The sequence below is a fragment of the Poecilia reticulata genome, chromosome 11 (genome assembly GCF_904066995.2).
Source record: "Poecilia reticulata chromosome 11, P_reticulata-male-v2, whole genome shotgun sequence".
In the NCBI taxonomy this organism is placed as follows: domain Eukaryota; kingdom Metazoa; phylum Chordata; class Actinopteri; order Cyprinodontiformes; family Poeciliidae; genus Poecilia; species Poecilia reticulata.
The window spans coordinates 746,913-807,100 of NC_088840.1; the positions used below are offsets into that span (position 1 = coordinate 746,913).

General features: G+C 39.1%; 2 protein-coding genes across 3 annotated transcripts; one reads left to right on the forward strand and one right to left on the reverse strand.

The window, feature by feature from the left end:
• Positions 1-10,240: 10,240 nt before the first annotated feature.
• Positions 10,241-49,419, forward strand: LOC145553820 (uncharacterized). The gene is made up of 5 exons (XM_081612825.1): positions 10,241-10,265; positions 11,082-11,295; positions 16,479-16,564; positions 40,147-40,201; positions 41,056-49,419. Exons 1-5 carry the CDS (start codon positions 10,241-10,243, stop codon positions 41,357-41,359), a joined length of 684 nt encoding a protein of 227 aa, XP_081468951.1. The 3' UTR covers positions 41,360-49,419.
• Positions 44,247-58,624, reverse strand: LOC103471915 (uncharacterized). Of its 2 annotated transcripts, none has more exons than XM_081612146.1 (6): positions 58,514-58,624; positions 55,122-55,663; positions 51,229-51,278; positions 50,936-51,069; positions 46,844-47,010; positions 44,247-44,776 (listed from the first exon to the last, which is right to left on the reverse strand). In XM_081612146.1, the coding sequence occupies exons 2-6, from the start codon at positions 55,617-55,619 to the stop codon at positions 44,606-44,608; spliced, it is 1,020 nt and encodes a 339-aa protein (XP_081468272.1). In that variant the 5' UTR covers positions 55,620-55,663; positions 58,514-58,624; the 3' UTR covers positions 44,247-44,605. The 2 variants fall into 2 exon arrangements, with proteins under 2 accessions (XP_081468272.1, XP_008419409.1); XM_008421187.3 differs by lacking the exon at positions 58,514-58,624 and adding an exon at positions 57,937-58,286.
• Positions 58,625-60,188: the final 1,564 nt, after the last annotated feature.

Here is a 60,188-nt window from a genome sequence, read left to right on the forward strand (position 1 = left end):
TTTCCCAGAAGCAGCTCTTTGAAGGTGTCCAGAAATGCTCAGAAACTGGCTCTTTCTTGCAATAGTTAATCATGGTGAAAGCCTTTTCAGGAATTCAAACTTGGTGAATCTCTTCTGGACATTCTCAGAGTCGGTGATGACTCAATTCATTGTGGTCTCTTAAAAAAAGAACAAAAACAAAAGAAACAATGTCATCATATTCTAGCATTTATTTAAATACCATTCCAAAAATGTCCCTTGCTGCACACTGTCAGAATGGTAGACTGGCAGACAAATATCTAGTTAACATGACTGGTTGTCATAAAGTGCAATACAATTATTTCTTAATACAAGTAGCATAATAAATGGAGCTGAACAAAATTATTCTGATCAAATATTTGTCTGGCAGACGTTCAGACAGACTGCCACTGTTGTTATTCAGAATGCTTCATTTAATGTATAGTTTTAGGCACATGAGTGTATCTTTTCACTTAATGAGCATTCTAAGTGATTTCTAACCAGATACTCTGACTTATGGTTGTTTGCAAAATGCTTATCAATATATAAATAGATTTAACACCAGTTTTTAGTTGTCTAAAACGTAACTTATTGACTCAACTGGTGAATGTTGGTTCCTGCTCCCCCTTCCGCACTTACCTGGCCCTTCCCACCCCACTTCACATGGTGAAACTGATTCCTGTCAGCTTCGAAGGAGGAACAGCTTATCCTGCTCTTCCCGTCCTTACTGATAACTTTGCCTATGAATTATTTTTAAAGCCACAATTTTTATAGTAATATTTACGTTATCAACATCATAACTGGATTACTTCAAACCTAAGGACCGGGAGATTTTCTTAGTTTTATTTATTTATTTTATTTTTTAACTTGAAGGACATGTATTGCTGCTCTGTGTGCTCAGTCGAAAACGGCCAGAACAGAAACCCACTGATTTTCTATGATGGCTGCACATACATTGTACACCTAGCCTGCTCTGGAAAGACTCAGGTGCCGAATCCGATGGATCTGTGGTTCTGCAAAAAATTTGAATCCACGGGCGTGTGCGTTATTATACAACGACTTCATGATATTGAAAAGAAGATTAACCTGCTGGAAGTGAACAACGCTACCTGTGGAAACGAGACAACTCTTCCTCAAATCAACGGAGAGGCTGTGTACCAAGCAGCTCACCCTGGAACGCTCAGGATGCCAATCCGAAACGGGAGTCCCGCACTGCAGATCCGATAAGAACAGGGAGAACCCTGCACCTGGCAACTTCAACACCTGCTCCGCCAAAACAAGCAGCTGCAACCGTAATGGCTCCACCGACTCGCTACCAAACACAATGCAACCAGCCCGAGCCTCAAAACATCCTGACTCCGTGGGAATCCCACTGAATAACAGATTTTCTGCACTCCAGCCTGAGCCTCTGGGAGAAACCTCAGCTTTAAACATACAAAATGACGCAGAGTGGCCGGCTCTGAGCCAAAACCCACCTTTAACTTCAACACCTGCTCCGCCAAAGAATAGCAAACAAGCAGCTGGAACCAAAAAGGCTCCACTGAGCCCACTCACAAGGACAAAGCGACCAGCCCAAGCCTCAAAACATTCCGACTCGGTGGGAATCCCACTGAAAAACAGGTTTTCTGCACAAAACCTGTGTCTGAGTGTGAGCCTCTGAGTGAAAACCCACCTTCAAACATCAACAATGAGGCTAGACCAACACATCCACCCCCCAAAGCTCCGAAAGACAAAGTGACCACCAGGAAAAGGAAAGCTATGCCAAGAGTGCTTATTGTTGAGGCAGTAAATGGAGTCAGTCATGTTTGCAATCCCAAGAAAACCAGAGTGGTTTCTTTTTTTGGTGACACTGTATCTGATTTGACTCGCAAAGTGCTCTCTCTAACCACTGATCAGCCAAACATTGAGACTTTAGTTGTGCATGTTGGAGCCAACGATCTGAAGCAAAATCGGAGATTCTGAAAAAGGACTTTAATATTCTTCTGGACACTTTGGGAAAATTAAAAATGAAGTTATTTCTCAGTGGTCCAATTCCATCACCTCAATGGGGAGACGAAAAACACTCCACTGGTATGATAAACAATTGGCTGATTAAAACCTGCTCTGCCAGGCCAGTGACCTTCATCAATAACTTCTGGATCTACTGGCCGCGCTTTCACCTCTTTGGAAGAGGCGGACGTAATCTTAACAAACATGGAATAAGGCTGCTCACTGCAAATATTTTTCATTTTATCAACAAGAACAACAATGTGACCATCGCTTCAGAAGAACAGGCTCAAGGATGTCTGACTAGGATGGAAGCCTCCGCTTATCAAGTGTCCCAAAACAAAGTAATAAAACATCGACTTGGGACAGAATAACTGGTTCCCCTCCTCCTTTCCCCCCTCCCTAATCTTTCCCCCCTCCCTCCTACTTCTGCTTCCACCGTCCCACATCTTTCCCCCCTCCCTCGTCCTTACCCCCCCTCTCTGCTCCTACACTCACTCACAAGATCAGAGTTTCCCAGGAAGTCCATCGCTAAAGAGAGTCGGGCTGTACCTGAACCACCTGAAGATGCTGGTGGGGGATCTGGGTCAGAGAGGACGGACAGACTCCTCCTCCCAGCAGGATGATATGGATCAACAGGTTCACCTCGGCACGACTCTCCTTAGCGCTAACATAGCAGACCTCACTTCATCTAAGCCACCTGCCTCTGACATCCCTGAGGATCCGGCACTCTGCGTTTCTGAGGTCTGAGACCGGGATCCAGACATTATCTCTACACCCGTCTTCCTCCAAAATGTGTCTGGCCCCCTGGCACTGCAAAACAGGACAACACCTGTCCGGATCACTACAAGAAAAGTTACAAAAAATAGAAATACAAAAAACAGCGGTCTTAATCCAAACCTCAGACTGATCCCCTGCCTAAAGGAACCTGAGACTGAAGAACTTTCAGCCTCCAAGTAACTTAAACTGGCTCTTTTAAACACCAGATCTCTTTGTGCTAAAGCTCTATTAGTGAATGATTTCATCACTGAGCATAATATTGATGTTTTATTTCTGACAGAAACATGGCTGAATGACAATAAAGAACAAATTGTACTAATTGAATCAGCGCCTCCTAACTACAATTTTTTAAGTGAGAATAGAAAACACAAAAAAGGAGGAGGCGTGGCTTCAATATTTAAGAATGCCATAAACTGTAGTAAAATCTCTTTGGGTGATTTCACGTCTTTTGAGTATCTTGGAATTGAGGTAAAAGGCCACAAACGAACTTTGACACTAACTTTATACAAAACTCCAACATATGTGGAAAATGTCTTTTCGGACTTGAATGAGCTTCTATCACTCATATGCATTGATTATGATTGTTTAATAATTGTTGGTGATTTTAACATTCATGTTGACAACCCTCAAGACCGAGGGGCAAAAAAGCTCTGTAATATATTAAAGAGTTTTGGTTTAACACAACATGTCAAACAAGCAACACACATGGACACACACTGGACCTGGTTATCAGTAAGGGTGTGAATATTTCCAATGTTTTCTGTAACTGATGTCACCCTGTCGGATCACTTTGCTATTATCTTTGACAGTTCTTTACCCGTTAACCCACTTAGACAAAAAGCCACTATCACAAAACGTACTTTCAGCAGAAACATTTAATCAAATCTACTCTTCTTCCTCGCCCTTAAGCTATAATGACGTAGACAAGTTGGTAGATGATTTTCAGTGCAAACTTTCAGATATCATTGATTACATTGCCCCCATTAAAGTGAAAGTTGTGACTGCTACGAATGAATCTTCATGGAGAAATGCACAAACAGTTCAATCTACAAGACAACTCTGCCGTAGGGCCGAACAGAAATGGCGTAAAACTCAACTGCACGTTCATTGTGACATCTACAAGGAAAGACTACGTAACTATCACACAACACTAAAACATGCAAGTGAGGCTTTCTTTGCACATTAACAATGCTTGAGCTTTATTTACTACTGTTGACAGGCTCACAAATCCTCCGATGACGTTACCACCTAAATTTCAATCTAATGCCGCCTGCAACAAGTTCTCCGGTTTCTTTTCAGAGAAAATTCAAAAGATCAGATAATTAATCTGCACTTCCACTCCAAAGTCAGGTACCAATGCTATGCTGAAACAAAACAAATGCAGAAAAAATTACCCAATTTCAACTACTTAATTATAAAACCCTAGAAGAAATTATTAGTCAATTAAGCTCCAGTTCCTACTGTCTGGATGTCCTACTCACACATTTCTTTAAGAAAGTCCTTCCTGTCGTTGCTAATGATCTGATCCAAATAGTAAACTCATCGCTCTCTTCAGGTGTTTTCCCCCAGGCTTTTAAAACAGCAGTTATCAAACCACTGATAAAAAAGAACAATCTAGACAAATCACTGCTGCAGATTTACAGGCCAATTTTCAACATCCCATTCATCAGCAAAATTATTGAAAAAGCAGTTTTTAAACAATTAAATAACTTCCTAATAATAATGAATCGTTTTGACTCCTTCCAGTCTGGTTTTTGTGCTCACCACAGCATGGAGACGGCTCTTGTAAAAGTGTTCAATGACATCCATACAGACTGTGGGAGAACCACAGTGCTGGTTCTGTTGGACCTCAGTGCTGCTTTCGACACTGTTGACCATGACATTTTACTGAATCGACTGGAGAGTTGGGTCGGACTCTCCGGTCCAGTGCTCAACTGGTTTGAATCTTACATAAAGAACAGGGATTTCTTTGTTTCAATCGGAAACTTCTCATCAGAGAGGTCAAAGGTCACATGTGGGGTACCCCAAGGCTCAATCCTAGGACCCCTAATTTTAAATATCTATATGCTTTCACTGGCTCAGGTTATAACAGGAAATAAGATAATCTACCATAACTATGCGGATGATACCCAGCTCTACATCATGATGTCACCAGGTGACTCTGATCCCATCCAAGATGCCTAGAACAGATAAATGTGTGGATGTGCCAAAGCTTTCTCCAGCTGAACTGAAGCAAAACTGAAGTTATTATCTTTGGACCTAAAGAGGAGCGACTAGAATCAATGCACAGCTTCAGTTTATACAAATAAAAACCAGCGATCAAGCCAGAAACCTGGGAGTAGTGATGGACTCTGACCTGAACCTTCAGAGACCGCGGTAAAGCTAGCCGGCTCTGCGTCCAGCCGGCCCAGCACACGATATACAAGTGCGTGGTAGCTCAAGACATTATGGTACACCCATTTTCATGCTGCTTTCATAATGAAAGCGCACATCCGGTAGATGTTTGATCCACTGCAAATAGGTTTCCAGCCACTGCAGTTGCAAAAAGAAATAATATATCAGAAGTAATTGGGAACATTATGCAATGCTTAAAAACTCTCTGTTTCCAGTGATTTATCTCAGTTATGGGTGGAAGAGGGACACCGTTGGAACAAAACCAGCAAATGTCAACCCGATCTGATGTTTAATTCCAAAATAAAAGGCTATTAAAAGAGCACGTTTTTACTTTCCCCCCGTAGGTTGCCTTGCCTATTGCTGAAAAACTCTGTTTCCAGTGACTGCTCCCACTTCTCGGTGACAGACGGACACCTCTAGAACAGAACCAGAAAGTGGCAACAAGATCTGATGTATAATTTCAAAATAAAAGCCTATAAAAAAGTCCTTTGTATCTTTTCTCCCTAAGTTGCCGTGCTCATTGCTGAGAAACTCTCTGTTTTCAATGACTGCTACCACTTCTGGGTGACAGAGGGCCACCTCTAGAACAGAACCAGAAAGTGGCAACAAGATCTGATGTATAATTTCAAAATAAAAAATAAAAACCAATCAAAAAAGTCATTTTTTATCTTTCCCCCCTAAGTTGCCGTGCCCATTGCTGAGAAATACTCTGTTTCCAATGACTGCTACCACTTCTGGGTGACAGAGGGACACCTCTAGAACAAAACCGGAAAGTGGTAACAAGATCTGATGTATAATTTCAAAATAAAAGCTGATCAAAAAAGTCCTTTTTATCTTTCCCCCCTAAGTTGCCGTGCCCATTGCTGAGAAATACTCTGTTTCCAATGACTGCTACCACTTCTGGGTGACAGAGGGACACCTCTAGAACAAAACCGGAAAGTGGTAACAAGATCTGATGTATAATTTCAAAATAAAAGCTGATCAAAAAAGTCATTTTTTTATCTTTCCCCCCCTAAGTTGCTGTGCCCATTGCTGAGAAACTCTCTGTTTTCAATGACTGCTACCACTTCTGGGTGACAGAGGGCCACCTCTAGAACAGAACCAGAAAGTGGCAACAAGATCTGATGTATAATTTCAAAATAAAAGCCTATCAAAAAAGTCCTTTGTATCTTTTCTCCCTAAGTTGCCGTGCTCGTTGCTGAGAAACTCTCTGTTTCCAATGACTGCTACTACTTCTGGGTGACAGAGGGACACCTCTAGAGCAGAACCAGAAAGTGGCAACAAGATCTGATGTATAATTTCAAAATAAAAGCATTTCAAAAAACGTATTTTTTTATTTTTCCTCTAAGTTGCTCTGCTCATTGCTGAGAAACTCTCTGTTTCCAATGACTCCTATAACTTATGGGTGACAGAGGGACACCTCTAGAAGACAACCAGAAAATATCAAACACATATGATATATAATTTCAAAATAAAAGCCTTTTAAAAATAAGACGTTTTTACTTTTATATTCAAAAATAAGTAGAAAATGTATTGAAGAGCTGCTTCACTCTCATTTCGGGTTTAACTCAATCATCTTATTTATATACACATTTTTCTGTGTTCTATCTATCTATCTATCTATCTATCTATCTATCTATCTATCTATCTATCTATCTATCTATCTATCTATACACACACACACACACACACACACATATATATATATATATATATATATATATATATATATATATATATATATATATATATATATATATATATATATATATTAGAGGTGTGCCAATCGATCGGTCACCAATCATAATTGGCTGATTTTCGTGAAAAAGTGCATGATCGGTGAATCATTGGCTCTTGTTGCCGATACCAATCACCTGCATCTCATTTCGCAGACTCCCTGTGCAGCTGGTCTCCTCTTTCCTTCACACTGAGCAAACGCGCAGCAACAAATCCTAAGCGATGTGGAACTATAACGCACTGAGTGAATGGGGAAGTTTGCATGTTGCGGCGGAAATTTGAAGCGCGTCAAAATGCATCAACACAACGAATCTAATATGTCATAAAAACAATGTCATACTTGACGGAGTTTGGCTACATCGAGGCTCACTGCAGTAAAAAAGACAAATGGAGGTTCAGATAGCAGGTAAAGCAGCGAAAAGCTACAAACACTCAGCCGGATTAGCATGACGGTCAGAAAGCTAAATAAATAACCCGCAAAATTATTTAAGTCTTCGAGCTGCGATGTAAGACGCTGGTTATGCTCTCGCTGTTGAACCGCTGCTACGTGCTACAGGTAGTAATATTTCACAGACGGAGCGCCGCTTCTGCTCCACCTGGTAGTGACTCTCACACCGAACCTCTGTTTAAAGCTGCAGCATCTAACCTAAATAAATACATTTTACATACATATTAAAACTTTCGCTGTCCTAACATGAGACAGATAATCTCTAAAAAAAAATAATCGATCTCCTCCCTGCTCTGCATAATTACTCCGCTCAGCCAGAAATAGCCACTCAGAACTAACAGTAATCAGCTAGCCACCATGCTGTCAGAAAGTTTTCATTCAGTAACTCAGGATTGTTTATTGTAATGGAACCTGTATTTGCCTTTGAATGTTAAGTTTTATACTTGAATTTTTTTGGCAATGTTGAGAGGTTTTATTTTGGCTCTTTGCATTATTTAGCCTCTTCAGAGCCTTCATATGTTATCAGTCTGTTAAAGATAGTATTACCGATTGCAGTACAATTTGCAGAATGCCTGTTTTGTTTAGTTTTCTTCTTGGAAAGTTATTAAAAAGTTTTTGTCTAAATTAAGGTGAATTCATGGTTCCATTTTCCACATAATGTAACCGGTAGTGTTTATGATAAAAAAAAAAAAAATTATTTTTTTTTTATGTGATCGGTATCGGTGAACGGACCTCATGGGTGATTTTTGTCGGTATCGGCAGGAAAAAACCTAATCGGCACATCTCTTATATATATATATATATATATATATATATATATATATATATATATATATATATATATATATATATATATATATATACTACTACTACTATATATACTACATACTACTTATATACAAACCAGATTCCAAAAAAGTTGGGACACTAAACAAATTGTGAATAAAAACTGAATGCAATGATGTGGAGGTGCCAACATCTAATATTTTATTCACAATAGAACACAAGTCACAGATCAAATGTTTAAACTGAGTGAATGTATCATTTTAAGGGAAAAATATGTTGTTTCAAAATTTCATGACGTCAACAAATCTCAGAAAAGTTGGGACAAGGCCATTTTTACCACTGTGTGGCATCTCCCCTTCTTCTTACAACACTCAACAGACGTCTGGGAACAGAGGAGACCAGTTTCTCAAGTTTAGAAATAGGAATGCTCTCCCATTCATGTCTAATACAGGCCTCTAACTGTTCAAATGTCTTGGGCCTTCTTTGTGGCACTTTCCTCTTTATGATGCGCCAAATGTTCTCTATAGGTGAAAGATCTGGACTGCAGGCTGGCCATTTCAGTACCTGGATCCTTCTCCTACGTACCCATGATGTTGTGATTGCTGCAGAATGTGGTCTGGCATTATCTTGTTGAAAAATGTAGGGTCTTCCCTGAAAGAGATGACGCCTGTAGCATATGTTGTTCTAGAACAGTTTTTCTCAACCTTTTTTGGGCCAACGCCCCCCTAGCCTTTATCGAGGTCCCTCACCGCCCCCCACCAAAGAATTTGTAGGCTACTTTGCACTGACTATTATTTTATTATTAATATTACTATCACTATTGTTTGTTATGTTTTGATTTTTATGCTTGTTTCTGTATTTATCATAAAAAATTATTTCCCAGAGAACAAAAAAGTCATGGGAATAGAAATTATTTTCACAGGCGTCTACGAAAAATGCAATCAACATTCAAGTTTAAATTGGTAGGCCTAACAGCAGCCAGAGTGGAAAAAATATTCTTATTTTGTGCCATTTTCTAGTTGTTAAATATTACACAAAATGAGCATATAAAATATGTACAGTAATGCCAGTTTAAACTTTGAACTATTTGCAAAACGACTGAGCTCTGGAACATTAAAACATGGATAGAACTGTAACTACATTGATCATAGCTCTTCTTCTCTTCAGTGTTGGTCAGTTTCTGGTGGTGCAGCTCTGTGCTGCCTTCAGGAGAATGGGACATCAGAGTATTATCCATAAAACTTCACCCACATGGCATTTATTGTGCAAACCAGAGCTTTCAGTGGAAAAACAAAAGTTCCAGGTCCTTTTAATGCCATACAAATATGAGACAGAAACATGGATTATATCTTTATATAGACCTGTCTATTGATTTATAGATTAATAGTTTTACTGGACAGAAATTACAAAGAACAAATCTGGTTCTTAATCAAATCCTAATGAGTCAAATTGAAAGTGTCATGGAGTCATCAGCCTCATGACAATAACACTGACATGAAAAATAATATTGAATATTGAATATTAAATTAAATATTGAATATTAAATATATCAAATCTAATTAACATAAATAAGTGATCAGTTCTTTACTGTTATGGTCTGTAAGATATATTTATTCTCAGTACTAGATGTGGTCTCAACAAACCCATGGGACTTCAACAATATTATTTTACGTTTTATCTGGAAATAATGTCTGTTTATTCTTGCCATACAATCCTCTGTATAAATTATTGCTCCAAAGGTCTTGCCATACAGGTTTATTCCTTTCTATTTACTTTAGTTTCTTAGTTTTGTTCTTCATTCATTTCCATTTAGTTTCCTTTGATTAGTATTATCTTCTCTTGGTTTATTGCTATGTCCACTTTAGTTTCTTCCCTGTTGCTAGATTTATTTTATCATTTATCCATTATAAGACGAATAATATAAGACGAATATACACATACCTCATATGTATTAGCTGTCAAACATCGGATTTTTTAAAACAGGATTATGTCCTGTTTTAAAAAACAGGACAGATCTCCTGTCCTGTTTTGTCGGTCTTGTGTGTGTTCGTGCACTGCTGCCTCTCACTAGTGGAGATGGTGTATTGCACTACTTAACCCTTGTGTTTAGAAATGGGGTCCAACCAACCCCACACAGGTAAAACTTGTATCATTTGCCACAGTCCTCTAAGTTTGCCTCAGTCCTCGCACGCGCGAGTTCCTGAAGTGTATGGGAAAACATCATTGGCGCGCCGCCCCCTCCAGACGGGGCGGCGCGCAGACCCTGCAATACCCACTTTTTGCGACACTGCTGGCACGCACAAGGGTTAAAACAGCTTTAAATAATGTTTCAATTGCAAAGTTCATAAGTGCTTTGTAGACATCTTGCTGTAAAACTTTCGGATCGATTAAATTAAGAAAATTAAGACTAAACAACATGGCAGAGCTATATAATATTACTACATAAAGCTAATTTTTAAAGTTTAATCTCTAATACTTTTATAACAAATTTATGTCAGATCATGATTTCTTGGTTAATGACAAGTTGTCATAACGAAGACAATTTTGTCTAGATTAATGACAAGTTGTCATAACAAAGACATTTTGAATAATGTCAACTTTGTATTAAAAGTGTCATGATTTACCAAATGACACTTTATGACAACAGTCATAAATATTCATGAAGACTTATTGATGTTCATGACAGGTGTTGTGTCATGTTTATGACAGTGTCTGACAGTCTTATTCACCCCCCTTCAAATAAAGTGTTACCGTTTGTTTTTTTTACACACAGCTTTTTCTATTTATCATTTTTATGGACAACAACTGCGGAAATCCTTCTTTGGCTTTTTCCTTGAGTTTAGATTATTTATTTGTCATGAAACTTAAATAGGTATTATTCCACTGTTTTTCCAAGTTCTCCATAATCAGATATATTTTTTTGCTTAAAATTAAAATGTTGTTTTTTTTCTAGCGGTACGCCAAGAGCAGAGGACACTTCCTTGGCCATTTGCTGCTCCTCTGTCCCCTCACCGCTCAGTATCTTCACAGTGCTCCCAGTCTCCCAGTGCAGGCTCCTCTCCCAGGAGAGTGCTTCCATGTGTCACACATCCAGCGTTTGCTGGAGACAGCAGGGAGCAGAGCCCACATTCACCTCTGATGGACTGCTGCAGGACAAGACGTAGCAAGTAAGAGCTAAGTGCACACAATTACTCTGTTCTACATAGGCCTGTCACGATAACAAATTTTGCTCGACGATTGTCTAAAAAATTATTGCGATAACACTAATAATGTTTCAAGACCTTTTGACATTGATTTAATGGAAATGACTAATAATGCATGCAATTTCCTGCCATAGATAGACACTTTATTTTCAAAAGAACACGTAACTGATAAACTAAATCAGTTCCAGTGTTATTGGATTCTCAGTCTCCATTAACAAAAAACGTACTTGAATAAAAAGTAAACAACATAAAGCCAAAGTGGTAATTAATACTACATTCAACCAAAAGAGTGCAGATTATGAAGTCTGTATACTATATTGCCCTTCAGTAATCACTAGATTTAAATAGAGAAGACAGGCACATCCTAATGCAACAGTTCATACTACACGATTTTTTGCCCTTATTTTCCCCTTACGATAATCTTAGATCGTTGGCCCATGTAAGATTGTCGCTGGTGATTTCCTGTAGTGTGATTTAGATCGTCGTGGCCGCTCTGATCTAAATCAGGGGGTTTCCCCGACTGGGAGCTTAACGCTGAATGTGACAGGTAGCCAATCAGAAAGCGCGGATTCTCCTCCGCGCTTTCTGAGGGGAAATAACGAAGGGAATCCCAAACAGCTGACACGGCGCAACACGAAGTCCAGCGGAGATGATATGTGGAAACAACATTAATATTTATTCAACATTTCGTGCAAAGAATATAGAAATGTCAAGGAGAGGAGTTGGAGCCAAATAGCTACCGCCATTGAGAAAACCCGGTAAGTTTTCAGCTGTTCTTCGTTAAGGTGGCATAAATAGGTTACAATGATTTTCAGTCAGTCAGGACTTTACGCTGACTCTAGCCACATACATTGCAGGTAGATTCTTGTAAAGCATTGATTAATGCCTGATTTTAAAATTACTTTATTTTAAAATCAGGCATTATTTTGTGCCCATTGTGACTGAACACCACACAGCACGATCAAACCCGATCGAACCGTTATACCTAGGATTTCTGTCGGCTAAGGTGTGGTCTGTCAGGTTTTGAAAATGGGCCGAGAACTTGTGTAGTGTAAGCTGGACATTACACTAAGGAAATAGGAAGGGAGGGTCAGTGGAGAGCACCGGAGTTGAGCCTTTTTCATTCAGTGTCATCAACAGAAAGAAAAAAAGGCAGGATAAGACGATAAAGCCGATAATTAAAACGAGGTCGATAGGTTTAACTTATAGTGCGCTTAATTGATTTATCGTTTATCGCGACAGGCCTACTTCTACATTGTCTGTAAAATAATGTGCCATTACTTTAGTGATATATTACTATGGCTCAAAATACAATGAAGCTGCTTTCACGCATTCGCATATAGTACTGCATTATTTCAGAAAGCAAATGGATAAGACAGTGATCATAAACATGTTTTTATTAAAGGTTGATGCTGCAATAAAATTAAGTTTTTATGTGGGCATAGCTTTTATAATCTGCATACATACTGTAAAGACAACATCTGGACGGCTGTTGCAGTCACATTTGATTGTGCAACTAGAAAAAAGTTAGGAGTAAGAAGCAGCTAATACATATTCTTTGACTCAGATTCTTTTTGTAAAGAGAAATATTGATAACTTTGCCATTCAGTTTAAAAACTAAAGGCAAACTATAGACAGAGCCTGTTTGGTGACCCTCCAAACAGGTTCCCCTGTTACACAAAGTTGTTGACCAGGGGCACTACTGACATTCAGATCTTCCAGTTGGAAGTTTTTTGTTTTTTTTTTATTTTGAAAAAATTAGCGAGGGAGAGGTAAGTGTTCAGTTATCTGACTTGTGACAACCTTAACATGTGAAACATGTGATGTGAAATTCTGTGTTTCGGTTCAGTTGCAAAATAAGAAAGCGACCCCACAGATCACCTGTAGAGCAGGTGTTTAAATGAACTAATCAACCACCGCGGTGTTAGATTATTTTATCGTAGCAGTAGCTAATCTTCCATAGTGATCACTTATTGATAATTGCAAAATAAACATCAAGTCTAAAAACGTAATACTGCAACAGACTGAATGTTCTGTTCTTTGTGTGGAAAATGTTTTGAGTTTTTTTTGTGGTGTTGTCAGTTGTCAGTGAATAATTTGCACTTTTTGTGTGTGGAGAATCTCACAGACTGAGCAGTCTTGATTAAAGGTTACTGATTGAGTTAATAAACTGAACTTGGAAACTTAAAACAATAAAATGAACTTGTTTCAGCTGTTAGATAATTGGGTCATAGAATGGCAGAGCCAGTAATTAGTACATTTAAATTATTAAATATTGTCAGATTCGCAGTAGTATTTAAATTGAGTGTGGCATGAAAACATTTATTATCCCAAGGGGAGCCATGACAGGAAATAACTGGAAAGCCATGACTGTAACAGAATGACAAACATTTTTTTCTTGCTGCTCTAGAAAAGAAATTTAATTCTTGCTGAGTATGCAGAGGCTTTACAAGGTTGGAAACATTACTGGTGGATGTAACACCAGAACACACATCCTATCCATAATGTGTGTTCTTGGGTCACACATTATGGAGAGGAGGCCACTGACTCAATTCTCTAACAGAGACACATGCTCCATCGCACGTACAGTGAAGAGTCATTGCTGGAAAACATGCACCAATCGAACTGATCCAAACAGAGAATCGTCTTCATAATAAACAAGGCTTTATATGTTAAATACAAAACTGGATTTGTCAGTTTTGTGTTTTTGATGATTAGGATTTATAATGTGATATTATGGGCACCTGAATTAATCCTGACTGCTTGTAAAAAGCTTCTCGGTTTGGATTTGAAGATGGAAACAATTCCTCCCATTAATCTGTTTTTCCGCTGGTCCACTATGCAGATCTGTGTTGAGACTGGTCACATGATCACCTTGTTTGTCATAATTGATAACTGATTAGTAATAGTGTATCTCTTTCTCTTTTTTGTCTTCTATCATTTTTTTGTTCACCCATTCTACATAATTTGTTATTTCTAACACTGTTTCTGTCTGGTAATTCATCTACAGTTCCCTCAGTAGATCTCAGCTGGGTTTTAATTAACCACCCTGGAACTGATGTTTGTTTCAAACAATGGCTCCACTGTAACACCAGTGGAGTGTGGCATGAAAACATTTATTATCCCAAGGGGAGCCATTGGGATAACAGGGATTTTTTCCTGTTTATGAATAGAAAAGCTGCTGGTTTTAGAATAAGGATTTGACTCACACCTGAATAGAATGACAAATTCCCATATTGATTTCAGTTCTAAGTTTAGCACAGTGAACCAATGCTGCTTGTCTTTTTTTTAATCCATTAAATTTTGAGATAGGATTTTGGTTTTAACTCAAATGCACATGAATTGGATCAATGAAATAAAATCATTTTTTCCAGATTGCTTCTTCTTTTTATCCTTAAAAATTGGTGTCTGCTTGTTGAGGATTAATTCTCTGAGGTAACAAGTTCAGGAAGGAAAGCCTGATTCATCCCTTATCTGTTGTCCGAAAGAAATCTGCACTCTCTGCAGCAAGACAAAACTAGACCCTGAGGTTTTAAATCTAGGCCTCCTCTTTCCCTCCACGACTTCTACTTTACACCACAAACAGTAAGAGCACCCCTGACTTAGTACAATCCATATATGGAGCAAGCTGGACATGGTGCCAATCATACAGACATAGTTGTTGGTTAGGACCTTGCTTTTTGTGGCAATACATACAAAATCAATCATTTTGTATAAGACACAGTATAAACCCTCTCCAGGTTTAATTATGAACATCACAACCAGAGTTCCTACCTCAGGAACTCTGAAATGGCAAAGATGTGGTTCAATTTTCCATAGTTGTATACAAGCCACATATCTTGTGTAAAGTATGAGGAGACTTCTTTTTACCACCTCATAGAAATCATTCGCAAGACTACTGAAAAGTGTGATCACAGTTGGAAACCACTTTTTAATGATCATTTTAAGAGACCTCTAACCCTGTCACTGCCATGCAACTTTGAAGGAGTGTGTCATCAGAGACCATTCAAAAAAACAAAAAAATTCCCTTCTCACCCTCTGCGGGTGATCTCTCTCATCCTCTGAGCTCAGGTCATCTACTAGAGGCCTGGGAGCTTGAGGGGTTCTGTGCAATATCTTGGCTGTGCCTAGAACTGCACATTTCTGGATTGAGATGTTGCACAACCTACCTTGGGTCTTGTCTAGTGTGGTAGATCTGAGCCTCTGTTGCTCTGGTGTTTAGGGCCTGTTCCTGTGCAGCCAGGATGAGTGCCTCTGTGCTGTCTTTGAGTCCAGCTTTTTCCAGCCATTGGTAGGATTTCTTGATATCGGCCACTTCAGTTATTTGTCGGTGGTACATCCGATGTAGAGGCTTCTCCTCCCATGATTGTATCTCCAGCACCTCGTCCTCTGTTCCCCATTGTCTGAAACATTCGCTGAGCACATCGTCTGTTGAGACTTTGTCCTTGATGTATTTATGGATCATGGATGTTTCATCCTGGGCAGTGGCTCTCACACTCACTAGTCCTCTGCCTCCTTCAGTCTCAGGGTGCTGGATTTGGGGTGAAACCCTCCCATGTATGGTTAATAGTTTCCGAGTCTTATCATCCGTGGTCTTTATCTCCTCCTTTGGCCAGCTAATTATTCCTGCAGGGTATCTGATTATATAGCATAGCTGTTTATCGCATGGACCTTGCTCTTGCTATTGAGCTGGCTTCTCAGGACTTGCCTTCTTCGTTAGAGGTATTTGGTTGTGGCTCCTTTCCTTGTGACCTCATCGAGGTTACCATTTGCTTGTGGTATTCCCAGGTACTTGTAACTGTCCTCAATGTCTGCTATATAAAAAAATAGCCCTGCAACAGACTGGCAACCTGTCCAGGGTGTACCCCGCCTCTCGCCCGGAACGCTAGCTGAAGATGAGCACCAGCAACCCTCCCGACCCCACTAGGGACAAGGGTGTAAAGAAAATGGATGGATGGATATATATAAATAATTGCCTGAGCTTATGTTTAAACCTTTGTTTTTTCAGTTTTTTACATTTGAGTTATTTTTTTATTCTTATTTGTTATTTACTTTTTCTTCCCCCCATCTCTTAGTACCCTTGCTTTTCCTGGCTTTTTGTCACCATTCTTTTTGTATCATTGGTTTCTGTGCACTTTTTTCTCCAGTAGCGAAAAGGGTTTAGTTGCCAGATCCAGTTTGTACAGTCGACACATGGACATCAGACATGCTGGACTGTTGGACAGAAACTCAGGTAAGATTTGATTAGCCATTTGAAATGTTGAGTGTAAACAATTTTACTTACAGGAGTTTCTTAGTAATTAAATCCAGCTTTTCCGGTTCACATTACCATAGCCATTGAGTTATTGTATCTAAACTATTCATGAGTGAATAGATTAGGATTTTTTTCAACTTTATGCAGAAAAGACAGACGTCATTGTCTTTGGTCCAGAATCAGGTATAAACTTTTCTGGATGAGATGAAAAGCTACACAGCCTGTAAAGACCTGTGTGTCCTCAGAGACTCACATCGGAATTTGTATGTTTGAGAAAGAAATTTAGTAGAATAGTATCCCTTTGCTGCACCATCCGGAAATTTTCCCTCACCTAAATCTCATTTTGAATGTTTTAGGACTTGAGGTTTCCAAAAACTGATCTTCTGGAAACACTTGCATCAAGCGCTCCTCAGCAAATTTGTGAGGCGAACAAAAAGAACTGAGTCTCTTTTCCTATTTTTTGTTTTGGGAATTTTTGGTTAACCTTTTGAATACTTGAACCCTGATTGAGTTTAAATGTTTCAGTAACTGATTATGTATCTAAAAACGTAAAACATAAGTTACACTTCCAACACTTCAATACCATGAAATGTAAATACTTGTAACATATTTTGTGGCTTTTAGATTTGAGGCTGGAAGGTGTGAAGTGGTTTTGTGACTAATATTTATTGAGTTAATTTATTTTCATTATAGCAACACTGCACCTTAGAGTCACTCTTCGTGACTCCCTGTTTGGAAAAGAAAAACTGGTGGTTTCTTATGGAGGACCAATTCTGACATAGTCAAAACTATGTCAGAATTGATCATATTTTTGGTCATATTGGGCATGTCTGAGTTTTCAATTTGAAAACTCAAATATGCCACACTTTTGTCCTTCCTTCCATAGATCCTTTTATCATCTTTTGTGGCTTACTTTCAATGAAAACAGTCAGTGCATTTCTGCTGGTAGTCTTCTGAGTGATTGTATTTGCCATAACATCAAATCAGAAAATACTGCAAACGACTAAAACATTTTTTTAATTTCCCCCAAAATATATTCCCCTGTATATATTGTTTTTCCTTTTTCCTACACACGTGTTTTTGTCAAGAAATGTATACGTCTTTTTTCGCGTTGTCCTTATACAGCGCTAAAGCATTTGTTTTTTTGTTTTTTTACAAAAAAACTTATGCATTTCTGGCTCGTTATGCAAATTATCAGGGCGGGGTCTTAAAGCTTCAACTTCTGCGGCCGCTTCGTCTAAACCAGTGGTTCTTAACCTTTTTTGAGGTACCGAACCCACCAGTTTCATATGCGCATTCACTGAACCCTTCTGTAGTGATAAATAAAATATAATTTTTTCCCCCCAAATTCAAGACGTAGGGGTCACTCAACTAGAGTCTAGTTGCGTCACCCCATGATCACTAAGTCTTCTTAAAAGGTAGAGTCTCTGAGAACAGTTCTTCAAAATATAGTCAGTGTTTTCAGCAAAGTTGAGCTGACTGTCCAGGAACGGGTATTTAAAGGTATTAAAATTTGCCACAATTTCAACAGGTTGGCCATCAAGAGAAACTGTTTCTTGTTTAGATTATTTAATTAGCTCTACATTCTTAAGAGAATGAAAAATTACTAATAAATAAAGACTGCGGTATTCTGATTTAGTAATATCATTACTAAATGATAAATATAATGATAAATATATAATATAAATATAATGATAAATATAATAAAATATAATGTAAGTTGATAAACAACTTACATTAAGTTGTGTTACAACCCCCACGGCATTAGAGGCAGTACCAACCCCGAAAAGATATGACTAAGGAGCAGATTTAGAAGTACACGGAAAGCTACAGAATTTGGTAAAAACTGAGTTTTGCTGAAGTAATTAAAGATGAAAGTTCAAATCCATGCGGAGAGTGGAACTCCTTCAATCAGTGCTCCTCCTCTGTGCGGCTAAGCAATGTAACGTGATCCTCTGCAGCAAGTGATGGCAAAGCGGGGCGCGTCATCACGAATTTACATAAGTTTACCTCCGCGGCAGAGGCACCACCGAACCCCTGAGGTTAACTCATCGAACCCTAAGAACCACTGGTCTAAAGCTGTGTGAGCTTCTAAAGCTGTGTGAAGCTGACACCCCACCCACGTCAAAAAATCCAGCAAATAGTCTGAATGGTTAGTGCCGTTAAAATTTTCGTTTGTGCAGCTTCGGTTTCTGAGATATTAAAAATAATTTTTTAGGTCATCCAGAGTTCACCATACACCATATTGCTCCAAAACAAACCAAAGTGGGCTACTTCGTTAGTGCGTCGTTTGTGCAGGTTTGCGCCGTTAAAACTGTCGTTTGTGCAGCTTTCGTCTTTGAGATATTAAAAGTTATAATTTTGGCCGATGACGTCACCGTCACCCAATTTTACGCCAAAACAAACCAAAGTGGGCTACTTCGTTTGTGCAGGTTTGTGCCGTTAAAAATTTCGTTTGTGCAGCTTTGGTTTCTGAGATATTAAAAGTTATAATTTTGGCCGATGACGTCACGTCACCCCATCTTGCGCCAAAACAAACCAAAGTGGGCTAGTTTGATAGTGCTCCGTTTGTGCAGGTTTGTGCCGTTAAAACTGTCGTTTGTGCAACTTTCGTCTTTGAGATATTAAAAGTTATAATTTTGGCTGATGACGTCAATGTCACCCTATCTTGCGCCAAAACAAACCAAAGTGGGCTACTTCGTTTGTGCAGGTTTGTGGCGTTGAGACTTCCTTTGTGCGGCTTTGGTTTCTGAGATATTAAAAGCTATAACTTTGGCCGATTACGTCATCGTCACTCCATCTTGTTCCAAAACAAACCAAAGTGAGCTACTTCGTTAGTGCTCCGTTTGTGCAGGTTTGTGCCGTTGAAACTGTCCTTTGTGCAACTTTCGTCTTTCAGATATTAAAAGTTATAATTTTGGCCGATGACGTCACGGCAGTGAAGATAGTTTCAAGTTGGATATTCGATATTCGAGCTCCGCGGAGTAAGCGGCGTTTAGCTCAAGGTTGATCCGATTTATGAACGCTAATGTCGGCCAGCGGTTCTCCACCGCTCCCGGCCGCAGCGCCCGAAGGTTCACTTAGGGACTGTCAACAAATTACCGAACCAAACATTCCTGTCTAACAAATGTTAATAAATGACTTGAATTGTAACCGACTAATTGTGGGTGCTAATTCATGCTTTTGCATGAGACAAAATAGCATCTATTAAATTTTCAAGTCATACACATTATTTTCAATAATTTTAATATTAATAGCTTCCAGGTCATGTGAAGTATTGACTCAAAATCACTTTGAAATAATTATACTAGTCTGTACAGATGAGGCACAGACATTTGTTTTCCATTTTAAGCCATTTTCCATTTTTTAGGAATTTTTTGGTCAAAATTAAGTGTTTTTCTTCAATAGCTCCCAGGTCATGTGACCTTTTGACTCAAAATCACTTTGAAATAATTATACTTGTCTCAATAGATGAGGCACAGACATTTGTTTTCCATTTTACCTCATTTTTTATTTTTTAGCAGTTTGTTTTGTCAATATTTAGTATTTTTCTTCAATAGCTTCCATGTCTTGTGACTTATTGACTAAAAATCAGTATGAAATTGTTCTACCTGTTTGTATAGATGATTATATTCAATTTGAGTCCTTTTTATAATTTGTATGTATTTTTATATTAGCTTCTAGGTCAATCAATCCAATTTTATCTGTACAGCACATTTCAGCAGCAAGGCATTTCAAAGTGCTTTACATAATAAAAACACAAAAACACAGAGTCATGCAACATAGAATAAACAAAACATTACATAAAGTCAAGAGCTATCATTAAATTTGTAAATGATTATGTTTCAAATACAACTCTGATCAGGGGGTTTTTTAGTCAAGATTTAAAGCATGTCAAATGTTTCAGCTGTTTTACAGTTTTCTGGAAGTGTGTTACAAATTTGTGGTGCATGGAAGCTGAATGCTGCTTCTCCTTGTTTGGTTCTGGTTCTGGATGCAGAGCAGAACCAGAAGACCTGAGGGATCTGGGAGGTTGATACAACAACAGATCTTTAACAACAATGCCTTGTTGTTGAAATGCTAAACCGTTCAGTGATTTATAAACCAACAACAGTATTTTCTATTCTGTTCTCTGAGCTACAGAGAAAAACTAAAACTGGTGTTCTATGTTCCTGGTTTTAGTGAGAACACGAGCAGGAGTTCTCAATAAACTGTGACCCAATTACTTGAAATCAGTGTAAAATTGTTTTAGTAGACTGGAGAGATGAGGTACGCTCATTTTTAATTCATTTTGACCCATTTTATTATTTTTTAGGCAATTTTATATTTAAAAAATATATTTCCTATTTTCTCTTCACCTCTCCATAGGCTGCCAGCTTATCGTGATGAAAGTGTGTCAAAGTGACTCCAGGTGTTATGCTGTCAGGGGCTTCATACCCCTTGTAGGGTCACCCAATGCTAGAGGTGATGAACCAGACAAAGAGCAGCCCAAAGACCCTTTATGAAGAGCACAATCAATGGATACTGTGTCCCCTCACCTGGACGCACGTCAGCAGGGCACCCCTGGAGCCAGGCCGGGAGTTGGTACTCCATGGCATGCATCTGGTGCTTGCCAAAACACATGGAGTCTGGCCAGGGTCAGCCCAAAGTGGGTTCACCTTCCCATGTGCTCACCACCTGTGGGAGGGGCCAAAAGGGCTGGGTGCAATGTGAGATGTTAGAAGGCCGAGGGAGGGGACCTTGGCTGTCTGACCCTGGGTGATGGACGTTTTATCACAGGGCATTGAATGTCACTTCTCTAGTGGGAGCCTGAGCTGGTGTGTGAGGTTGAGAGGTTCTAACTAGAAATAGTCTCATCTCATCGCATGACTTGAGATGAGAGCCATGCGTTAATTAATGGAACATTAATTAACAATCTGATATGTAGTGAGAAAATGTTTCAGTTTTTGGCTGTGTTTCTATAACTTTGTATTTTTGTATTTTTATGGTATAAAGCTCTTTGAAATGCCTTGTTGTTGAAATGTGATATATAAATAAAATGTGATTAGATTTTTTTATTTGGGGGTTTTCTGTCCAAGGTCACATTTTGCGCAACCGGGGTTTCGAAGGGGTCCATTTCGGTGGCCTTGGGATCACGCTTTTGCTTTTTGCAGATGATGTGGCAATTCTGGCTTCATCAGGTTATGATCTACAGCTTTACTGGAGCAGTATGCAGATGAGTGTGAAGCGGCCGGGAGGAGGATCAGTACCTCCAGATCCAAGTCCATGGTCTTGAGCTCGAAAAGGGTAGAGTGCCTTATTTGGGTCAGGGAAGATTGTCCTGACCCAAGTGGAGGGGTTTAAACATCTTAGGATCTTGTTCATTGTTGGAGTTCATTCATTTCTGTCTCTGTTCACCCTCCATGTTTGTTAACCAGTTTCAGGACTCGAACAGAACCACTCATTGTAAATGACTTTGAGAAATAATGAGATTTGGTTATAGATAAAAATAAGCTTTAATGCTAAAAGATGATCAAATTTCACAAGCCATACATATCCAAATGGAACATCATGCTTCTTAGGTTACATTCACCGTCCAGCGCTGGGGCCAAGTGACAAGAAGCCATGAGGCAAAGATTGTAGCAAGTTTAGCTTTTTATTCATCTCTGCAATCTGGATCCTCCCTAAACAGTACTCTAATCAGTTTCAGTCTGTTTACATATGACTGCCAGCAGTCACATATAAACATGGTTATGAAAAATAAGGAAACTACTTTGTGTCAAATTTTAATTAATCGAGTTATGCCACGCCCAAATCAAAAATCGATAAATCGATACAATCGCACACGAACATCTGTTAAATATACGTCATAAAATGCTTATTGTATAAAACATCTGTTAAATCTGAGTCATATATTGCTTATCGTATAAAAACATCTGTTTTGATTTAAATTAAGTTGTTATCAAAATAAAACAGACAGAATTCTGGAACTTTCTCTGTTGCATCATATAAAAAACAGACAGGATTCTGGAACTTTCTGTCTTGCATTATATAAAACATTCTGGAACTTCCTCTCCTGCATCATATAAAACATTCTGGAACTTCCTCTCTTGCATCATATAAAATCAAACAGACAAGATTCTGGAACTTTCTCTCTTGCATCATATAAAACATTCTGGAACTTTCTCTCTTGCATAATATAAAATATTCTGGAATTTTCTCTCTTGCATCATATAAAACATTCTGGAACTTTCTCGCATCACATCAAATGTAAGTTGTTATCAAAATAAAGACAGGATTCTGGAACTTTCTCTTAAATCAAATGGTAAACAAGGTGCATGTCAGGTGGGGCCCCCTCTTTTTCATCATATAAAATTTAAGTTCTTATCAAAATAAAACAGACAGCAACATGACTTTTGACCCAGTTATTCCCCTCCCCCTAAGTTGAAAGTTTTATACCTATGCAAATTTTCTGATGAAACTCCTCCTCACATAGACTCCACCCCCAACTGCTTTTATCTTCCTGCTCCCAGGCAGATGCCCCAGCCCACTTTTATTAGTTTATGTTTGAATGAGCCAATAGAGATAAAGGGATGGGATTTCTGTTTTTCTGCTGTAAATATTTTTCGGAGGCCCTGTCATTCTTCTTGTTGCATTTGGTAGAGGAAGAGCCAATTGCTGACAGAAAAAAAATGGTTCGCGTTAAAAGAGAAAAGCCTCAAAAGAGAAGACAGCAAGAAGCTAATCAGCTAGCATGTAGCTAGCTGCTACATGCTAGCTGTAGCAGCTAGCTACATGCTAGCTGCTACTCTCTGAGGTTTCTGCTCCAACCTCAGAGACTACATATGGACAAACCATCACGAGACCCTGCTCCATGGTTGATGCTTCATCCTCTACACTCCTGGATACAAATCTGGTCTTACCTCCATCAGCAGCGTTCGAATCCTTGGTTCAGCACGAGATTCCCATGTTCCAGGACTCCAAACATGTTACGCCTGACTCCAATGAATCACACTCTGTTGAAGCAGAGTGTGGGAAAAACCAAGACCTCCTGGTGTTATCCAGTGGGACCTCCCTTCTCTGTCAGACTCCAGGCTCGATCTATTAAATTCCAGTCCATAAATTGGATGCTTCCCAGAAGTCCACCTTTTTTTGTGCAAGAGAAAACCTGAAGACAAAAGGTAACAGGTTGTGAAGTGAGGTGGAGAAGCTAGTCTGCTAGATCCAAAACATCAGATGGGAATCCCACCACCAGACCCTGCTCCATGCATCACTCCAAGAAGTAAATCATTACAGTTGGACAAAGTTTCCTCTCTATTTTTGTTTTTGCTTCATTCATATAAATTTAATCCAATAAAGAACTTTTTTCTCCACCTCCAAGCTAGGATCCACTCTCAGTCACTTCATCCAGGTCAAGGTTGATGAAGAAATTAAGTTCAAGGAAATTATAGTCACTATATACTCAATAGTTAAGCATTTAATAAATCATGTTAATTCTTATATTAATTTCAAATCATAATAAAAAAAATGAATAGTTTATTTCATAAACATAAATGTATCTGTGTTTAACTTCCTCACCATTTCTTTCTCTGTCCTGCTCTCAGCTGGTATCTGATAAACCGTCCTCCGCTCTGTCACTTCAGCCAACCAACTTGGCTCTGAGTGAATAAAGGTCCACATAATTTTGAGTAACTATCTACTAAATTGTCAAGTATTTTATTGACTAATATTTTGTTTTTACAGTAAATAAAAAAAATACAATTTAAATAAAAAGAGAATGGATTAATTTTGTGGACAACTGATCCATATTTTTAACTTTGAGAGCTTTTCTTTCTCTGTGCTGCATCAGCTGCTGAGCTCAGCCTGTATCAGACAAACCAACAGCCCCTCTGCAACGGTCACTTTACCCCAGCTAGGGATGGGAAATAGTAAAAGTCAAAGATATGTGGAACCAGTAAACTGTAAACCATCAATACATTTTAGTATAATAATAAGACAAGCATACTGTTACAATTATTACAATAGTTTAATCCTATGAAAAAATGTTTGCTGTTTCTTTCTCTGTGCTGCACTTGGCTTGTATCAGATAACACAGCAGCCTGTCTCCAAAAGCCACTTTAAGCTGTTTCTTATTTTTAAAAAAGTCAAGGAAATCTGGTTCTATTGTTCCCTAACTCAACAAGTATTTACTAAGCCATCAAACATGCACAAAATTATTTGTGCAAAATTATTACAGGTTAATCATTTTAAATTAAGTTAGAATCGCTTACCATGTCTTTAGTTTTGTTTTTCTTCTGTCAGGTAGTTTTCTATTTATCATTTTAAACTCCTCTCCTATCTAGAGAAACCAAAAGAAAAAAAACCACCATAGCACTAGTAAACGATTAAAGAACATACTTTTTCATAGAGATTAGGACAGAGCACAAGAATGACAGGACCGAGTGGAAGTTTGGTAGCTTGGCCTCTAGTCAAACCTGATCCCATATAAAAATAAATGCATAATTAAAGATTAGCTTTGTGCATTTCATCGTAAACCAAAATGAACCAGCTTTAAAAATAATTGCATTTGGTCTCCAAATGCAATTCTGAAGCAAAACTGCATCAGTTGATCCACAAGTCCACCACACTTTTCAGATGTTTTTTTTTTCTTCTAATCCTTAACTTTATAAACCATGTATCCCATATAATTGTCAATCTATTGGAAAAATGGAATACACTGTGGTTATTTACTTTCTTACATTTGTTGCACTCCTGCACTGTACTTTCTTTTTTCTCTCGAGTTGTATGTCTGAATGTTTTAGCACTTTGAATTCTCTCGTTACTGAAATCAATACAAAGTTTCAAAAAGGAACATTTATCATTTTCATATTGTTTTCTTGTAAGCTAACAAGTGAACCATTCTTTATAATAAATCCCTTTAGTCAATATGTCATCACCAACAGTTTACTTCATTAGGATGAAAAGATGATTGGGCAGTTTAGCTGAAATGTTTATTTAGTAGATTTTTTTTAATTACCTCAGGACTTTGATTAGACCCCAACCTGCTAATGACCACACAGCAAACTTCTTTCTGCTTCGTCTAATGTAAGTTTTTTGCATCAGTGAAATAAGAACATGTTTAGTTTATGGTCAAGGATGTACTTGCAGCCAGACGCGAGCCATACAGGACACAAACTTTCATCTGTTACCTTCTCCCTTTTGCAAGTAATAAGTTAGTTTTTAAAAAGTAGTTAACAGTTTTCTTTTTTTTTGCTCGTCATTATGTGATCGCAGTAAAGTCAGTATGTATATCAATATGAAAAATAATCTCATTTTTGAGAATCTCACTTTCGTGAGGAAACAATAACTAAGGAAACGATAAACACCTCTCCATAAGATGTTTAGATACAAAACTTTTAACATCCCATTGATGTAAAATAAACAAACGAGGGTGGAAAATGGGGGTAAATACAGCATTGTGTCCTTTTTCACCACTCATATCATCCATCCATCCATCCATCCATTTTCTTCCGCTTATCCGGGGTCGGGTCGCGGGGGCAGCAGCTTCAGAAGGGAGGCCCAGACTTCCCTCTCCCCAGCTACATCTTCCAGCTCCTCCGGAGGAATCCCAAGGCGTTCCCAGGCCAGCCGAGAGACATAGTCCCTCCAGCGTGTCCTGGGTCTTCCCCGAGGCCTCCTCCCGGTGGGACGTGCCCGGAACACCTCACCAGGGAGGCGTCCAGGAGGCATCCTGACCAGATGCCCGAGCCACCTCAACTGGCTCCTCTCGACGTGGAGGAGCAGCGGCTCTACTCTGAGTCCCTTCCGGATGACCGAGCTTCTCACCCTATCTCTAAGGGAGAGCCCAGCCATCCTGCGGAGGAAACCCATTTCGGCAACTTGTATCCGTGATCTCGTTCTTTCGGTCATGACCCAAAGCTCATGACCATAGATGAGGGTGGGAACGTAGATCGACAGGTAAATCGAGAGCTTCGCTTTTTGACTCAGCTCTCTCTTCACCACGACGGACCAGTACAGCGCCCGCTTCACGGCAGATGCTGCCTCAATCTGCCTGTCGACCTCCCGCTCCCTTCTTCCCTCATTCGTGAACAAGATCCCCAGATACTTAAACTCCTCCACTTGAGGCAGGACGACCCCCCTGACCCGGAGAAGGCACTCTACCCTTTTCCGGCTCAAGACCATGGCCTCGGATTTGGAGGCACTGAGCCTCATCCCGGCCGCTTCACACTCGGCCGCGAACCGTTCCAGTGAGAGCTGCAGATCACTTTCCAATGAAGCCAACAGGACCACATCATCCGCAAAAAGCAGAGATGCGATCCTAAGGCCACCAAAACGGATCCCCTCAACACCTCGGCTGCGCCTAGAAATTCTGTCCATAAAAGTAATGAACAGAATCGGTGACAAAGGGCAGCCTTGGCAGAGTCCCACTCTCACCGGAAACGAGCCCGACTTACTGCCGGCAATGCGGACCAGACTCTGACACCGGTCATACAGGGACCTGACAGCCCATATTAAAGGGCCTGGTACCGCATACTCCCAGAGTACCCCCCACAAGGCCTCCCGAGGGACACGGTCGAATGCCTTCTCCAAGTCCACAAAACACACGAGACTGGTTGGGTGAACTCCCATGCACCCTCCAGGACCCTGCTGAGGGTTTAGAGCTGGTCCAGTGTTCCACGACCAGGACGAAAACCACACTGCTCTTCCTGAATCCGAGGTTCGACTATCCGATGGACCCTCCTCTCCAGGACCCCTGAATAGACCTTACCAGGGAGGCTTAAGAGTGTGACCCCCCTGTAATTGGAGCAAACCCTCCGGTCCCCCTTTTTAAACAGGGGGACCACCACCCCAGTCTGCCAATCCAGGGGAACTGCCCCCGATGTCCATGCGATATTGCAGAGTCGCGTGAGCCAACACAACCCTGCAACATCCAGAGCCTTAATGAACTCCGGGCGGAACTCATACACCCCTGGGGCTCTGCCACCTAGGAGCTTTTTGACCACCTCGGTGATCTGGTCCCCAGAGATTGGAGAGCCCAACCCAGAGTCCCCAGGCTCAGCTTCCTCAACAGAAGGCATGTTGGTGGGATTGAGGAGGTCTTCGAAGTATTCCGCCCACCGGCCCACAACGTCCTGAGTTGAAGTCAGCAGCACACCATCCCCACTATAAACAGTGTTGGTGCTGCACTGCTTCCCCCTCCTGAGACGCCGGATGGTGAACCAGAATCACCTCGAAGCCGTACAGAAGTCTGTCTCCATGGCCTCTCCAAACTCCTCCCACGCCCAAGTTTTTGCCTCAACGACAACCTGAGCCGCATGCCGTTTCGCCCGCTGGTACCCATCAGCTGCTTCTGGAGTCCCACAAGCCAAAAAGGCCCGATAGGACTCCTTCTTCAGCTTGACAGCATCCCTCACCGAAAGTGTCCACCAACGGGTTCGAGGGTTGCCGCCACGACAGGCACCAACAACCTTGCGGCCGCTGCTCCGATAGGCCGCCTCGGCAATGGAGGTACGGAACATGGTCCACTCAGACTCAATATCCTCCAACTCCCCCGGAACGTGTTCGAAGTTCTGCCGGAGATGAGAGTTGAAGCTCCGTCTCACAGGGGACTCCGCCAGACGTTCCCAGCAGACCCTCACTACACGTTTGGGCCTGCCAGGTCTGACCGGCTTCCTCCCCCACCACCGGAGCCAACTCACCACCAGGTAGTGGTCAGTGGACAGCTCTGCACCTCTCTTCACCCGAGTGTCCAAGACATACGACCGCAAATCCGATGAGATGATGACAAAGTCAATCATCGAACTGCGGCCAAGGCATCCTGGTGCCAAGTGCACATATGGACGCCCTTATGCCTGAACATGGTGTTCGTGATGGACAATCCGTGACGAGCACAGAAGTCCAATAACAGAACACCACACGAGTTCAGATCGGGGGGGCCGTTCCTCCCAACCACGCTTCTCCAGGTCTCACTGTCATTGCCCACATGAGCGTTGAAGTCCCCCAGTAGAACAAGGGAGTCCCCAGGAGGGGCACTCTCCAGTACCCCCTCTAAGGACTCCTAGAAGGGTGGGTAATCTGAACTGCTGTTCGGCCCGTAAGCACAAACAACAGTCAGAACCCGTCCCCCCACCCGCAGGCGGAGGGAGGCTACCCTCTCATCCACCAGGGTGAACCCCAACATACAGGCGCCCAGATGGGGGGCAACAAGTATGCCCACTCCAGCCCGGCGCCTCTCACCGTGGGTAACTCCAGAGTGGAAGTACGTCCAGCCCCTCTCAAGGAGACTGGTTCCAGAACCAGAGCCATGTGTCGAGGTGAGGCCGACTATTTCTAGCCAGAACCTCTCGGCGTCGCACACTAGTTCCAGTTCCTTCCCCACCAGAGAGGTGACGTTCCACGTCCCAAGTGCCAGCTTCTGCAGCCGAGGATCAGACCGCCAGGGTCCCCTCCCTCGGCTGCCGCCCATAGCACAATGCACCCGACCCCTTTGGCCTCTCCGACAGATGGTGAGCCCATTGGAAGGGGGACCCACGTCTCCTCTTCGGGCTGAGCCCGGCCGGGCTCCATGGGTAAAAGCCCGGCCACCAAGTGCTCGCCATCGTGCCCCCTCTCCAGGCCTGGCTCCAGAGTGGGGCCCCGGTGACCCGCGTCCGGGCGAGGGAAAACCAAGTCCAAAGTTTGTGTCCATCATAAGTGGTCTTTGGGCTGCGCTTTGTCTGGTTCCTCACCTAGGACCTGTCTGCCTTGGATGACCCTACCAGGGGGATAAAGCCCCAGACAGCATAGCTCCTACGATCGTTGGGACACCCAAACCAATCCACCACAATAAGGTGGCAGCCCAAGGAGAGGACCACTCATATCAGAATATAGTTAATCTCATATTGCCTTCATGGTGAAATAATTTTATGTATTTTTTCCTGAAACATAGAATTCATATTCACTAGATATAGAAACTTCTGCAGCACTTTTATCGAAGGAATAAAAGTGATATTGTTCAAATAAAAGTACCATGATGAAAACTCAGTTTCCTGCCATTGATTCATATAAGACGCAAAAACTTATTGCAAACTCTGATGTTGCACTCTGTCAATACATTTTTTTTATTCTAAAATTATATAGTTGTTGAAAATGAAACTTTCCTATAAATATTGTTAAGGAAGAATTATTTATATAATTAAATTTAGGAAAAAACTCTGGCTCTGCTTCTTCCTGTTGATCCTGGGTTCTCGCGTGGCCACGTGTGGACACAGAAACACAACAATGCGTGTTGATGTCACATAATTACAGAATTTAATCCAATCAGAAGAAAGTATAAGATAGAACAGGAAACTGGAGAAACACAGATACAAACATTATTATCTGAGACAAGAAGACAGAGAAATATCAAGGACGTCCTTGGAGAAAGAGCTGGTGCTAAAGTAAAACTAAAATCAGCTTTTTCTAAATTATTTCCCTTGTGCACAAACTTTTATACCTGTAGGTGTGTTTTTCTCTTTAATGTATTCAATTAAGGCGTATCTCTACTTGACCAACTGGAAGGCATCTCTGGCGCTTTTTGAATTTAGAAAGTCCCTGCGATTTGTTCACAAGATCAAACAACAGCTTCTCCTTCGTCTAAGTAAGGTGAAAGTAGACTCTCCAAATCCCTGCTGGTTTATGACTTCCACAGATCAGTGTGAAAAACTGGAACTTCCTACTGATTGTTTTCCAGTCAGACAAAGGGCAGATCAGAGATTTTGACAAACCATCTACTTTAACTGCAAGTAAAATAAAGGTCAGAATAAGTTATACATTTTAAAACTATATTAGGCTATTTCAATCAAGTCATGTTGGATTTTAAAACAAACTTATTTTAAATTTATTTTCTTAACACTATCCGGCCTCCTGCGGCTCTACAGCCATCTTGGCAAGGAGAAACAGATGAAGGAACCTCACAGGTAGCTGTGAAATTCTGGTTTCTCTTTTGCTCTGCCAGGAACAAACCTTTAATACTGTACTTTTAATTCAATGAAAAGTTATCCAGAAACCCAATTTGTTCTTCTGCACTCAGCATCTCCAAAGTTTAGTCCTGATATCAAACCAAAAGCAATAGATAATATCAACAGAAAAATAATGAAGTACAATTCCTGTTTCTAAATAGGAATTAGAAACAAATAAGAATTAAGACATTCATTCACCATAAACCTAAGTATTTTCTAATACTAAACAAAACATTTTCATTTGATTCTAATTTAGTCAGAAATAATACAATTTCAAATACATTCATCATTGACTAAATTAATTCTAAAACAAGATAATACAATTTTTTGTCAAAACATGTTATTAATAACTAAGAAAAATGTCTTACAAATTAAATGTTAGTGATTTAAAACATTTTATGTTATATTCAGTTTTTTTCACCATGTCAGATGTTAGTTTTGGTAGACTTCTCATCCTGGTTACGTGAACCGACCAAAGTTCCCTTTCTCAGAGTAATTCAAGTGATACTGTCCTCCACGTCCCTGCATATGTTAATTTATGACCTCCTGTCTTTAATGATAAGACCCCAGGGGTCTGAGCCGAAGCTCTCCTGCAGATCTCTATTCTCCTTTGTACTTTAAATGCTTAACCCAGCAATAGTTCTTCGGGTTTTAAATCACTAACACAAACCTGTTTAAACTTAAGAAATTTGTTCTAAAAGGTTTAAACTGTGTTAAACACTAAAAATAGTCATTTTTCCTCAACAACACATGTTGCATTTGCGATGAAAAAAAGTTGTCACTCATGCGCTGAATTATTGTGTGTTGACTGAGGGACATATATGGGACAACGCTGTGACCAAAGTCTGCAATATAGTGATATGACATTCAGGAACGATCCGATTCTTCTGGACGGCTCTTTACTAAGTCCTAAGGACTGAAGCTTCACTTAGAGCACTTAGAGCCGTTCTTTGTTCTTGTGTACACTGCAGTAGATATATTGTGTACATTGCAGTAGACATATGTATATATATATATATATATACAAATTTATTTAATCACTGAATAAGTAAAAGTTGAACGTATGAACACAGAGCATGCTCATTGCTCATTGATTGATTTCGTCTCCTGTCATGGTGGGAAACATCGCAGTGGGAGGGAGGATGAAAATAGTCACGGTGCTCATTCTGCTTAGTTACTTGTTGCGCCGTTGGACAGTGTTCATAGTTGAACAATATTTATCGTTAATTGCAATGTTTCAGTTGTGGTTTCTGACATGTGCAACATGGGCAACCGCCCAGCGCGTTATTTTTCTAGGGATGGCAGGAGATCTCTGCGGATTGTAGCACAGCAATGAAAACAGAATGAAGTGAGTTTTAATTGATACTAGTTAAATATATTTCAGCTCTAAGTATTTAATATCTAGGTGTTTTTATGGGAATGTGGATCTTTCAGATCAATCTGAGAATTAATTAATTAATTTTTTTGTCTCATTTAGCGGGGGCCCTGGTCTTGGTCTCGGGTTCGGTGGTCTTGACTACAACTCTGCTACATGGCTCCTTGGTTGCCTCCCCTCACCTTCTTTCCATCCCCTTTCAGTTGGATTTCTTTCTAAATAAATGTCACTAATGAAGTTCATGCTATGTCAGGACAGGAGACAAGATGTTTCCATCCCTGAAATAATGATCCATAGAATCACATATCTAAGTCTAAACTGTTACAGAGAGTAAACACAATAAGAACACGTTTAATCTGTGGTAGTGTTCATTAAAATGGCACATATCTGATGTATTAAAATTAAATACGATTGGCACACTTCATGATATTAGCGATTAGGTAATGCATTCAGCAAGTACTTTTACTTTTAATACTTAAGTATTTTTAAAAGCTAGTACTTTTTTACTTTTACTTAAGTAAAATGTTAATGTGGTACTTTGACTTTTACTTGAGTACATTTTTGACTGTGTATTTGTACTTTTACTTAAGTACATTTTTTGAGTACTTTCTCCACCACTGCTGAAAAGGCACAGCTACCTTCTGTCTGTAGACAATATACACTTTCCTGAGGAAAAATGACTATTTTTAGTGTTTAACACAGTTTCAACCTTTTAGAACAAATTACTTAATTTTGAACAGGTTTCTGTTAGTGATTTGAAACTAAAACTATTGCTGGGTAAGTATTGAAATAGATCTTCAGGAGAGTTTCTTCTCAGACCCCTGGGGTCTTATCATTAAAGACAGGAGGTCATAAATTAACATATGCAGGAAGGTGGAGGACAGTATCACTTGAATTACTGTGAGAAAGGGAACTTTGGTCGGTTCACGTAACCAGGATGAGAAGTCTACCAAAACAGCTGACATGGTGCAAAAACTGAATGAATAATTTTTTTTAAATCACTAACATTTAATTTGTAAGGCATTTTTCTTAGTTATTAATAACATGTTTTGACTAAAAATTGTATTATCTTGTTTTAGAATTAATTTAGTCAATGATGAATGTATTTGAAATGATATTATTTCTGACTATATTAATGTATGTGAAATTGTATTATTTCTGACTATATTAGAATCAAATGAAAATGTTTTGTTTAGTATTAGAGAAATACTTAGATTTATGGTGAATGAATGTCTTAATTCTTATTTGTTTCTAAATCCTAATTAGAAACAGGAATTGTACTCCATTATTTTCTGTTGATATTATCTATTGCTTTTGTTTGATATCAGGACTAAACTTTGGAGATGCTGAGAGCAGAAGAACAAATTGGGTTTTTGGAGATAACGTTTCATTGAATTAAAATACAGTATTAAAGGTTTGTTCCTGGCAGAGCAGAAGAGAAACCAGAATTTCACAGCTACCTGTGAGGTTCCTTCATCTGTTTCTCTTTGCCCAGATGGCTGTAAAGCCGCAGGAGGCCGGCTAGTGTTAAGAAAATAAATTTAAAATAAGTTAGTTTTAGAATTTATCATGACTTGATTGAAATACCTTAATTGTACTTTTAAAATTTATAACATATTCTGACCTATTGATCTTTATTTTACCTGTAGTTAAATCAGATGGTTTGTCAAAATCTCTGATCTGCCCTTTGTCTGTCTGGGAAACAATCAGTAGGAAGTTCTAGCTTTTCACACTGATCTGTGAAAGCCATAAACTACCATGAATTCGGAGAGTCTGCTTCTACCTTATTTAACAAAAGGTGTTTGATCTTGTGAACAAACTGCAGGGACTTTCTAGATTCAAAAAGGGCCAGAGATGCCTTCCAGTTGGTCAACTAGAGATACGCCTTATTTGAATACATTAAAGAGGAAAACACGCCTACAGGTATAAAAGTTTGTGCACAAGGGAAACAATTTAGAAAATCTGATTTATTTTACTTCTGCACCAGCTCTTTCTCCAAGGACGTCCTTGATATTTCTCTGTCTTCTTGTCTCAGATAATAATGTTTGTATCTGTGTTTCTCCAGTTTCCTGTTTTATCTTATACTTTCTTCTGATTGGATTAAATTCTGTAATTCTGTGACGTCAACACGCGTTGTTGTGTTTTTGTCCCCACACGTGGCCACGCGAGAGAACCCGGGATCAACAGGAAGAATCAGAGCCAGATTTTTTTTGCTAAATTTAATTGTATATAAATTCTTCCTTAACAACACTTTCTTCTTTTTGATGGAATATTATAAATTGTGTTTTCAGGATAAGCAGAAGATAATTATGAATAGCAGCAACCATCCCTCAACTGATTTTTGTTGTAAGTTTTTTTTCTTCTTTTTTAAGCTCATGCACACTTATAAAGTAATAAATTAAACATGAAAGAAAATTATTTAAAAATAAATATGATGCACTTACATCAAGTTTTTCTTTTCCTCTGACACACAGAGACTGTAACATCAATAAAAGTAAGAAAAAATACAGAATGCAATAGTCAGGCAAAGGTGTTGGAGTAAGCAGCTACTCAGTGCACCAATAGCTGTTTAAAGATAAGCCACCAGCCAGTCAAAGATAGTAAGTAACTGGTCCTAATGGAGGAACACCCATTTTCCGGTGGCAGCAGGATCCCAATCCTGCGGGGGAACAATAGTGTGCACTTCTAGCAGTATGGGACACAAACTACATCAAAACCATTTTGTGATGAAGGTACTGAGTTTTATTTTAATTTATCTATGCTGAAATGAATAAATGTTTGTATTGGTGGTAAAAGAAGAGGTTGGGAGCAGAGGGGAAGGAGATTACGAGACATAAACCAGAAAGAATTTTACTACCATACTGGTTTTCTTAAGTCTGACCTGATGGATTTATTTCTGAGGAATGACACAAAAAGGCCATTCTAAGTAACTAGAACTAATAAAAATGTGAATAAAAAATGCTGCAAATTTCCTTAAAAGACAAAATTTGTTTTGAACAGAATAGAGAATTTTGAACAGAATACAGAATTCTATATTACAAAATTATCACCATTCCTGCATAAAAGTCTAAGTCTTCAGCCTTAAACAGATGTTCACATAGCAAACATTATTTTGTATAACTATAACAGATTCACATTTAAGATCATCTCTGGTGTCTGGTGTAATAGATCACCTTTGCTTTTAGGAAACATTACTAAAGAATTAACCAAAAAAAACTTTTACTTCACTAAAATGTGCTGTGTTGTGATCATCATTAAAATAAAACCAAATAAAATGCACCACATTGCGAAAACTTGCAAAAGTTTTTGACACCAAGTCCTGCATTGTAACGACTTTACAGTAGGTGTCAAATACCTCACGCTGTCACCCATAGTAGAAAAATAGAAAAGGAAAAGTTAATCTGCTAAAGACTGATTGTGTGTAAATTTTAGAGGAACCAGAAGAAGTTTCATATTTTTATCTGACAGGAGAGCAGACCAATCTTTGCTTCCATCAACCTATAAAACATTGCTAATCATTTAACATCTTCTGATTGAGATGGACAGTTTGCTTTGTGAAGCTCCACCTCACTGGGAGGGAACTGAATCATTTATAAGCTTATCTGTCTTTTGCTGAACATTAGTGAGCAGATAGTGCGACAAACACTGAAAGAAAAAAATGTATATAAAACAATTTTTAACATATTAAAATTATTTCTAAATGGATTTATCCTAAAACAGTAATTTTTGACAACTTCAATAAATAGTAACAAAAACATTAGCAGCAGCAACAGCAGAAATTATTTTTCATATTGATATGCAGTGAAATACCTTAATTGTAAATTAATTTGCTTAAATCATGATTTAAACTGTTTGAACATTCCTCGATTTTCATGCTGAACTCATTCCACACTTCATCAAGTTGAGGACTAAAAAAAATTTCTTTGTGGAAAGCCAAACAGATGCAATTGAAAATAAACTAAAATGTTCACTGGACCCTTCCTAGCAGACAGAGTTAAAACTCAAATCAAGGTTGTCAAAAACATATCTTGCAGGGTTGTTTTTTTTTGTCACTATATTTTCAATTACACAGCACAGAATGTAACAGTACAAATTCACAACATAGATGAATTTGAAAGATCATACATTTTAATAGAGAAAAAAATACTTTGTTAGCGTAACGCTTGTGTTTCTGACTTTACTGCGATCACATATTGACAAGCAAATAATAAAAAAAAACTTAACTACTTTTTAAAAAATAACTTGCAAAAGGGAGAAGGTAAAAGATGAAAGTTTGTGTCCTGTATGGCTTGGGTCTGGCTGCAAGTACATCCTTGACCATAAACTAAACATGTTCTTATTTCACTGATGTTAAGGATTAGAGAAGAAAAAAACATTTGAAAAATGTGGATCTACTGTTGCAGTTTTGCTTCAGAATTGCATTTGGAGACCAGATCTGGGTGGATATCCTTCTGTGGTGATGTTTTCCTGTTTTATTTTCCAACTTTTCTCCTTTTAGGGAGGCCTATTTCCTACAACTCTTGATGCTAGTACATAACTGCATGCCTGTTCTGCCCCTGGTGTTGTGAAGATGGCAACCAGTAATTGAACCATAGATGGTACTAAATAGGTTTTAGGAAAGATATTGAGGAAAAATAAGGTTGAACGATTGAATAGAATCACTAACAGCATGGGCAATGCATTTTTAATTAGGGCAAAAGACAATTTTATATGATGCAAGAGAGAAAGTTGTTCCAGAATGTTTTTATATGATGCAAGAGAGAAAGTTCCAGAATGTTTTATATGATGCAAGAGAGAAAGTTACAGAATCTTGTCTGTTTGATTTTATATGATGCAAGAGAGGAAGTTCCAGAATGTTTTATATGATGCAAGAGAGAAAGTTACAGAATCTTGTCTGTTTTATTTTGATAACAACTTAATTTAAATCAAAACAGATGTTTTTATACGATAAGCAATATATGACGCAGATTTAACAGATGTTTTATACGATAAGCATTTTATGACGTATATTTAACAGATGTTCATGTGCGATAGTATCGATTTATCGATTTTTGATTTGGGCGTGGCATTTTAATCCATCAAACTCGATTAATTAAAATTTGAGACAAAGTAGTTTCCTTATTTTTGTTATGTATGCTGCAGCGTGTTAAGCAGATGAAAGAGGCTAAAAGTGATGGAGGAAAATACAGAATCCATAACATTAAGAATGAGGGAAAAATGGAATAGGAGATTAATAGACGGATTGAAGAGACAACTGGATCAAAAAGGAAAGGTCTCTATTTGCCAGTCGATTTGCGTCCCTGCCTTCATCTATGGCATAGGTTTAAAGGTCTTGACTGGGGGCCTTTGCTGACCCCGCAACCTGACTGCGGACAAGGGGAAGATGATTGATTGATCGATCGATCGGTCGGTCGGTCGGTCGGTCGGTTGGTTTTTCTTCAATAGCTTATGGGTCATGAGACCCATAAGTTAATTGGGTCTTATTAATTCAAAATCAATGTGAAATTATACTACTAGACTGGATAGGTGGTGCACACTCATTTTTATTCCATTTAACCCTTTTTATTCCTTGTCAGTGGGTCAAATGAAATTTAAGCTATTAAACACCAATCATATTTTTTAATTTATAGATTTAAATTATGTAAAAAATGGAAAAAGATTTAAAATGGGGAAAAAATTTGGGTGCCTCATCTCTAATGATTTGTAAAACAATTTCAAAGTGGTTTTGAATCAATAGGACACATGTCTTGGAAGCTATTACAAAAACTTACTAAATTTTGACAAAGAAAATTCCTAAAAAATGGGCTGACCCTGGCCAGACTCCATGTGTTTTGGCAAGCACCAGATGCATGCCATGGAGTACCAACTCCCGGCCTGGCTCCAGGGGTGCCCTGCTGACGTGCGTCCAGGTGAGGGGACACAGTATCCATTGATTGTGCTCTTCATAAAGGGTCTTTGGGCTACTCTTTGTCTGGTTCATCACCTCTAGCATTGGGTGACCCTACAAGGGGAATGAAACCCCTGACAGCATAACACCTGGAGTCACTTTGACACACTTTCATCATGATAAGCTGGCAGCCTATGGAGAGGTGAAGAGAAAATAGGAAATATATTTTTTAAATATAAAATTGTCTAAAAAATAATAAAATGGGTCAAAATGAATTAAAAATGAGCGTACCTCATCTCTCCAGTCTACTAAAACAATTTTACACTGATTTCAAGTAATTGGGTCACAGTTTATTGAGAACTCCTGCTCGTGTTCTCACTAAAACCAGGAACATAGAACACCAGTTTTAGTTTTTCTCTGTAGCTCAGAGAATAGAATAGAAAATACTGTTGTTGGTTTATAAATCACTGAACGGTTTAGCATTTCAACAACAAGGCATTGTTGTTAAAGATCTGTTGTTGTATCAACCTCCCAGATCCCTCAGGTCTTCTGGTTCTGCTCTGCATCCAGAACCAGAACCAAACGAGGAGAAGCAGCATTCAGCTTCCATGCACCACAAATTTGTAACACACTTCCAGAAAACTGTAAAACAGCTGAAACACTTGACATGCTTTAAATCTTGACTAAAAACCCCCTGATCAGAGTTGTATTTGAAACATAATCATTTACAAATTTAATGATAGCTCTTGACTTTATGTAATGTTTTGTTTATTCTATGTTGCATGACTCTGTGTTTTTGTGTTTTTATTATGTAAAGCACTTTGAAATGCCTTGCTGCTGAAATGTGCTGTACAGATAAAATTGGATTGATTGACCTAGAAGCTAAAAATACCTACAAATTATAAAAAGGACTCAAATTGAATATAATCATCTATATAAACTGGTAGAACAATTTCACACTGATTTTTAGTCAATAAGTCACAAGACCTGGAAACTATTGAAGAAAAATACTAAATATTGACAAAACAAATTGCTAAAAAATAAAAAATGAGGTAAAATGGAAAACAAATGTCTGTGCCTCATCTATTGAGACAAGTATAATTATTTCAAAGTGATTTTGAGTCAAAAGGTCACATGACCTGGAAGCTATTGAAGAAAATATATTATTTAATATTAAAATTATTGAAAATAATGTATATGGCTTTAAAATTTAATAGATGCTATTTTGTCTCATGCAAAAGCATGAATTAGCACTAACAATCAGTCGGTTACAATTCAAGTCATTTATTAACATTTGTTAGACAGGAATGTTTGGTTCGGTAATTTGTTGACAGTCCCTAAGTGAACCTTCGGGCGCTGCGGCCGGGAGCGGTGGAGAACCGCTGGCCGACATTAGCGTTCATAAATCGGATCAACCTTGAGCTAAACGCCGCTTAATCCGCGGAGCTCGAATATCCAACTTGAAACTATCTTCACTGCCGTGACGTCATCGGCCAAAATTATAACTTTTAATATCTGAAAGACGAAAGTTGCACAAAGGAGAGTTTCAACGGCACAAACCTGCACAAACGGAGCACTAACGAAGTAGCTCACTTTGGTTTGTTTTGGAGCAAGAATGGGTGACGGTGACGTCATCGGCCAAAATTATAACTTTTAATATCTCAAACACGAAAGCTGCACAAACGACAGTTTTAACGGCACAAACGGAGCACTAACAAACTAGCCCACTTTGGTTTGTTTTGGAGCAATATGGGGGGATGGTAAACTCTGGATGACCTAAAAAATAATTTTTTATATCTCAGAAATCAAAGCTGTACAAACGAAAATTTTAACGGCACAAACCTACACAAACGGAGCACTAACCATTCAGACTATTTGCTGGATTCTTTGACGTGGGTGGGGTGTCAGCTTCACACAGCTCGAAGCTGTGTTAGTGCTCCGTTTGTGAAGGTTTGTGCCGTTGTAACTGGTCTAATCTATGAAAAACCTAACAATGAACCTTTGAGTCCATGAAACTGAAACACACGTTCTATCCGAGCGTCCACACAAAAAATTATTAAGTTAGGAGTTATAGTATTATTTTCTAATAAAGTTGCTAAGCTTTAGCTCACTGATAAACTGCTGGCCATCTTTGTTGATGCCAATTATAGTTTAATGCTAACCAACCAATAGGCACCGCCCTGCTCATTTGCATAAAGAGGCAGAAATGCATAAGGAAAAGTTAAAAAAAGAGATGATGCAATGTAAATAGAACAAACGCTTGTATAAACTTATATAAGTTATCAGAACTGATCCTCCAGAGTTTTCAGCCTCCTGATGTGTTAATACCCACTGCCTCCAGGTCGGACATCAATGGGAGATGAGACATGTGCACTAGGCTGGAAAAATGGACACAGGTTGGCAAGTATTCACACACCACTGAGTGGACATTTACTGCACTTTACAGTTCTGACTGTTGGTTTAGGCTTGGTGATATAAAGACAATAAATTAGACTGAGTGAATAAACCCATGTGTATGTGGCAAAAAATATGTCAAGAGAAAAAGATTGTCGTTTGTGTGTGGAATAAGTTTGGACACTTATAGCTAAAGTTAGGTATAAGGATGTACAGTGTTAAACTGTGGTTTAGACCCTCCCTATAATTTGCAGACAATGATGAATTCAGGTCTTGTATTTATCCATGCGGTTCTTTCTGCATGGAGTTTGCATGTTCTCCTCTTACATGTGTGGGTTCTCTTCGGGTACCCCAGCTTCCTCTCACAGTTCGCAAACAGGACCAGAATGCTGGAATAGAAAACTCTTTATTGAATTCATGTGTACCAGTAGCAAGCTAAAGGTAAGTTGAAGTGTGCCAATTCAAACTAAGGCTAGAAAGTTATCATTTTGGGCTGCTATCACCTTGCTGGTGACATTGGCTACTGCAAACAGATCTGCATCTGTGGAGCTCCATAACAAAACATCAACAAGCTAAGCCTATATCTCAAGCTCCTGAAGGAATGTTTGTGTCTTGCTCTTGGCATGTCTCTGCCTGCCTTCAAGGCACTGACACACCCTTCAGCTGCCTGAGAGCTTAAAGGAGCATTCCTCATATCTCCCATCATTTCAATAAGGTTATTAGATACAGAATTTGTAAAAGTGATTTCATTTATGCTGCGGCAGTTATCTAATTGAAGTTGTCAGATGGCATATGAAAATATTCAAACAGCTTGCCTCTACCCTAATGACGCCAGTACTGTCTCTCTGTTGAGCAGAGCCCAGCCTGGCCTGGCAGCCCTGCTTGGACCTCAGAGTGATGATGTTTACAGCCTGACTACCACAGATGGCACAAAGAAGCACCTGGATTCAGCCACTGAGGCCCATGCAACTTCAGAGGAGACCAAAATGTTGGACAATAAACAGAGCTCACCTGAAGGCAACCGCAAACCTCTGGAGAAAGATAATACCTACCTGCCCATGACCAGTCAGCCAGACTGGTCACGGGCAGTGGGAGGAAACTACTCCACTGCGCAGTGGGTCAAGCAGAATCAGGTTTACAGAAGCACCCGCCCTTGGTGATCAGGAGCATCTAACATGGATGACCAAGATAAACACAGTAGCCACACATGGATTAGCCGGACTGAGATATTAAATCAAGCAGAATGTTCCAAACCAATGTTTCTGAGTTTGTTGTTGACTGTGGAGTGCAGTTCTGAATCTGTGATAACTGAAAAGTCACATTTCCATGATACTGTACTGTAACAGTTTTACTTTACATTCAGTTTCAGTGAAGCCAAAATACTTGAGTCATTTGTTGTTATTGGAATGCCACAGTTTCCAGTAACCTGACATCGAGAGGAAAAATCCACTAAATCCACTGGTCAGTCTGGTGCCACGTTAGGGCTCCATGGTAGCACACTTAGTAGCCCTGTTGTTTAGCAGCAAGAAAGTCCTCAGTTCAAATCCCTGCGGTTCTTTCTGCATGGACTTTGCATGTTCTCCTCTTACATGTGTGAGTTCTCTCCGGGTACCCCAGCTTCCTCTCACAGTTCGCAAACAGGACCAGAATGCTGGAATAGAAAACTCTTTATTGAATTCGTGTGTACCAGCAGCAAGCTAAAGGTAAGTAGAAGTGTGCCAATTCAAACTAAGGCTAGAAAGTTATAATTTTTTCTTATTAATTTATGAATTACACGAACTGCTGCTTCTAAATTCTCCTTAATTGTGAATTTGTGCGTGTATGATTATATGCCTGTGATGTGGTCAGAGTAGCACCAGTCTGTCAGATTGCCCAGGGCAGCTGTGGCTACTATGTAGCTAACCATCATCAGTGTGTGAATGTGTGTATTAATTGGTGAATGACTGACTCCAGTGTGAAGTCCTTTGGAATTATCAGACTTTACCATTTACCTCGCCTAATGCCCAGTGACCCATAGGTGTAAATCCCGGGGGGAGGGGGTCCTGACCATAGACATCAATACGTAGACCCCTCATGGAGCGCTGAGTCGAACGTAAAAGCGTCCGCCATCATCTATGTGGCAGCAGGGCGATCGGAGCTCCTTAAGTTCTGTGCTATGTGGACTTATTTCAACCGTTTTACGAAACAAACTGGAATCATTAGGATTACCTTCCCCAGGTAAGGATGAAAGATCAGAATTACTTGACTTTGCAGCCAGAAATTCGCTTCTAAACAACCGGAAAATATTTCCTATGAGGTAGGATCTACGCCCTTGCCCTGACCTCTGGATGGTACCTCATCAGCTACTGTTAAAGTAAACAGCTTTCTCCAATGCTTTGGAGTCAATGAGTCAGGTATAGTTGGCAAGTCATTAATGGGGTTATTAGTGTGGATTTGTTTCCCAGTTCTTTACGTTATTCAAAACCACAATATTTGCATTGTTAGGTTTATTCAGTTGGTGGATTATTTGTAAATAACTAACAAAAAGTTGTCATGTTGATACAAGTGGTAACCATCTTACCATCTTAACAAAATCTGCTGAAGGATAAAAAATTAACCCTTTAACTGCACTGTTCCAGTAAAGATTGAGGAAGAGTCTGATGATGATAATGAACCAAGCCAAACCTGTATCTATCGGCAACACGTCATCATGACAACCATCCTTTGTGTTCTGGGTGAACTCACCCTGTAACTTGACTTTCTGAGTATGAGGAACTGCTGCTTATCTCCTGTCAACATCTGGGTGTTTATACTTGCAGCACTCTGCTGATGCATTTCTTTATGTTGACTCATTCTGCTGGGGTTGTTGAACTTCTGACCTGTCCAAACAAATTTTTTTTAAAATAAAAGCCACTACGATGCACATTAGCATACGTCATTCAACTGTATTGTCTGCCTGATATGAACAGAAAAGTCAATATAACACTGACACTGATTTCCTCCAGGGGTTTAAAGGAGATGAAGCGTGTAACACTGAGATACAGAGTAATGCTTATAGATGGGAACAGAAACTACATGAAGAAAACAATGTAAATGTAAAAATCTAAACGTTAGCTGAGATCAGAGACTGATATGAAAATTAAAAGTGCATGCCACGCAAACAGGACTGAATTACTTTGTTTTCAGAAATTAATGAGCTTCTTCAGCAATTTCTTGCTTATTAATATTTCCTCTTTTGTATCAGTGGTGCTCATTGTACTTGTCCACCTTTTAGGGTTACGTGTTTTTATTTTAGACTGAGCTAATTTGAAGTCTGAGTGGAAACATTCAGGTTTCTCAAGTTTCCTATTTGAGCAGCGCTGACAGAACTTTAACCTTTTCAACAGCTCATTCCTGCTTGGCTTGTTTTTTTTCTTTCCAGTAAGCAGAGAACAAAACCCAGGCAGTGCTCAATGATCCATGGAGCTGTTCAGAGAAGACTTAATGTTTAGAAACAACTGCAGAACATTCAGTTCATGTTCAACTGATGGCAGGAAAATAACCTGGTGGATATTTATTCCAAAATCCTTGAAAAATGAGCAATTTGGTTCTTCAGTCAAGAAACTGCAGTAAGATTAAGTGTATATACTAGTACATACTTTATAGAATTTATACATTTTGACTAAAATGTCTGTTTTTATAATCTAACCACTTTTTCACCGATACAGTAACACTGCTGGTTCATTTTGTTTCAGCACATAACACTCACAAATGACACATAGCCTTGATTCAACTCTAAAGATGACCTACAAATTTATACCGACAGCCAGTGACAGCTGGGTTTAGTCTTTTTGACCTGTGCCCATCTTTTCATGGGATATCATTATGTGAAGGTTATTTATGAGACCTAAATGGGATCAAATTAAAATTGAAAAGCTAAAAGACTAAAAATTTTAACTTTTTGTTTTGTTTCTTTGCCAATGCATTAATTGTAAGGTAATTTATAAAACTGCATGATCTCTGCATGTTGTCTCATGGCTTAGATCATAAACTCAGATCTCTGTCATAAGCCAAACCTCTCACACCCACTAAAAACATTTAGTTTTATTGAATGATCATTCAGTTTTAATGGAAGTCCAGTACATCCATCTGTGATGGTGACAACAGTGGTTAGTCAACATGGACAGTTACAGTATATTACAGTTATCTGAGGACTTGATAAAGGTGAGGCTCTGCTTTAGCCGCGTTGTTGAATGGATCCCAGCTACTTGCAATTTTCTTAGAGTTGGGCAAACCAGGTTTTGCTAATAATTCCTTATTGATCCATCTCAGGCTCAGACAAAAAAGGGATTTCCCCCCTCACCACCCGAGTGCAAAATATTTAGTGTCCGAGACTCAGAAGCAGTGGAGATCACAGAGCCTCTCAGAACGTCAGGTTTGTGAGGCTTCTATTCAGCATCCTTTAGCAGAGATTGGTAGATGCTTGACTCCAGGAAACGTGGGTAACAATCTGTGTCCAGCAAAGAGTAGACGCGTTTCTGTGCTGGGAGCAGAGAGCTGCGAGAAGGAGCCTGCAGCAGCTGGAGAGTCAAATCTCGAGTTTTACTATCCAGGTTTACCTGCAAGAGAACAAACAGTAAATTCATGATCCTTGGTTTAAATGGCAGCTTCACCTTCTAACAAATTCCTTCATTGGTTTAGAACAGTGTTTCTCAACCTTTTTTGGGCTAGCGCCCCCCTAGCTAAAATCCAGGTCCCTCACCGCCCCCCACCAAAGAATTTGTAGGCTACTTTGCACTGACCATTATTTTATAATTAATATTACTATCACTATTGTAGATGTTTTGATTTTTATGCTTGTTTCTGTATTTATCATAAAAAATTATTTCCCAGAGAACAAAAAAGTCATGGGAATAGAAATTATTTTCACAGGTGTCTACAAAAAATGCAATGGACATTCGAGTTAAAATCGGTAGGCCTTGCAGCAGCCAATCAGTGGAAAAAATATATTCTTATTTTGTGCCATTTTCTAGTTGTTAAATCTTCCACAAAATGACCAGATAAAAGATGTTCAACATGCCAGTTTAAACTTTGAACTATTTGCAAAACGACTGAGCTCTGCAACATTAAAACATGGATAGAACTGTAACTACATTAATCATAACTCTTCTTCTCTTCAGTGTTTGTCAGTTTCTGGTGGTGCAGCTCTGTGCTGCCTTCAGGAGAATGGGACATCAGAGTATCATCCATAAAACTTCACCCACATGGCATTTATTGCGCAAACCAGAGCTTTCAGTGGAAAAAAAAAAGTTCCAAGTCCTTTTAATGCCATACAAATATGAGACAGAAACATGGATTATATCTTTATATAGACCTGTCTATTGATTTATAGATTAATAGTTTTACTGGACAGAAATTACAAAGAACAAATCTGGTTCTTAACCAAATCCTAATGAGTCAAATTGAAAGTGTCATGGAGTCATCAGCCTCATGAAATGTCATGAGGCTGATGACTCCATGACACTTTCAACTTTCAACACTGACATGAAAAATATTGAAGAAATAAATATATCAAATCTAATTAAAAACATAAGTGATAAGTTATTTACTGTTATGGTCTGTAAGATATATTTATTCTCAGTTCCAGATGTGGGCTCAACAAACAGTTCCAGATGTGGGCTCAACAAACCCATGGCACTTCCAACAATATTTTACCTTTTATGTGGAAATAGTGTCTGTTTATTCTTGCCATACTGTCGTCTGTGTTAATTATTGCTCGAAAGGTCTTGCCATACCAGTTTATTCCTCTGTATTTACTTTAGTTTCTTAGTTTATTCTTGCATTTTGTTCTTCATTCATTTCCATTTAGTTTCATTTGATTAGTATTATCCTCTCTTGGTTTATTGCTATGTCCACTTTAGTTTCTTTCCTGTTGCTACATTTGTTTTATCGTTTATTGACGCTCACCATCAGTAATCTCATCACCTGCTGCGCTGCCTAACAGAATCCGACTGTTCAACGTCGGATTCTGTTTTTATGCCATAATTCACATCTAGTTCGTCGCTCCCTTTTATGTCCCGCTTCTCCTGTTTCAGAGTTTTGCGCAATATGAACGTCTTTTTTTTTTTAAGCCCCTAAGGTGCAGGACGGTCGGGAAGCGTATCGATGGGGAAAAGCAGACTGACATAAAGCTTTTAAAAACAACGGAATCAATTTCTGCATTCTGATTATTGAAATTTAAAAGTGCTGTGTTGTTCCATCACCCCCGTTTCATACCGGACGCTTACAGTGTTAACGCTATAAAATGAACGTTCTCTATCGTGGTATCACCCATGGAGGGATTTCTTTATTTAAATGGGTTCATTTTTCAGAGGGACACACAGTGAGGGTGTTGTGATTTTAGCTACCAGTAGCAGGAGAACGGAGCTGCGCCAAGAAGCTAGCAGAAGCTAACAAATACCGAATAGAAGAAGAGCTGCCCCCCTTTTGTAAAAATGTCCGCCAGCGCCACCTCTGAACGCCCCCTGGGGGGCGGTACCGCCCACCTTGAGAACCGCTAGTTTAGAAGAACAACTGAGTCCATAAGAAAACATGTTCTTAAATTCCACTCTTTGGCCATAAAGAAGCTTTACATTGTCGTAACAGCTGCAGCTTCCTCTGAAGGTAGTGTGAAGGCAGTGTGGTACCTCTCGAGGGGAGCCAGGTTGGATGTAGGTGGCACAGATGTGTTTAGCTCTTCTCTGCAAACTGAAGTTGTTGGATGAATGTCTGTATTGTTCACAGGCCAGGTAGAACTGAAGATTCTCCTCACTGAATTCAGAACGCAGGAATGCTCCAAACACTGAAACACCAACTAGCAGCGGGAGAAGAAACATAAATGTATGAGGGGCCGTTAAGGACAAAATTGATGTTTTGCCTCTCACACACTACGAAAGACTCGCGCATACACACTACTAAAATATCACACACGCCCACAAATTTTCTCCCACACGCATACACAAAATCCCAAAATTGCACACACACCACTAACATGTCGCACACGTACACACATTTTATCTTTCTCGCACACATACACTATCAACATCTCGCACACGCACACACAAAATATTACAATTGCGCACATACACTACTAAAAGGTCACACACGCAAACAATTTTTGTTGTCTTAGTCACTAGACTAAGATTGCACATATAAACTAATAAAATATAGACTCATTATTTTGTATGTGAGAGACTCAGTTTTGTATGTGTGAGAGGTGTCACGGAAGAGGCGGGGCATAATTTGGAGATCAGATCGCGCATGCGTTATACCACAGTGAAGTTACCTTCAAGTTGGATATTGGAGCTCCACGGTGCAAGCGGCGTTTAGCTCAAGGCTAATCCGATTTATGAACGCTAATTTCGGCCAGCCATTCTCTATCGCTCCCTCCTCAAGGACTCGTCGGTTCACTTAGGGCTCTACTCCGGCTTTAGAGCCGTTTAGGGGCTTTAGAGCTGGAGTGAGCGGCCTAAGAACCGTGTGCGACATGTTAGTGGTGTGTATGTGCAATTTTGGGATTTTGTGTATGCGTGTGAGACATTTTAGTAGTGTTTATCCGCAATTTGAGTATTTGAGTGTGCGTGAGTCTTCCGTAGTGTGAGAGAGACGAAACATAGATTTTGTCCTAAACGGCCCCTCATATAAGTGGGCGTCAGGTCATGTAACCTCCAGTAGAAAAATCTACTAGAGATAAACCAAGTCAACTGAAGAAAACCCAGACTTTCTGAGAGGAGAGATCTTAATTGAGCAGAATAATGCAGGAAGATGATGGGCGGACTACAACTATGTTGACATGGTGTTGGGCTTATAAATTGTAAAAAAAAAAAAAAAAAAAGTTGTTTATGATTGTAATGTAGCAAAATGTGACAAAGATCAAAGGGAATAGGGCGTAGACTGACCAAAGTGGCTGAAGAGTCTAGGCTGAACTTTTTAGCATAGTAACTTATTTACATATCTGTGATGGAACAAAATGATTTTATTTTATAAATCAAGGTTGACCCAAACCTAAAGTTTAACTGCAATTCAAAGCATTATCTCAGACAAATCTGCTCTGATTCACTGACCTGTTTTCATCCAAGCACAACAGATATTGCTTTAATGGACTTTTCCCACACATATGGGTAATACTAAAACATGAAAAATCAAGTTATAGAATATTCTTTATATACAAAAGAAAAGCATAGATAACAGCAAAGTAAGATTGGGATGTTTTCCCCTTTAATCACAATGATCAGAAGGTTTTCCACAGAGGTGAGAGACTTCCACAGAAGTGCAAAAGTTTTGAGGTAGCTCAAAACTTTTCTTTTGAGTTACCAAGCAAAACTTTTCCATTCCCTTGCAATAAGCAAATATTGCTCAAGGCTAATGTATCATTTTAATGCAAAACTTTTAAGGGAATTTTTTGCTTAAAACACAAAAAATTGTGTTTTAAGCAATACATTTAACCAAACCTGTGTTTTGATTTAAATGACGATGCTAATGTTTAAAAAAGTACAAACAAAATTAAGATAACACATATATTCAATAAAAATGAAGATGTGACAGACGTGGTGACAGTTTTACGGAGCCCTTTAGGGGGCATGGGGGGAAAACTTTTCTTTTGGGTTACCTAGCAAAACTTTTGCATTCCCTTGCAATAAGCAAATATTGCTTACTGCAGTATTGCTGGTCTAGTTTGTCACAAATGTCAATTTAAAATGTCAAATATATACACATATAAAGAGCCTAATTGAAAACGTGTTTATTTACGTTTTCAATGAGGTGCAAAAAACTGATTGAAAATCAATTTATTCACTGCATGTTTGTGTAAGGTTGAGATGGAACTGCACATGAAAACAGCCATTCAGACTACCAACACAAAAAAGACACAATCAAAATGCTAGAGATTTTTTGGTATTATCATTTTTGTGATTACTTTAGTTCATATTCAGTCTAATGTTAATTAGTAGTTAATCAACGTTCAGTCTAATGTGAGTCAGTGAATGACGTGCTATGCGAATACTTTTTGATTGCTGTGTAGAATATCTGTGTTCCTGTGAACTGATTGTTCCCTCCGAAGTTCGCCCTCAAGGGAAAGAGCCTGTTTTATTGTTCATCTTTTCTGACTTTGTTTTCCCAAATAAAAGGCCTGCTCAAGCAGAGTGAGGCAGAACGCTCTGTGAACGACTCGGAGGAGCAGTTTGCTGAGCCTTCTCCTTTTGCAAAAGCTTGGTCATAAAATTCCTATACGTTGTCTGTGGTTCTTTTAATGAAGGTTCGAAGGGAAAAAATACCTATCACAAAACTATCAGTTGACTAAGGTAAGGCAAAAGGGAAAAAAAATTGTCCATGTCCCTAAGGGGTTCCATAAATTCCAACAATCACCTTTAAACTCGCTTGTGCATTATTTTTGTTATGCTAAACAACCTGTTTGTGTAATTTACCATAGCAACAGAAACATGTATACTGAACTCTGAAAAAAATGATCAGAGTTCAGCATCTGCCTAATTAATCCATAACTACTTAGACAGAATGCACCTTTTAGCAAAAACTAACTAAAAAATACAATATTAGTGAACATGGAGCAATTACACTTTCAGTCAGATGCTAAGAGTGTGAGAGAGCCAAGCTTTGTAACCAAACTACAAAGCAAGTTTTCAGTCACTTGTTCCTGACTTCTGGCTCTTATGGTGATGAACACAAAGTGGTCAGAGCAGTAATCAGAAGCTTTCCTTCATCTTTTCCCTCACTAAGCTCACTCCACATAAGGAAAGTGGTTGTGCGATACAGGCTCTTTGTTTTCTACAGGGCAGTCTGGGTTGGTTGTTCTAAACCATGTGGCAGTTTGAACTGCTTCTCTTTTGACTGGCAGGTATCCTCACCAATGTGTGCTGTCAGTGTGTGACACATAAAGACACAGTGGTGTGTCCACCATCTGTGTAGTTTACAGAACACATGCAATTCTAACTTTTTCTCACAGTGTGTTATTTTAGTTCTGACCCATTCGCTCCAGCAACTCTGCAGTGCTGCCACCTTACTCTGGAACAAACTGACCCAGGTAAACATCCAGTGGCAGCTTTATCCATCAAGAGTGAAGCAGCCAAATGACCAGTGGTCTCTGTACATCCTCTGCACCAGCAGAAAAGGAAATAGCAGCTTAAAACCAGAGAATGTTAAAGAGGTGGACACAGACTGAAGTTGACAAGTCAGAGCTAGAAGCAACTTTGGAGAGGGATGCATTAATTTATGAGTGCTAGATCACCTGCTACTGATTAACCCTAATTAAGACAATAAAATATTGTAATGGCTTGTATTTTTCTGATATTTATTAGAAAGAATCCAACGGTATCAGCTATTGAGTTTTCTAGATTATTCTGTATCAATTTGGAAATGTTAGGATCACTAAAACCTCAGTAGAAGGTTTTAGTGATACATATTCATCCTGGAAGCTTCAGGCTGCACATTACCTTCCATGGTTGGTTTGTCTGAAATCTAAACTATTGTGCTGAACAGAGCGTCTGAGTCCTAGACTAGAACCACACAGCTCCTCTGATTCCTTGTAAAACAACCGGCTGTGGCCACCTCTGTCTGGTTTGGCCTTTTCCTGCAAGATGTTCTTGTTTATCATGCAGCTCTTAATTTAAGGGAAGCAACAACTTTATCATTCAAAAGATTTCACAGGCTTTCAGAATTAAACTAGTTTTGCAAGTCTGCCTAGATCCTCATCGCCTGCTAGAGCCAATAATGTGTTTGGGACTTACTTTGACTAGACAGCAGGGTGTTCAAAGACTCGGTCCAACTTTTCAGCATATTGTGACTGACCCCCCCCTTGCTCTGATGGCCCACCTGACTCCACTGGCGCATGAAATGCATACGAGACCTCCTCTCTGTCGCACTGTGAGCCGAGGTAAGCAAGGGATTCAGACAGACAAGCATAGATCAAGCAAAAGACAAGAAGCAATACGAGAAATTGCTTCACAATAAAAATTACATTCAGATTACAGATGATGTTAATTATTAGCAGGCGAGAAGAAAAATGAAGCAAGATTCTCACCTGTTTTTCTCTTCTGTATTATACAAGTTTGAGTTTGATGAATGTGGACTCTGAAACAAAACCCATACAATTATTTGAAAATCTTTTGCCACATCCAAATAAAACTTTTACAAATTTTCACAGTGTAGTTTTTACATATGCAACAAAAATAGACAATAATATAGAAATAGCCTTTGCTGTTCTATGAAGGGGAAATACAACTGAAACAGCAACAACTGATATAAAGGTTCACACAAAAAAATTCTTAAAGTATATAAAAAAATTTTTTTTAAAAACATGATTAACAAAAACATCAATAATGGTAATAAAAATAATATACTGTACAAGACAACAACAAAAAAAGTGCAGTTATTAGAAATAAAAACTCGCAACTGAGTCGGATCACTTTTCCAATAATGTACCTAGTGTGTGTTGAAAATTGAAAAAGACAAACTATTTACAACACAATTTTTCACAAAAACCAATGTGCATTAAGAGTAGAGTAAGAACAGAGTAGATGTTTGTGAAAATGCCAGCATGTATGCAGACACATTGATTTTTCTCACTTAAGGGGTTTTAAATCAGTCCACTGATCAAGATAAATTCAGTTCATGACTCAGTGAGTATGCAGATTTGTGTATCTGCACTTGTCGGACAGCTAACATACCGATTGATCCAAGAGTGAATATTTTTAAATTGTGTAGCAAATGTGGGTATGTGGACACTCAATGTATCATTTTAATGTAACACTTTTAAGGGAATGTGAAAGTCTATATGGTCACTGGTAACATAAATCTTTGCCCTAAGATTTATTATAGGCCCATCACAATAACACATTTTGCTAGATGATAAATTGTCCCAGACGTTATCGCCATAAACGATAATATTGTTTTGAAACAATTTTCAAGGAATATAATGCTATTGCCTTATATTATAATGCCATTTTGTCAATGGCATTTTGGCAAGAAGACTTTCTCAAAGATCAATAAACTTTAAATTCTAATGAACATTTAACACTGGAACTGGAAGACATTTAAATATCCAAAATAAACCAAACAACAGAAACAACTAATGAATTATGGACACAAGACTGTCCTTGTGAAAAAGCCCAGTTGACACCAAAGTACCAGTACCACTTTTGTCATCCAGTTTTTGGTAGAAAGAGAAAAAAGGAGAAAAATAATAAATCAAGCAAATGTTAATTACTAAGCTCTTTTTAATTTAGCATGTGATTCATTGATTTATTTATTGTGATGGGCCTGTACAATGGCCCATCTCAATAAATAAATTAACTCTTCAAAATCAATAAACCATCATGAGACCCCAGTCTCTGCCTGCCAACCAGCCCACAGAGAGCACAGCTAGGCCACAATCGGGTCATTAACTGACCAATGATCTGAAATACATCAGCAAATCTAGAACTAAATGTCTACAAAAGAAAATAATCAAAGTGCATCCCAGTTAAAGTCCAGACCTTAACCAGATGAAGGTAACAAAGATTGGACTTTCAAAGAACTGAAACACATGCACATGATGAAAAGTGAGCCAAAATTCCTTCACAACATAATGAGATTAATAGATCAGATAGGAAACCACTAAAAATAATTCGTCACTAATGAACAACAGAGTCGCTTAGTTCTCATAGAGTAATTATAGTGTTGCTCTTCTGAACACAAAGCTCATAAAACAGAAGCCATGTTTTTATTTCAGTGAGTCCAACACACTGACCTAATCTGTACGGCTTTGCTGTTGCAGTGTTGTCCAACAGTTTGATACATTTCCAGTTAAGACTTATAGAAAAATTATTTATTTTTTAGTTTTAGTAAAAAAAAATGTATTCTGAATTTGTCACGTTCCTCTGTGCATTTACATCTTAATGCTGAAAGTCACTTATTTAGTCATCTCTCATGAAGTTTGTGGTTTTCTTTTGTAAAACTGTTTATTTTAGAGGAAACATCTGTGATAATTAGTTTTTCCTCTCCTCTGTTCTGTGTGCTTGGTTAAAACAATTTTGATTACCCCCCGTTTGGTAAATGGTCTGTACATGTATAGCACTTTAACTAGTCTGAATGGTTAATGGACTAAACTTAGATGGTGCTTTTCTAGTAAGTCTGACCAATCAAGGCTCTTTACACTCGAGCTACCCATTCACATTCACAAACACACACATTTACACAGTGATATGATCGCTAAGCAATTTGGAGTTACTTGCCTTGACATGTGACAGGAGAAACCTGTCGCATTGATTAGAAGATGACCACAGTACCCACTGAGCTACAGTGGAAGTCACAGCACAATCATCATGCACTCACTGACACATCATCATTCATATCAGAATAAAGCCTTTTTATGGCCATAGTTAGAGGCTAGTTTTTAAAATTGAGTTCTAATAAAACCTAAACATAAAACTACAAGGCAGTGCCACTAGTTTGCATCAGAATGAAATGGTAGCTCTTACTAGGCCTGGCACATTAAATAATCAATTAATCGCATAATAAATTAAAACAATAATTTCTTTCATGATTTATTGTTTCTCTTTCCTGTCTCTCTATCGACCTAGTTTTAATTATCGGCTTTATCGTCTCTTCCTGCCTTTTTTTCCCCTTTCTGTTGATGACACTGAATGAAAAGGCTCACCTCCGGTGCTCTCTACTGACCCTCCCTTCCTATTTTCTTAGTGTAATGTCCAGCTTACACTACACAAGTTGTCGGCCCATTTTCAAAACCTGACAGACCACACCTTAGCCGACAGAAATCCTAGGTATAACGGTTCGATCGGGTTCGATCGTGCTGTGTGGTGTCCAGTCACCTGGGCACAAAATAATGCCTGATTTTAAAATAAAGTAATTTTAAAATCAGGCATTAATCAATGCTTTACTAGAATCTACCTGCAATGTATGTGGCTAGAGTCGTAAATAGTCCTGTAACCTATTTATGCCACGTTAACGAAGAACAGCTGAAAACTTACCGGGTATCAACGGCGGTAGCAATTTGGCTCCAACTCCTCTCCTTGTCATTTCTATATTCTTTGCACGAAATGTTGAATAAATATTAATGTTGTTTCCACATATCATCTCCAATGTCCGCTGGACTTCATGTTGTGCCGTGTCAGCTGTTTGGGATTCCCTTCGTTATTTCCCCTCAGAAAGCACAGAGGAGAATCCGCGCTTTCTGATTGGCTACCTGTCACATTCAGCGTTAAGCTCCCAGTCGGGAAAAACCCCTGATTTAGATCAGAGCGGCCACGACGATCTAAATCACACTACAGGATGATCGGTTACGAAATCACCAGCGACAATCTTAGATGGGCCAACGATGTAAGATTATCGTAAGGGGAAAATTGGGGCAAAAAAATTGTGTAGTATGAACTGTTGCATTAGGTAGTCGGATGTGCCCGTCTTCTCTATTTAAATCTAGTGATTACTGAAGGGCAATATAGTATACAGACTTCATAATCTGCACTCTTTTGGTTGAATGCAGTATTTATTTCCACTTTGGCTTTATGTTGTTTACTTTTTATTCAAGTACGTTTTTTGTTAATGGAGACTGAGAATCCATTAACACTGGAACCGATTTAGTTTATCAGTTCCAGTGTTATGTGTTCTTTTGAAAATAAAGTGTATCCATCTATGGCAGGAAATTGCATGCATTATTAGTCATTTCCATTAAATCAGTGTCAAAAAGTCTTGAAACAATATTATCGTTTATCACAATAATTTTTTAGACAATCGTCCAGCAAAATTTGTTATCGTGACAGGCCTAACTTCAACATGGTCTCAAACCAACAATATTATCGTTTATCGCAATAACTTCTGGGACAGTTTACCCTCCATCAAAATGTGTTATCACGACAAGCCTAGCTCTTACAAAGTGATAGGAGATGTTAGTGAGTGGAAATGTAGTAAACAACTTACCTTATCAAAGAGACTCTTGATATGTAGCTTAGCAGCTGAGAGTCTGGCCCTGTGATGGTGTTTTTCCTGGGACTTTGACGAGAATTGGTTGGAGGAGACTGATAGAGATGTTTCATGCTGGCCTTCTCTTTCCCCACCATCTATGACGTCCTCTGCCACCGCAGTCAGCTGACTGTCACTGTAAGCCCTGCAGCTTTCATTGATCGCACACACTTTGAGGTGGTCCATCTCTTGCTTCCCGAACACACTCAGGTTCTCGACGCTGACGCTCTGCTCTCTGATCAGTTCCTTCCTCCTGACCTCGCTGGGTGTCTGAGTCGGCTCCTGAATGCTGGGAATCAAGCCAGCTGACCCTGTGTCTAGTTCAGAATTTTTCAAATGAGGTGTGCATGTGACCGATGTTCTCTTGCTTCCATATTCTGACTTCTTCTGCGATAGTTTATCCCATTGTAAGGTATCAAGATCCAGAAGCGATCCTTCAGAGCTGAATCTACGCATGTTTCTCTTTATGACAGGAAACCTAAAACCGTCAGACAGAAGTGCTGCAAAAAGGCAAAAGGCATAAATGAAACATAAAATGAGACACCTGCTGATATTGCTGAAAACAAATGATCATTGAAACTTGTCAAAACATATAATTAGTTAATTTAAATTGGTTCTTTAGTGCTCCCCTTTTCTCATGGTCATGAACATACAGCATAATATTGAACCATAGTAAAAACTAATTACTGGGGTTAATGAGGTGAAAAAGCAATAGAGCAAAGAGAATTTTCATAAATCCTTTAGAACTACACGTACATAAAAAATATTGTGAAAGAAATCAATATTTTTAGCACCATTTAAAAAAGTTAAATTCATATCACACAGATTCCTTTCACATACAATGAAATATTTCATGCTTTTAATTTTGTAAATTTTTGATTATCCTTTACAGATGATAAAGCTCCAAAATTCTGCATCTTGGACAAATACAATATTGTGCACATTTATAGAAAGTTGAGTGAAAGGAAAATATACAGTAGGAAGAGGCGCACCAACAATGGGGCTTGCCACAACCTTGAGAGGATTGTCCAGCAAAATACTAAGTCTGGATTCAGAGCTTAGAGCCACTACGCACAGACAAGTTCTTCACATGGGCCGCTGCATTGATGCAGCAAGTCATGCAAAAGGAGCCCCAGCTAAGCAACAAGTCCATAGATATAAATGTTTTCAGAAGCATATTTATTTTTTATAATATTCAGTTTTTATTGATCTTATGTAAAATTCAAATTTTATAAGGGTTTTCCTTATCAGTAAGCTAAATTACGAGAAACAGAAGCTTGAAATATTTCACTGTGTGGTTTAGAATGATCACACACAATAAAATATTTCAGGCTTCTCATGTGTTGTATAGAAATATAACATGCAAGTTTCACCTTCTGACATCATGACAAAAAATATTGAATTGTTTTACATAATGTAATTTAGATGTATCTGTAGAACCAGCCACCAACAAGTGAGGTGTATGTGATTTAATTTCAAAGTAGCAAAGTTCCTGTTATTTAGCTGGTAAAACACAGATGTCAAGTGAACCCATGGAAAAGTTAAACAGCAGATCAGCTTAGAACTTAATGCGTAAGGTCCGAATTGTGATAAAAATATAAATTTTTATCATTTCCCCTTGTGTTTCCAGTGAGTGAGCGCAGCAGCAGCATACACCTGGCCTCTGGGTCAACATGCCAGCTTCCATAGAAGTTCAGAGGTTCTGGTGCAGAGTCTCACAGAGTACTGTTAGTACTCCTAAAACTACACTAACATCCAGAGTATTTCTGCACACTGTTTCTCTGTGGGACTTCTTGAAATATTGCTGTAAGACATAATCATATAATACTACACTCCTTTTTTAGAAGGTAACTAAGTTAGCTGCAGCTCCTGGACAGGAAGGCAGACACTGTTTACTTAATATAATAGGCTTAAAATTTGGAAAGTCTTCCTTTGTAAAGATACAGTTTAACACTGAAAATAAACTTAATCACTTAACCCAGGAGTCTGTCTTCACCTCTCCTGACTTTATCAAACCTCAAACCCAGTCTTAGTATCAAAGGCTTTTTCAGTCATCTTCACTGAAGTTGCAACCAATTAAACTTCTTTCTTCAGTTAATTTATACAGGTGCTGCATTGGGATACAGGGCTCTTCTGCATAGTTAATTCTCATTGAACGTTTTTTTCATAAAGGCAAATTATTCTTATTTACTAGCCTATTTTTCTCCTAATTAATCAAGTTGGGATTTTTTTATATATCTTGCAAAGCCAGGATATTCAGTAGTTTAATTGCAGTGGTGTTGCTACCTCTTTTAGTTTCCACTGACTAAATACTGAATATTTATATTTATTTTTTGCAATAATGAAAAATTACCGCCGTGCCGCATGAAATATCGTACAAACGCCGTCTATTGCCTTGCCGGATGGAAAATGATGCGGAGTCAGGGAATCAGAACATGGCAGCAACAAATAGAGGCTTGAATAGTCTTTATCATCATTAACTTACAGGGTTATTATTTTTACTTTACAAAAACATGTGTGAAACTTCCGACCAACGTAGTTATGAGGAAGGAAAAGCCTTTTGACCCTCAACTTATTAGGTCGCAGCTGATATTTAGAATCTCGTTCACTTTAACCAAAGTTTGCTGCTGTTCCTGGAACGCCTGAAAAAAAAAGCCACTTTCTGAAACAAAGCTTAAATTTAGTTAGTCAGCACAGCTCTGGACTTGAACCGTATACTCCCTCTTTCGGGTCTACGCATCGCAATCATTCACGAACCTCAGAGTTGATTTACCTTCTTGTGTAGCAGATTAGTAAACTTTCTTTACTGCGAGTTCCATGGACGTAAGGCTGCGAACAGGAACGAGGTTTGAAAATCTCTAAGGAATGAAGTCCTGCTGCTGCCTCCTCTTCCTTCAGAAACCTTTTCCTTTCCTCGCTGACGGCAGGACAGCAGGTTCTCTAAATGTTCCTTGTGAGACTAAATGCTCCTCCTTCCCTCGTCAAGCCTGCTGCCACCACACCTTCACCTCTGTCTCAACTTGTCAGTTGTCTCTCTCACATTCACACACGACTAAAAATATACTGTTAGATAAAGTGTATGCAGGTCGTAACTGGCCATGCTGACAGAAACGCACTCAGGCACAATTTAGACTTCTGCTGACGTCATATGGGTAGAGAGGAAAGTGAGTTCTGTCAGATCAGCATACGCTTAACACGAACTGACGGGTATATGTTACGACCAGTGGCCTTTTCTATGCGTTTTTTTTTTTGTTTTTTTTTTTGTTTTTTTGTCTGCAATGGCTAATCAGACTGACTTCACTTGGAAGTGGGTGCAGCCCTGTTGTTCTGTGCCACACCCTGAGGCCTACCGTGATTGGGTCATCAATTGCCGGCTCCACCAGTCACTGTTGAAGCCTCCTTTTTAAAACCAAGGACTTCCTGGGAGAAGGCGCGGCTAGTTTCTTGAGACAGCTTGCCACTTTGTAGGGTGTGTGTTGCTGTTATTAACAGTTTATATTTTGTGAGCTTTTCTGATTTGGGTTTTTTTGTACTGCTACTAGAGAGTTGTGGTCTATTTTGGCTTTAATTTTTCACTGCTTCAACAGTTTTGACCCTGTGGGGCAGGGGTACCCAAACTACGGCCCGCGGGCCGGATCCGGCCCGCCTCCACATTTGGTCCGCCCCCCTGAACAATACCAGAGAGCATTCAGATTTTTTTTTTCATATATTGTATTTTTCGGTTTATATGTGGATTTTTCTTCAACCACCAGGGGGCTCATGAGCAGGAAGTGTGTCCTGTAAACTGTGGGTGTTATTTTTTTTTTTGCATGACGCATTGCTGCCATCTGTTGGACTTTTGGGGAACTGCTCGACTTTTATGTTATGTACTGTTGTTTGCTAGCGGTAGAGCAGATGAACACACGTGTTTGATATGAACGCCGCATTCCAGGTCGAGTTCTTCGAAGCAATGCCTGTAAGTAGCAGCTTATACTTCAAAACGAGCCTTTATGTTAACATATGATAAAATAAGTAACTTGTTTATTGAATTAGTTTTGGAAATGCTACTCAAGATTTGTTGCTTGTTTTGTTTTGTTTTGTTTTGTTTTGTTTTGTTTGTTTGACCTGGACGTAAATTCCACCTTGGTTAAGTTTTTTTTTTTTTTTTTTTTTTTTTTACAGCTCTGTTTGTGGATTTTGTGTTTTATTTAGTACTTATTGGATGTAAGCTTTTACCTTTTTGATTATTAACTTTTTTTCCCTTTTTGTCAGAAACTCAAACAATAAACCTCTAAATTGTTCAAACTTAACATCTAGGTTCCTTTAATGTTACTTCCCTTTCCCCTGGCTGAGCCGGGTCGTAACAGTAGATCTATCAGACAAAGTATACGCTGTCATTACCATGTGACTTTATTTAATCAACAACATAGAATCATGACGTAGATTGTCATACACTTTGCTATTAACAGCTATATGACATCCTGACTTGGCGCTTAAGTAGGTTGAGTTTTACACGGGCGCAGAGGCGGATCTACTGGGGTGGCCGATCGATCGGCACACCTCTACTATTTATTGAATTCAGTCGCCAGCTGGCGTGGCGACTTATGAATTCAATAAATAGTAGAGGTCATAGTCGGCCGATTTCCGTGAAAAAGTGTATGATCGGTGATCGCCAATCACGGTCTCTTGTTGCCGATCACACAAATCGATCACCTGCATCTCATTTTGCAACCTACCTGTGCAACTGGTCTCCTCTTTCCTTCACACTGCGCAAACGCGCAGCAACAAATCCTAAGGGATGTGGAACTATAACCCGTGGCGGAATTTCTCTATTTAAATAGGTTCGTTTTTCAGAGGGATACAAAGTAAGGGTATCGTGATTTTAGAAATTACATGTTTATAAGAGAGATTTTCTGTTGTCCTTCCATGGAAGTGGGCAGCCTTCAAACGGAAATAAAACACTTTTTAATACAAGTTGTTGCTTCACATGATCTTAACATCTAGCTTAACAAATACCAGACAAAGACATATGTACAAAAATACCAG

Coding starts and splice junctions, on each gene's coding strand:
- LOC145553820 (XM_081612825.1), top strand. CDS start 10,241: ATGGGGTCCAACCAACCCCACACAG. Junction 11,296..16,478: donor TGCAGGACAAGACGTAGCAA/GTAAGAGCTAAG, acceptor TTTTTTCTCCAG/TAGCGAAAAGGGTTTAGTTG. Junction 16,565..40,146: donor ACTGTTGGACAGAAACTCAG/GTAAGATTTGAT, acceptor CACTGCCTCCAG/GTCGGACATCAATGGGAGAT.
- LOC103471915 (XM_081612146.1), bottom strand. CDS start 55,619: ATGCGTAGATTCAGCTCTGAAGGATCGCTTCTGGATCTTGATACCTTA. Junction 51,279..55,121: donor TCAAGAGTCTCTTTGATAAG/GTAAGTTGTTTA, acceptor GTTTTGTTTCAG/AGTCCACATTCATCAAACTC. Junction 44,777..46,843: donor AACCTGGCTCCCCTCGAGAG/GTACCACACTGC, acceptor GTTCTCTTGCAG/GTAAACCTGGATAGTAAAAC.